Source organism: Amphiprion ocellaris, chromosome 10, assembly GCF_022539595.1.
Source record: "Amphiprion ocellaris isolate individual 3 ecotype Okinawa chromosome 10, ASM2253959v1, whole genome shotgun sequence".
In the NCBI taxonomy this organism is placed as follows: domain Eukaryota; kingdom Metazoa; phylum Chordata; class Actinopteri; family Pomacentridae; genus Amphiprion; species Amphiprion ocellaris.
In genome coordinates, this window is record NC_072775.1 from 20,492,175 (window position 1) to 20,550,550 (window position 58,376).

At 38.7% G+C, this 58,376-nt stretch overlaps 5 protein-coding genes across 11 annotated transcripts; 1 reads left to right on the forward strand and 4 right to left on the reverse strand.

The window, feature by feature from the left end:
- Positions 1-5,187: 5,187 nt before the first annotated feature.
- snap47 (synaptosome associated protein 47) lies at positions 5,188-13,098 on the reverse strand. 3 transcript variants are annotated; one of them, XM_023270405.3, is made up of 5 exons: positions 12,964-13,098; positions 11,597-12,118; positions 10,941-11,458; positions 10,525-10,649; positions 5,188-7,143 (listed from the first exon to the last, which is right to left on the reverse strand). In XM_023270405.3, exons 2-5 carry the CDS (start codon positions 12,091-12,093, stop codon positions 6,997-6,999), a joined length of 1,287 nt encoding a protein of 428 aa, XP_023126173.1. In that variant the 5' UTR covers positions 12,094-12,118; positions 12,964-13,098; the 3' UTR covers positions 5,188-6,996. The 3 variants fall into 3 exon arrangements, with proteins under 3 accessions (XP_023126173.1, XP_035804128.1, XP_023126172.1); XM_035948235.2 differs by lacking the exon at positions 12,964-13,098 and adding an exon at positions 12,856-12,897; XM_023270404.3 differs by lacking the exon at positions 12,964-13,098 and adding an exon at positions 12,243-12,379.
- jmjd4 (jumonji domain containing 4) lies at positions 12,946-15,640 on the forward strand. 2 transcript variants are annotated; one of them, XM_023270402.3, is made up of 6 exons: positions 12,946-13,198; positions 13,303-13,468; positions 13,982-14,107; positions 14,452-14,719; positions 14,872-15,018; positions 15,115-15,640. In XM_023270402.3, exons 1-6 carry the CDS (start codon positions 12,946-12,948, stop codon positions 15,448-15,450), a joined length of 1,296 nt encoding a protein of 431 aa, XP_023126170.1. In that variant the 3' UTR covers positions 15,451-15,640. The 2 variants fall into 2 exon arrangements, with proteins under 2 accessions (XP_023126170.1, XP_054870272.1); XM_055014297.1 differs by lacking the exon at positions 13,982-14,107.
- Positions 15,641-15,766: 126 nt separating this feature from the next.
- Positions 15,767-20,206, reverse strand: iba57 (iron-sulfur cluster assembly factor IBA57). The gene is made up of 3 exons (XM_023270377.3): positions 19,745-20,206; positions 16,456-16,796; positions 15,767-16,328 (listed from the first exon to the last, which is right to left on the reverse strand). Exons 1-3 carry the CDS (start codon positions 20,083-20,085, stop codon positions 15,937-15,939), a joined length of 1,074 nt encoding a protein of 357 aa, XP_023126145.1. The 5' UTR covers positions 20,086-20,206; the 3' UTR covers positions 15,767-15,936.
- Positions 20,207-23,083: 2,877 nt separating this feature from the next.
- On the reverse strand, positions 23,084-36,178 carry gjc2 (gap junction protein gamma 2). 4 transcript variants are annotated; one of them, XM_055014298.1, is made up of 3 exons: positions 35,888-36,177; positions 27,844-27,973; positions 23,084-25,471 (listed from the first exon to the last, which is right to left on the reverse strand). In XM_055014298.1, exon 3 carries the CDS (start codon positions 25,440-25,442, stop codon positions 24,186-24,188), a length of 1,257 nt encoding a protein of 418 aa, XP_054870273.1. In that variant the 5' UTR covers positions 25,443-25,471; positions 27,844-27,973; positions 35,888-36,177; the 3' UTR covers positions 23,084-24,185. The 4 variants fall into 4 exon arrangements, with proteins under 4 accessions (XP_054870273.1, XP_023126142.1, XP_054870274.1 ...); XM_023270374.3 differs by lacking the exon at positions 27,844-27,973 and having other exon boundaries at positions 35,888-36,178; XM_055014299.1 differs by lacking the exons at positions 27,844-27,973; positions 35,888-36,177 and adding an exon at positions 35,747-35,856.
- Positions 36,179-52,001: 15,823 nt separating this feature from the next.
- LOC111568649 (5-beta-cholestane-3-alpha,7-alpha-diol 12-alpha-hydroxylase-like) lies at positions 52,002-54,161 on the reverse strand. The gene has a single exon (XM_023270401.3). It carries the CDS (start codon positions 54,130-54,132, stop codon positions 52,597-52,599), a length of 1,536 nt encoding a protein of 511 aa, XP_023126169.2. The 5' UTR covers positions 54,133-54,161; the 3' UTR covers positions 52,002-52,596.
- Between the last annotated feature and the right edge of the window lie 4,215 nt (positions 54,162-58,376).

The following is a 58,376-nucleotide window of genomic DNA, read 5'->3' on the forward strand; positions in this document are numbered from 1 at the left end:
GATGAAATAAAAGAATTTAAGAGAAAAAATCTTTCAACAGACATTCAAGTTAAAACATACAAGAAAAATTAAATCCTTAAAGTTGGGCTGTAGCAGACAGGGCATGTTTGAGTTTGAACCAAGATGAGAGCAGAAGCTTCGCTTTGGTTCTAAATTAAATCCATTCTGAAAGCAAAGATGATTACAATTATTTTTTCCATTTGTGGTTGCATTGACTTCAAAAGTCACAGCACATGGTATTAGGCTGCTTCCTATTGGAAGTTCTCAAAAGAAAATGTCCACACCCTCACTACAGAGCCAGTCTATTGTCCTGGCTTGGCTTCACCCACTTTGCCATGTCTTGATGTAAAGCCATTTGCATTCAACAAACCTGTGCATCTGGACAATAACTTCACAGGTCCCACTAACACGGCTGTTCTTACCATGCTGGCAGATAGCCAGGCGAGGCTTCAGGCCCAGGCTCCTTTTCCCAAGTTCCACCCAGACGCTGCGTGCGCCGTCATCCTGCTGAAATGTAAACCCCAGATTCAGCTGTGTTTGTTATGGTTGCGCTGGCCCTCAGTGAACACACAACGCTGTCACAACGTACCTATAACAGCGGGGCAATATTTCAGCAACAATCTGTTTGGTCAGCTGCAATTACATCACCAGGTGGTTAAACACATAAGTTTGCTGGAATGATAATTAGGATTATTTCACGGACACCTTTAGCAAGGGTCCGAGATGAGGCTCTTATTTCCTAATACACCTCAACATTTAATACAGAGGTTTAAGTCAAGTATGTTTCCACAGTGTCTGAATGTGACCCCACTGGACTGTGTTCCATCATTACTGTTTCTGTTATAGATGCTCTATTTAATAGCAGGTCCTGCTATACCCAGTTGTCTCTTTTAATCATCCAACTACAGTATAAACAATAGCTTAGGCTGAACACTAGTGTTGCCCTTGAGATCACTGGCCTGCTTCACTAATGGCTATTTACTTTCCAGAGAAAATGAGTAACCAAGGAAGTCTATTTTTATCCTGGATTGACCCCAGTGTCAGCCCCAGCAAGGTGACGGGGGGACACACATCCTTAACTTTAATCAAACCGCCAGCCCTGCAGGCTGCACGCTGGTACAACAACCTTGGCGTGATTCTTTTTTTTTTCAGTTCATCAGTTCATGTGACCCAAAGTCACTACAACACAGCAAATTCCAAGAGAATCTAATGTCGAATTATAAATCCATAGTCTGTCAGCCACTAGCTGGGGGTCTGTGCAGTGTGGCATCAGTCGGGTGGCTAATTTATTGTGGGAGCTAAGTGTTTCCATTTGCAGTAAGAGCCACTAAAAACAGTCTCGCTGAAGGTTTCTGGGGGGCCTGCTTGTAAAAGTACTGATGCGGTGTGAGCTGGCTCATGGCCTGACAACCTGTTTGGGGAGCTATATAGATGGGCTTTTAATGAATGCATAATCCAGTCGTCACAAAAAGGAGCCCTCAAACTTGCCAAAGCTGCAGTTCTGAACTGTTGTGTTGTCATTCACCTAATACAGAGAGGCAGGGTACATTTTTAGTAGTGGTTCCCCAAAGGAAATAAACAAGACCTGCAAAAACATTTCAACTGGTTTTAACTAATAATGTGCTTATGCAAAGACTAAATGCATGGCAACCATTTAATTTTAATTAATGACTCCATCTATATAACCACAAATCCAATGAAGTGCATGAAATGAAGAAGAAATAACAATTTATTTCACGTTTGGGTAAAACGCCTTCAGACATTAGCAAGTATAAATATGTGTATTTCATGAGTATCCCAGCTGCATCCACCAACACACACACACACACACACACACACACACACACACACACACACACACACACACACACACACACACACAATGTAAATAAACTACAATACCACTGTCCTCATCCAAAGTGCAAAAGTCCTGATGCAATGAAATTTTGTAGTTAATGAATTATAAGACACCTTCAACTCTGTGCTGCCCTCTACTGAATCCTGTTGGCACATAATATTGTTAAAATAACATGTTTCACTTGATGTTGTTCCGTTTCATTGTCAGCAAGATAAATCCCGTATTCATACAGGTGAGGATGAGAGCGCATTCCTACGTTGTAACAGATCAGATTTATTATAATCAGAACAAGTTGGCACAAACACCCTATGGAAGACACAGACAAACAAAAATACTCTACAAAACTTCTGTAAAGAGGCAGAAGTACCTACCTGTCAATGTACTACAGTCTCTTTACATTATCTCCTGCAGTTATTGTGACATCTTGTGTGGCTCCCTATACTTTTGATAGTTACTCAATAGACCCTATAAAGGAAACGACTTTTCTGCTGAACCATACTTGCAGATATCACTTCAAGTAATACTATGCAAGAAAGCAAAATAATACACCATTCATATACAGAAAAGGCAAGCACCTCTGCAGAGTTCAGGTGGCTGTAATGTGGGATTTCACCTGGACTTGATTTGAGACTGATACTACTGTATAAACCCACAGCCAAGTTTGGTTTGGCTGCCTAGCTGTTAACTCTGTCGTACAGACATGAAAAAATTTGTGAAACAAAAGGCAGAAAACCAAAGTGCGCCTGAAAGACCAAGGAAAACAGAACGATGTGCAACAGCACATGATATCATCATGCAGCTCAGCATCTGGGAAAGTACCATCATAACAGCCACGCAGAGCGCAGTTATGGTCTAACTAAAGCAGAGAAAGATCCAAATCTGAACTATGTATTTGCAAACAATGTATATTTATAAAAAATGTGGTAAAATGTAAACCCACAAGAACAATGGCTATCTTTGCAGAGAGAAAATGCTACAACTCTGATAACTAGAGACAAGAAGACAACGATGATGTGGAGTGTAATATCACTTTTTGTTTGGGTCTACAAATACACCCCTGGTTGGACTCAAGCACCTTCCTTCCAAGAACGTTTTTCTCCCAGCTCTAACATTAACCAACAGGCCTTATTTCCTGAAACCAGAAACTCCCTCAGCAAAAGGAAACCCAACAACACCTGCACTAGTAAGAGGCCGGCCAGGATGTGAGTCAAAAATCCGACCATTAGACTCAGACATGGTCTAATAGTGCAGTGGAAGTGAAATTTCTCTAATACTTTATTAATATATTCTAGGTCTGCTCCACATCATTTACTCAGAAAGTTAGGTGTGTAATATCAAAACACATTATTTAAATAAAAACACGAGTAATTTGAAAATATATTTGCTGTGATTTACACATTGCCAAATAACACAAGGGAACTGAGTGAAGTGCTTTAAGTTTTACACAGACATTAAAAAACTCATTTCTGAGGATGATGAATCCAGCCTATTTCTATTGCAGTCACATGATTTCATATTTTGGAGTGCAGTGCAACCAGCATGTGCCCACAAACTTGGTCTGTATTTTTTTTTCCCCTGCACGAGTTGATTGATTGGCCATCAGTGGAGACACGCTCCTTGAATGAGAGCGCTCACCACAGAACTATCAAGTAAACAGACTTGGAAGTCAAGGCCAGCAAAATCCCTTGTGTCTCCATACCATCCGTTAGGAAGGCAAAGCCGGATCTCATGTATCTGTGGTCAGACAAGACCGCCACCACTTCCTTGTATTGCAAGGCTGCTTCAAAACCACGCCAGAGTGTGCACTATTTCCCTAACCTTTTTTAAGGGTTGGAATTCACATAACCATGTGGTGTGCTTCTGGAGTTTGGGACTTCCAACAATCCTTGTGTTTATCACTGAAATCAACAAAAATAAATGATCCACACTGAAAACATATTCAACTGTGCAAGAAAAAAATATTCATAATGTCACATAAAGACATCCCTCTTGCGTTGTGCTCAGGATCACATCTTTCATGGTGGGCTGTGTTTAATACAAATGATCAGTTCAGGCTAACTAGAACCAGACTGTTGAATGAGGCTGTCGGTCTGATTTCAAAGGTAAGACGTCTTCCTGATTCATAATTGAGTACTCAGCCAGTTGCCAAATCAAATCTGGCCTACTGTTGATATGAAGTCGTCTCCCCTTGTGGTGAAAGCAGCCCGACGGGGGGTCAGCTGATGCCAACAGTCTTGGTGCCAACAGGATGTTATAATAGTAGAGGGTATAAAGCGAGCCACTTCCCCACAACAGCAGGCACGGCGGCTGGAACCAAAATTAACATCCGTTTCTAGTTTGCGTGTGTTTTGATATTCTCTGTTGCAATTTGTCACATGGGAGCTGACTATGAGGGGCGTTGCCTGATGAGTTTTTGTTACGGAATAAGGCTTGGTTAGAATTCAGGAGGCTCATTTTACTGGCTCAGTTTTCTTCCAAACAGCAAACCTAATTTGTTTTCCACTGAATAAATTCCGTTGTTTCTCTGGCTTTAATGATGATTTCACATCAGGATACTACGCTGAAGTGTTCCGAAGATCTGAGTCACTTAACCTTCAACCTAGGAAAAAATTTCCAAGCCACTTATCTCAAACTGATATTAAAAGGCTGTAAAAAATACAACATTGTGTCCAAGAACAATTAATAAACTTTTGAAATAATGTACTTTTTAAATTAAAAAGAGTGACTTTATATTTGTGTTTTTTATCATCAATTTTGGGTGTGACCTCACTAACAACAAAACTAAAAACTCACCTACAAGGTTAGTTCACATTTTAAATAGACCGGATGGATATCAAAGCACGTTTAGAGCATAGTAAAAATTAACACAATGCTGGCATAATTTACCCTAAGAAGTTGGTATCCATTAACTCCTGTGGAAATATGCGAGTGGTTTATCAGAGGTTTGTTGCTCAAAAAGCCACATCTGAAAAGGCTGTTAAGATACTGTGAGTGGACCAAAATAATACACTAACACTCTTCTGCTTCAGTGAAAAAGAAACTCAATTTCACTTTTAGGCAAGTGAAGATCTAAAGGGTTGAAGCTTCAAACAACCAAAGAAGCCTCTTGGATGAAATAGTTTCAAAAACCTAAAAGACAAGTTCACTTTTTTTTTTTTTTTTTTTTAACTGAAGCTCCGAGATTTACTTTGACATGGATGAATAAGAATCAACACAGGAATCCAGTAAAATGATCTACAGTGGAGAACTACAGTGTATCACAACTGCTAGACGATGACTTGAGTTATTATAGCAGCTTTAAAACAAAAAGTGAATAAACAGACAATTCATTGAACTTATTTCAATTTTATTGCAAATCATATGCTATTACAGACTTCAAATGGTGACAACGTCCAAGCTGATAAAAAGGAACTCATTCGATGTTTACAATGACGCAGACTTCCCTTCTATTTAAAGCTAATCCAGTGTCAAGATAAATTATCAACAAAAATAAGCACTGAGATCATTTTTAAACTTGGTACAGATATCTCAAGTTCACCTAATGGCTAGTTACAATTTCACAGTGATAACAGAGCACAATAAAATCACAGAATTACAATACATTTGTCAGTCATTTACAGATAATACATATCTAGAATAGCATCAGGCATATACAGGAGATGTGGATCTTAACATAAAGTATTTTAGCGATAATATTCTAAAAAGAAAAAAGAGAGAGGGAGTGTTCTGTACTCTGTTTTTACAAGTTCCATAACTTAATTGCACATTTACAGTCTTCTGCTATACAGTGATGATGATGGGATATTTGCACTTGCTGCAATACAAAGCAGTAATATTGAGACATGCAACGTTTAGCGTACAGGTAAACTGTGTCCAGAGAGGAGAAGTGACACCTAGAACCTGAGAAAGACATTTTTAACAGGACAGAAATGGTTATAAAAAGGAGGAATGGCAGTTCATTATCAGAGACACAGATATGGACTAACTTCATCTGTCAGTTTATTACTTTTACTTCTATCGGAAAGCTTTCGTTTGTATGCTCAAATCAGGTTTATCCACCATTCTTACACCCGTCTTGTAAATAACACCTACAGAAACAACATGCAGTTAGTAAGTGCACCAGGTGTTTTTCTTCTAAATGTCCATTTTGCTGTTCACTGTATTTGTGAACGGTTTAAACTGCTGTGTGTCTCCTCTGATACAAACATTATCAGCTTATTTTTCACCTGCTGGTTTCACTGGGGGTGAATGACATGCACTGCGGTTTCATGCGAGTCCCTCAGCTACCACTCAGGTGACACCAGCAATCAGTATGAGTTACTAGAACTCTGACATGGGTGTGGTCTCTCATTGACTGCCCCTGCTAATATTTTCATAGGGATTTAATAGCGAGAGCCCAACAATAAGCCTCACTACTAGATGCTGAACCAAGGGAGAGATGATTTTTTTTCCTACCTAACGATAGTCATGTTCCTATTATGGTAATACAGTATACTGATACCTGTTTGTAAGTTTTCACCTACGCTTCCATAGACTTTCAACCAAGTGGTGATCAAGTTCATTGTTCCTTTATTCTAAATCCTAAAAGTAAGAATACTAAAAATCTGTTTTCAAAGTGCCATGTAGCCTATTGCATATAAGCCGGATGCAATGGTAGCAATACTAGCCGCAGTTGCAAGACATGCATTGAGAGAGTGAACACTTAATGTACTGTTCACAAAGATGGTGATGCATCTCACTCAGACATTGAGTCTGTTTCAAATAAACTAATGAAAAAGAAAGAGAAATTTAGATTTGACATGACATAAGCTAGCAAAATTGTTATTTTTGTCACAAAGAAATATATTAGAGAAAAGTGTGAGTCCACGTGTTTATTAATTCCTCTTAGGTATGCTCTTAAATTGACCAAGGATGGTCAAGTTTCATTTTTGTCAATATCTTTAGTGCTGCCTAGACATCACTGTGATCATACCAACAAATGTAGTAAAAATCCTATAAACTATTCTGGCTAAATGCAAGTCTCTACTGCTGAATTTCAGTGTTCTCAAACTGTACCAATACCGTGTGGACAATGAGGAGGCATACAGTACGTTTGTCAGAAGGAACATGGCGATCACGTGTCTCCTGAGCCGTCAGGACTACAGCAGTCTTTTCATGCGGCAGGTGTGCTTCTCTATGTGCATGGTGGCTCGATCCGTCGAGCTTGTCAGGACATCCAGAACTTCGTCCTGCCGTTCCAGCTCCGTTTCTGCCTCCAGGGCAAGGTTCTTCAGCTGCATCAGCATCTGCACATACAACCCAGTTAGTACACACATATGGAGGCACACACACTCATTTGTTGAAGCAACTACACACCAGCCCTCAGTGAACATGGATAATTATTCATTTTATTTAACCAGGAAGTCCGATTGAGATTAGAGATCTCTTATACAAGGGAGACCTGGCCAAGGTAGCAGCCATACAAAATTTTAAAGTTATGTAAAACAGATACATGACACACGAATAAACGATAAACAGTAAAACAATTAAAAACAGATTGACAGCTGTTGACATTCCTCCTTTACTGTATTTTTTATGATACTCTTCAACTCATTTACGGATATGAATGTTTCTAGTTTAAGAGTTTTTTTTTTTTGTTCTTTTTTTTTGACCATGGTGCATGATATGAAAACGCTGTTTTGCCAAAGTCTGTTAAGAGTCCAGGGTGTTATAAATAATAACACAACAGAAATAGAAGATGATTTAATATTAAAACTACACCAAAGTGGTGTGTAACTTCAGGGTACAACATGTGGACCACATGTGGAGGGGTGTAAAGATGGGGTCAGTGAGTTAGAAAGCAAACATGTTAGGAGCAGTGGCTTGAATCCAGAGCTCTTCTTCTTCACTTCGCTTACAAAGACAATACCCTGCTGCCTGAAGTCTACAGATCAGGAGGTGATGTTATAATTCAACACCAACCTTGATGCAAAAAGTTATTCATGTTTCCAGTGTGATATTATTTCATACTACAGATGAAACTTGAGAATATGCAGAGAGCTAACTTTTGGCTCGTCTCCTGGGATAACTGATACACTATACTGTTTGTTTTCTACTTTCAGTGGGTTTAAGGAACATTGCGAGTATATTATATGGTCTCACAACTGTATACGTTACGGTTAATGGAACAGCTTAAATATACTGTGATGTGCCAAGTAAAACCTAATAAACACTTACTTCAAACCCCACCACCTTGGTTTCTAAACTAGTATTATGTTATGTTACACGTGCCCTCACACACAGCCACTGACATTATGTCAGTTTTCACTGGCTGGTTTATATGAACATTTCAGCTGAGCACAAAAACAGCTAGAGGCAGCCATGTGAAAAACAGATAGTATGTCAAAACACACCAAGGAACAACTGTATTCACTCACTCAGATCTGTGACTCTACAGTTTAAACTGGGATGACATTACTGAATCACACCTTGCAGTTAACATTCACAAGAGTCTTGGTGTGTCATAGAAAAACACAGGTGATGAATATTTTTAGCTACTGCTTATACAATGGCTAGAGCACCTAAGTCATGTAGAAAGCCCTAAAATTAAACATTTAGGCTGGAACTAACAGAAAAATATATGAGCTACAATTCCCAGTGTCTTGCATTAGCGAGGTAATTCAGAGCTGTGAATTAGGAGACACACAGTACACAAAACTAAAAATAACCCTTGATCAGTCTTGTGAGTGAACCAGTTTGTGCTGCTAACAAGAAGGAATTTCCAACTTCAAACAATAACAATTATATATAAATACTGACACAAAAGGGAATATTTGCCACAGCACTTAGGTCAGGACATGACACCGAGTGACTCTGTACAAGTTGCTCCACAGTAGATTCTAATCTTGACCTGAATTATGTCAAGAGCAGGGTGTGTACAGAAGCATGGCATTAACTCAAAATTGGCAGCCTTTGAAATGTGAACCATTATCAGCTGCAGACAATACGCCATTTATAAACACGCTTTGTGATTGCCCCAGTGTTGTCACTGCTCCGATAAAAGTATTTGAAAAATGATTATTTAGACAAAAACAGCGGTGAACGTCTGATTATTATTGTACATAATAATTTACTACATTTTAGGTCTAATGTGATAACAATGATTCATTCAAGATATTACTTTTGAAGTGTGTAGACGAAAAAAAAATATCATGAAGAAGGACTTTTAAGGCAAGTCAAATGAGGCCACAGGCAAACGCTCAGTATTTATCAGAACCAATACCATGTATTTGTGAATCATATCTTAGTCGTAGGCTTAGACTTCTGACTACTTTTCCGCTTTGTTCCTGAAGTTGTATGTTTTCCATTGTGCTTTTGGCTGCTCTCCTAAACATATAAAGAAATTTGCATAAATGCACCTACAGAATGGGCACAAATGTAAAGTGTAAAGTACATATCTTATTCACCCTTAAAAAACTTTTTTAAAGGATCCCTCTAAAAGTTTGTTTACGTTAAGTGTTTATGTAAAACAATGAATATCTTCTAATACACACTACCATTCAAAAGTTTGGTGTCACTTAGAAATGTCCATATTTTTGAAAGAAAAGCATTTTTTTTCAATGAAGATAACATTAAATGAATCAGAAACACAGTCTAGACATTGTTAATGTGGTAAATGACTATTCTAGCTGGAAACGGATGATTTTAATGGAATATCTCCATAGGGGTACAGAGGAACATTTCCAGCAACCATCACTCCTGTGTTCTAATGCTACATTGTGTTAGCTAATAGTGTTGAAAGGCTAACTGATGATTATAAAACTCTTGTGCAATTGTGTTATCACATGAATAAAAGTGTGAGTTTTCATGGAAAACACAAAACTGTCTGGGTGACCTCAAACTTTTGAACAGTAGTGTATGATCAATATATTTTTCAACTCTCCAATATCAGTATCTGCCTCAAAATTGCAGCTTTGATTTAGGTGAAGTTCTAATTGGAATTAACCCAAATATACAACAATCGTACCCGTTTTTATAATATTTGTACAGTTACTTCTCATTAGTGATTACAATGTTTTGGTCTGCCCGTGATTCAGTTAAGCTGTCATATGATCTTGGCAACACATAATAGAACCTTGGTGATAAGTGGTAATGGTATGATTAAACAAAAAGTACTTGCTGAAGGTTTTACATGAAGGATCTCAGCCTAAGCAACTTGTAATAGTGAGTCACACACACAAATAAAAATTGTCCGAATCATAGGTCTGAATTTGCGTCACTGTGTAGATGTTGCCACCACAGACCATGTCTGTGACGGCTCTCGATGTAGTGAGGCTCTGAATGGAAAGACACTGTACAGTCTGGCCAAATAACCGACCATGTTTCTTTTCCTCTCTTAAAACTAGGATGGACTTTGGTTTGCGGTCTCACCAAATAACATTTTAAACATACAGGATGAAAAATAAAAGCCATTATAGTGTATTGTGGTTTGGAATGGAAATATCAAAATACATGTTGCTAAAACCATAGGATTATTTACGATAACAGCTAACACCATGAGACAATATGCTGCCTGCACACATGGGTTTTTCATTTGTATTACTGGTCTAGTATACACAAACATGAGAAACCTCCACAATGGTGCAGTCATATTTTTTGCACAGGCAGTGACAGTCCAAGTTTCTCACCTGTTTGAGCTCCTGGGCCTCAGCTTGACTGACAGATGGCTGGAGGAGATGCACCTGCAACTGGGACAGCTCTCCTGCTGGGACCTCCAGTGGGAGCTCTGTCTCTTGGCACTTCTGCAGCAAACCTGACTCCATGGGTGGAGATGGTGAAAAAGTGCAGAGCACATATGTTGTTTATGAGGAAACCAGACAGTAAACTCAAAGTACAGCAACTGAGGCAATTGGGGTGAAGTGACTCATGAAAATACATTTCTGTCAAGGAGAGACACCAATAACCATGATGAAATGTTTTTACATGTGGCTGCACACTTCTAAAGGTGGAAACATAGACCTCTACTGCCACTCAGTGGTCAAATTTATACCAGGCATGGAAACAACACTGACCTAACAGTGGCTTTATTTGATCTTTTCCTTACCTTCATTCCAGGTTGTCCCTTCTGTATCACATGGAGATGAAAGTGGAGTAGCCTTGAAAGCTGTGTATTCACCTGTGAACTCCACCTTCTTTTTGTACTGCATCTCTAACACTGACAGTGCCTCTGGCATCTTGGCAGACAGGAACCTGTAACATATATCGGGCTTCCCAATAAAACGCTGTCTAACAGTAATCTCATAGGGACTGTGCACCCTGATTTCATCAATTTCATTTCGTTCAAATCGGTGAAGGAGTTGGCAGTTTGTGTCTCGCACTTCCAGTGAGGACACCAGCACCAACAAACAACCAGGCTTCAAGTCCGAGTCTCCACCTTTGGACACAACTGCTGGGATGCTACTGATCACCTTATTTCTACTAGACCCCCTGCCTGCTGAAGCAGCAGCAGCAGCAGCAGCAGCTGCAGCTCTTGCAGCGTCCTCAGCCTTGGCTTCCTGCTGAGCCTTCCAGGGGAGTTTGCCAAAAGGCCACCAGGAGGGAGACTCCAGCTCTGACAGAAGTCTGCAAGTCAAAGTGGTCAGGATCAGGAATTAATTAGGCCTATTTTCTTCTAAGTAATACAAGTTAATAACATATCCATACAACATGAACAAGACATGAGCAAACACTGCATAAGTAAGAAAATTTGAAGACAATTACTTGTCAGCCACGCCCAAGTCGGAGTCAATCTTCTCCAGACCCTGCATCATGTTGTCAAACTGCTCTCCCTGGTGGCTGAGGACTCTGCCAGTGTCCTCTAGTCTTCTCTGGGCTCCTGCCACCAGGTTGATCAGCTCTCGCCCTTTAGAGGGCTGAGACTCAGCTCCCCGGGCCTCTGAACTGGGAGAAAGAAGGCGTTCTCTCCAGAAATGCTCCAACACATTATAAACCACCACCCTGTTGGGCTTTAGGGAACCAAACCAATGCTTCACATTCCCCTCCTCAAGCACTGTGAGAGTGCTGAAGATGAAACTAGACGACTCCATCTTGATCTCCATGATTCGGGAGAGACGGAAGCTGGCAAGACTCTCCTTGCTCTGGCTGGAGACGAAGCGCACTGTGCTTCTGGTGATGGACAGGGTTCCACTCTCCCACCGCTTCTCACTGTTGATGTAATAGGAGCCAGGCCAGCTGTGGATGGCAGTGTCCCGGCTCATTTTGAAAGGAGATACACAGATTTACCTAGAAGGACACATCAGACATAGTGTTACATAAATATGATTCACATGCAGTCACTGGTGCAGCTTTAATCTACATCATGAGGACGTGGTGCTGAGGGATCTCTCTGTCCTGATGGTGAACATACTTTCTTCAGAGTGTAATCCAGGCTGCAGATGAGCTCAGTTGAGGCGTTCACACCGACAACTTCAGCTCTCTATCCAGCTGAGCGCATTACACGTGCGTCATCATAACGTTACAACCTTTCTAACATTTGGTACTTGCTCTTGGTAAAAATCTACACTACATCAATGGTGAACATGGGCTGAGCATTACGTTCCCTCGCAGTCTTCTCAGTAACTGTGATGTTTATTACGGAAGTGATGTCAGACCGGAGTACGTCTGTATTTACTGTCCGACTCTGTTGGCACAAAACACTATCACGACAAGGTTTTGGTGAAAATAATTATTGTTAGCTAGGACGGCTGTGTAGGAATTAGCTAAGACTGTATTCGTATCAAAGAAATTGAAACGCTGATTTGCATAAACAGTCTTGTTAAAATATAGACAGCTACGGCTTTACATGTGCGTCGTTTCGGAACCATAACCCGCAGTCGTCCGGTTGCTGTCATATGTAGTGACCTGTTGTCAAAATAGAAGAAAATGCGTTTTAGCGTGGTGTTTTCTGTTTTCTGGCCAAACTGTTAGACGTAAATTTGACGAAAAAGTGAGAGCGCGTCGCTATGTAATGGCAAACCAACCTGCCAGCTAGCTCTTCCTACCGTCTCCTGCTGTCCGAGCCGTGACAGCTAAGCCTGCTAACAGCTAACCAGCTAGCCTTGTTTACCATCATGGACAGGGAGGCGTACCGTAACTGCAGCAGCCTGGTCAAAATACCCAGACAGACGTATGAGCAATTTTGGTCTTCACATTTTGTAGATTACATCGACAAGGAGCTCAGCTATTCGAAGTTTTTCAAGAAGTACTTGCTTCCCAACCACCCATGCATGTTTTCAAGAAGGTTCACAGAGGACTGGAAGTGTAGAAAACAGTGGGTGACTGAGGAGGGGAAACCTCATTTCCAGAAATTGCTGCAGGAGTTTGGTAAATACGCCTCTTACTAATGCGTAAAGCGACAATACATGATTATGTAACAGCTGCAATAACTGATATCGTGTGAACTGTGTTGTTACTGTTATTTCTCACAGATGAGACTCCTGTTCCTGTTGCAAACTGCAATGCAAAGGAATACAATGCCAACCCCAAGCAAGTTATGCCTTTCAAAGAATTTGTACACTACTGGAAGGAATACATTCAGAATGGACACTCATCACCCAAAGGATGCCTCTATCTTAAAGACTGGCACATGTCAAGGTATCAAAGGGATATTCATTTCACAAAAATGTTTGCACTACAGGGACTTTTATGTGAACCCCACTAGTAAGTGTGCGTTAAGCTGGCCTATAGAATACAAAAGGAAGTTCAATGTAAAGAGAATCATAGCCTAAATTTACAACTGCATTTCAAGCTGTGGAATTTTACTAGAAAAACTCCCATTTAGATGTCCATAGTTAAGTTATTAGTCATAATTTCAACCACAGATATCCATAATATAATTCTGAATATCCAAGATAGATGAAAATGCCATTTTGGCTATCTGCTTATGACTAATAACAACACAGTGTTGAATATCTACAATTTGAATCAGTGTGCAACAGAAATAAATAGTATCACTAAATGTTCAAAATCTACTAAACATTAAATGATTCAAAATTGTATCATATCTCAGTTATTAAATTACGTCAAAGTTGATCAGTTTTACTTAAAATTCAGCTAAAAATGTTGAGACCGTACGCAGAATATGATGATTCTTATTTTACTCTACAGGGACTTTCCAAAACATAATGTTTACACCACACCAGTCTACTTTTCTTCTGACTGGCTGAATGAATACTGGGATACACTTGAAGTGGACGACTACCGGTTTGTCTACATGGGACCTAAAGGCTCATGGTATGAAAAGTTAACCTGTGAAGGCCTGAGCTTTGGTTGGACCTGCATTTTAGATTTCTTCTAGTTATTTGGGATAAGGAGTAACCATTGAATATAATAACTGGATAATACATAATATCTGAATATTATGTTTATTATATCTATATTGTTATTATTAATATTCTTATATTGTCATTATTATCATTATTATGAACAGTATGCTCTTTTTGGAAAAAAAAAGAAAAGATGGTCACTTATGTGGACACCAGGTCCTAAGATGTTCAACATAATGCTGGCAAAACCCAGACTGTATATATATTAGTGTTTGATTTTTCATACAGTGTAATGCTCTCTCTTGTCACCAGGACCCCGTTCCATGCTGACGTGTTCCGTTCTTACAGCTGGTCTGCAAACATCTGTGGCCGGAAGAAGTGGCTTCTGTATCCTCCAGATCAGGAGGACTTTTTACGAGACACTCATGGCAACCTCCCTTATGATGTTACATCAGCTGAACTAAAAGACAGAGGCCTTTTTCCACACTCCGAAGAAGCCTGTCAGCCTCTTGAAATTATCCAAGAAGCTGGTGAAATAATTTTCGTGCCCAGTGGCTGGCATCATCAAGTTTATAATCTGGTAAGAATTGCACTGGTGGGCAGATCACAGTAGTTGAAATGTCAAATTATGTTTTGGTTTAACACTGATATGAGAAGTCACCTTTATTACAGATGTAAGAAGTTTTATTGATGTACTCAGGTCGTGATCCAGACTTATTTTTCCCCCCACAGGAGGACACCATCTCTATTAATCATAATTGGCTGAATGGCTGCAACATTGACATCATGTGGCAGTTCCTTCAGAATGAGCTGTCATCTGTTCAAAAAGAGATAGACGAATGGAGAAACACAATGGATTCATGGCATCAGCATTGCCAGGTACTGAGCACATGATTGTTCAGTCAACCTTTGATCTAAAAATATGCTGCAAAGTATATAATATAATGGTGATTACGGTTGGCTGTTTCATTCCAGGTCATCATGAAGGCCTGCTCTGGTATAGATTATGGGGAATTTGCCTCGTTCCTAAAAATCATCGCTGACAACCGAATGACTTTCCTGAATGCTTGTTCCTCTGGGGATTCCTCCGAGTACTCACGACATCTCTCAGAGACCCTCACCACACTTGGCCCTTACCATGCTGCCTTTGACCTGCAAAGAGTGGCTCACATAATTGAATGCCTCCTGTGCAATGAAGACTTTAAGCGCCTCGATCATTCAACATTGACTTTGCAGCCGGAAACCATGTTACAGCAAATTCGAGACACCATTCAATCCACAAGAGGGCAGCATCTCCTTTACCAGGAATAATGTGTTCAATGTGTTCAGCATCTCAACCATAATATTCACCTGGAAATAGCTTGAATGAAAAGTGCCAATTTGTACGGTGCGAAAAAGATGATGGAAAAGGTGTTATTGCAATCTCAAATGTTGTTTATGAATGTCTGGAAATAGTTTTTGCACTGAAAGATAAAATGAATAAATAAAATTTAAAAAACCACTGAGTTTTGTGTTACTATTTTGCATGTTTATTGAATAACCACCCTTACTGTATCATGGTTGGTATATCCTTATGTGGAGAGATACAACACATCCGTGATAAATAACACTTTACAATGTAGGAAAATCACTCTGAAATAGATTTTATTGCAAACAAAACATAAATACTCAAAAATACGGAGTAGTGCCACATAGCTGTTAAGCAATGACAGTGTAACATACGCAGGGCTCTGTCTATGAGAAGTCTGTCAGATTGAAGCATGTCACATTTTAGGGAACGTTAAAACATCCTCCTCTTCAGCTGATTTTGACATCTTTAGGCCACCAGTCTGGCACAGAGGCCTCAAGTGTCACTGTGGAGTCGTCAGAAGATTTGAGCGTCAACACCTCTTTGGCATGAGCCATGCGGATTAGGCTGAGACCCAGTTCTCCTACGCCTGCTCGATGCTTCCCAGCTGGCTTGCCCGACTGCGTTTGCAGTACGGCACCTTCCTCGAGGTCTTGGACTGGAGATGACAAGCGCACTGGCATCAGGCGTTTCCGAACCACCCCAGTGTGATGAGTCCTGGCTGTAAGCTCCTGGCCGATGTAACAGCCCTTGCTAAAGCTGATCCCCTGCATGTAGACGAGATTTGATTCTAGTGGCAGTGCAACCCCAGGAGGAAGGTCCCTGACTCCCTCTGGAAGTCCTAGACAACAATGACAGCAGAGGAAACAAACAAAACTTGTCACAAAATTTCTAGAACATGTGCTCAGACAAATCCAAATTACTTAACGTTATCTTCTAATGCAATTTGTAAACTGGTCTGGTCTTACCTATTGCATAGCGATGTTTGTGATACTCCTCTGTGTCTCCTTTCTGGCATGATGCAATTATATCCAAGGGGTTAACTTGGCAGTGCAAAACCAATCTCCAGCCCATTTGCTGAGTTCGAGGATCAGCCTCCCATGCCAGAGCTTTTTCAGGAGAAGAAAGCTTAGGTTTATTGACTTCCTGACCTTCCTGTGAAAGTACTGCCCATACAGACAGGTCTGGACAGGGGCTGATGTTGACCTTCCTGCGGATTTTGTACACCTTCAAGTGTCTCAAGATTGAGTCCTTTGTTGTGCTGTCACATTCCAGGAAAACACCATGCCCTCCCTCGGCTTCTTTTAGACTGAAAGGAAATACAGCAAGTTGAGTGCTTCATGAAAGGAAAATCCACCCTGAAATGCCACACTGGTATTTTCACTTATTTTGTCTGGTTAGGTGACCCTTGTGGGAGCTATGATCAGAAACACCTGTGGTCTGTGTGCTAATAAAACAATAAAGGTGTGTTACGGTAAGCCATTATAACATTTAACACCCTAAGTGGTTTTGTATTCCAGATATCTTCAATGTACAATTCAGATCCACAAGGACAGCTCTTTTATGTGCATTTTGCCAATCATTTTAATTGGACTTCTAAATTTAGCTCACAAGAAAAGCCAAAGTTAGCCTTTAGGAGGTAAAATGAATTTCAGTGTATGCTGATAATAAAGTTGAATCAGTTTGTGTATCTACAGCTGCATTTCCTGCAATGGAAATGTTACTAGGAAAAAATCTCTTTTCACATGTCCACAGTTTACTTGTTATTGGTCATCATTTTGATGATAGATATCAATAATGTAATTTGGAAGTTTAATCTTGCAGCAGTTTTTTTTTCTTGCACACTATGCATGAAGGGTGATGTCAGGCAATGTCCTTTGCACTGTCTGAGATCTCACAGTTTGATTTCCATTGCACATCTGTTTATCACAAGCTACATTGTGCAAGGAGCACATTTTTCATGTGGTCTTTTTGCAGCTCTGATTCCTGGTACTATGGCTCATTTTATATCTCCTGATTATTTCTGTAACTTTGTTCTGACAGATTTTTAGTTGGTTATTTATCTTCCTGTATCCTTTTTCATCTTTGTGTTGTCTAACAATAACATTTTCAAGCTCCTCCAGAAATTCTTTTCCTTGTGGAAACATGATGCAGGCATGGGGATAGACACAAGACATAGTACCAAAACTGAGAAGGGTGCTGGTGGTCATCGATCATTTGCAAGTGTGATCATTTGCAGGCTAATTATATTAACTTAATTTTGTTTGAAAGGTCACAAGTTTTCTTACTTATGTGTACATCAACTCATTGCAACAACAGGTGGATTCACTCTTGCTGCAGTGGGTTTCTACTTTGGGGCATGTATTTTCAATACTACAGTCTTCTCAAAGTATTTGTTTTTGATTGTTCATAGGAGGAAATACTCTATTTGTAACCTTAGAAATAATGCAGTTACTGATAGGTGAAACAGTTTTGGATCAGCGGACATTTAAGTGACATTGCACAGAGGTGTAATCACTTCTATTACTCTAAGTATAAAATGTAATTACTCTGCCAAGGAACGTGGCGGAGTCGTGACGATCAGTGTATGTTTGTCTGTGCACAAAATTACTCCAAAACAGAATAACAGATTTGGATGAAATTCAGGGAGGGTCAGAAATGACACAGGGACCATCTCATTAGATTTTGGCAGTGATGTGGCTTATAGTCTGAATCCACAGATTTGTTAAGGATTTCTGTATCATTGTGAGATAGCGGCACAGCATCACTGTAACTATAACAAGTGAACACTACATCAGCTGCCTGCTGATGATCACGATTGCGATCCTACTGCAAATCGACTGCTGCGGACTTATTTGTCGGAAATGATACAAGGAACAATTGATTAAATTGTGGGGGCGTTTCCAAGTCTCATACATTCCGCTACATATTTAGGTCACGCAATTCGGTATCCATACATAACATACAGCTGCATCACACACGCCTGTGCTCAGCGCAAAGTCATTTTTTATTTAAGATTTAATAAAAAATAAAGATCCCAGCTTTTACAGTCCTCATTGGCCTGTAAAGCTGGGAGTCTATTAGGGATGTGACGTTCGTTAACGAGTCAGCCGTTTAAATGGCTCTTTTAAGTGAACGATGAGAACCGGTTCGCAGTTGTGAGCCGTTCGTATATGCAAATTGCCCACACTTTCTTCATGTGTCACCTGTATGTCCCATGGGTCGGAGTTGTCCATGCTGCCTTCACGTGAACGATTAATGACATCTCAGTGTTTGAGTTATTCACAGCACGCTCCATTCATGCAAATACAGCTATATATGCAGCTAACCTAGAGGAGGAGGAGTGCGAGCGCTGCCTGAGTCCGACTGGCCGGAGATTGGAGCGGAACCGCATTTACTGCTTTATCAGGGAGGAGGAGATATTTAAAAAAAAAAAAAAAAAAGAGTAAAATCAGGCAGAGTCAAAGGAAACGTAGCAGCATTTTTCTGGGGACGACACGCAAGGTAGAACACAATGCAATATTTTCCAGAAAAATATCTCTTTCAAGTCTGGGTCAACAAACTATATATCACAAATATATAAAGAAAAAATAATAAAAACAATGTCAACCACACAAGAACATTTTAACATTACAAAAAATATATAAAAATAATAAATAAGAACAAAGTGTATATAAAAATATAAATAAAACTCAATGGAGTATATATGGGTGGGATGTGTGAGTTTGAATTATTCTGATCCATATTGTATCTTACAACTGCTACCAGGGATTGTTTCCTTGATAAAAACGAGTTATCCCTGGTTAACTTCTAAAATAAACGAATATAACAACGAGGCAGTCTTTTTAACGGCTTTTTGAAAGGAACGGCTCCTCAAGATCCGGCTCCCTTCATACAGCCATAAATCCCAGGTCTAGAGTCTATCTAGCTGTGAGAGGGTTGAGGTAAGTAAATGTACTCACATCTCAACAGTTTTTACTGTAAAAGTTTAGATCAACCACAAAAGACATAAAAATATGTATTTTCACCACACAGGACCTTTAAAACTTAATACAAACCCTCCTACACCAGTACACAGGTAGGAGGTATACCAGGCTGTCACTTCCTAATTTTCTCTGACCATGAAAGTGTCACTTCCTGTCAGATAACAGGTGTTGCGCAGTTTTGTTGTTAACCAAATAATTAAAGTAAGAAGCTATTTGGTGGTTTGTATTGTCCTTATAAGCGTATAAACAGTGCGGTAAAGTGTACTCTTACCTGTACAACATGATGTCGTATAGCGTCCTTCCCTGGACATTGAGCATGTGAGAGTACATGACTCTGTGTTCAGGCTCCTCCAGCAGCGCCATGTCGTTGGTTATTATCCCCTGGAGGAACGCACTCGTGTCCGCTCCCTGGATTTTCAGCAGGGTCCTGTTTGGAAGGTGGTAACACACGAACTGTCCCGGGACATTTTTACGGTTGTCCAGGCTGTACGTCCTGACACTAACCGCCGCTGCAGCTGAAACACTGGAGAGAAGCTTCACGGACAAACCGGCGTGTTTTCTGAAACCGACGGCGGCCGTGAAGGCTCCTCTGGCGAAGCACAAAACCCCCATAATACACACCGACACGGGAGAGTCTTAATTTAACTGTCTACTCAAAAATAATAACGATGGACGGCTACATAACCGAGGACATCACAACTTACTCCCGCTAACAGGACTCCATTTTGAAGTCCCACAATGCATTGCTCGAAAATACTGGAACACGTGCGTATGTATGCGTGTGAACTGTTTTGATCAAGTGTAGTTTTCGAGTCTCCTGATCTTGAACTCATTTTCAGGTAACAAAAAAAAAAAAAAAAAAAAAAAAAGGAAGAGGAAATAATATTACATTTAAAAAATGCTGATAATACTATTTTGCTGTCACTAAATTCATCAATAAAAGTAAGAGCTATCTGAAATGCTGTATTCTACTCTAAAAAAAATATACAAACAAGCAAAGCAACGAATGTGTTGTTTAAATACATGGATCAGGTATAACAATATGACCACCTGCCTAATATTGTGGTGGTTCCCCTTATGTTGTCAAAAATGCTCTGAACCACTGGGCCTGGACCAGAAGTCCTCTCATGGGGGATGGACCAGGATGTTGACAGTGGATCCTTTGGGTGCTTTGAGTTGTGCAGTGAGGTCTCTGTGAATCAAACTTGTTTCTCTGCATCCTGTTGATACTTGATCAGAATGGGGTCCAGGAAGTTTGGAGGGCAAATCAACATCTGGGGCGACTGTCATGTTCCTCAAGATGTTCCTGATTGTTTGACGTTTTTTTGCGATGCGGTAGTGTGCATTTTCCTGCGGGGGTAGGCCAGTGACATTTGGGACTGTTATTTGCATGGAGTGTGTTTGTTCTGGGACAGTCTTTATTTGGGTGTATAAGTCACATCAACATGGATGCCAAAATCCAAGGTTTTCCAGCAGAACACCACATAGTACCAATATGATCAGTGTTACTCACTTCACCTGTCAGTGGTCATAATGTTGTGACTGATCAATGTATATTTTCTTGAACTAAAAAGCAGTGCAGGTATTATTATAATAATATGTTTTTGTTTTAACATGTTCTCCTTATATCAATGTATCCTTAAAGCATTTTTTTTGCATTGATATATAGTCAATATAACAGTACCTTTTCATAAACTAACCTATGACCTTTTTTTTTTAATTCTTACTGAAATTTATATGCAGGATGTTTAAACAGTATGATAAAGGTGCAGCAATTATTGTATTGCTATATAACAAACCACCACATCTTGGATAAGGTAAAGTCCCTCTTCACTTATTGATTAAATTCCTAAAATATCATCTCTGTGTATCAAAGATACAAGCTTTTCTGCATGAATACAATCCCTTCCTATCTTACGATGTGTGTAACTAATTACCAGGTTAAAAATTTATGTATAAGGGTATTTTTTTTTAACAAAATAGATGGAAAATAGATGAAATGAAGCTCTCCACAAAACAAAAAAGTCCAAGTAAGAGAAACAACTGTCCAGACACAGCATTTAGGTAAATTTATTTAACTATTAAAAAGAAGCTCAGCATATTTTGACATAATGCCTTCCTTTAAAGCATGGGAAAACACCCATTGTTTTATCTATTGATAACTCGATGATTAGGCCATCTATGCATTGAAATAAAAAGAAAAAAACATAAGATAACAGCAAAGTAACCATCTCATAAAATTACAGTAACTTTCCGTAATTCAAAAAAATTAATTTTCTTGCCTTATATTTGTTGGGTATTTGTATGTTTAAAAACAATAAAACTACCCATAGTTTATCAATTATATAACAGAGACAGACAGATATAATGACAAGTACTGGTTCTGTAATTATACAAAGTAGTTCTCAGACAAATCTATTATAGAACTAAGGAACCAGTACTTGTTTTTCTGTTTGTTGTCAGTAATAGTTTCTCATTTTAAAGAATAGTTACAGCATTAAACTTGAATTTAACAGTTTGATTTATTTAATAAAAAGAAAATGTTTGTGAAAAAATAAAAATGATTTTTTTATTACAGTTACAGGTTTATAATGTTGCTTTTAATTAGACATGTGAATGCAGTCTTTTCCCCCCAAATAATTAAAAAAATATTTCAGTGTATTTTGAAAATACTGATTTTTTTTTAAATAAATAGAAAAAATCTCAAAAATTACAGAGCAGTATTTTTAATGTGGAGTGTCACTTAATACAAATGAACCTTTTGGCATCGCAACTGCAGAAATACTGTTGACTTAATGTATATGAAATATGTCAGTATAGAGATAAGGTTGTATGGGGTTTTGTGGATTGGTTTGCTGTTGTGTGTCAGGAGTAGTTTCAGTATTAGTTGTGTTTCTTTTTATACAAAAATTAAATACATAAATAGAAGAATGGGCATTTCTTTCCACAAGTTTGTATATATACATATATATATATATATATATATATATATGTGTGTGTGTGTGTGTGTGTGTGTGTGTGTGTGTGTGTGTGTGTGTGTGTGTGTGTGTGTGTGTGTGTGTGTGTCTGTGTGTCTGTCTGTGTGTCTGTGTGTGTGTCAGTAAAAAAATAATTATGATCAGAAAATAAAACTTCATAAAAGTGCATTTTCCCCCCTTCTATGCTATTTTCTCTTATTAAGTTATGTGATTTTGAAGGTTGTAAAAAGTTATATGCCCCTCCTGTAATAATGCTATTAGTATTTATATCTTGTAGTTTTACTTCCACTTTTTAAAAGTTTTCTTAGAGAACATTTAATTAAGACTAAGATTAACTGTGGTGAGTTAAAAAAAAAAGAAAAAAGAATCTCAGCATGTTCCATCCCAAGCATGAAATAAACCGTGACCAGTCTGAATAAATAAATCATGTACAGTTTGCTACAGGGTCTGCAGTATAACACTTACTTTTTAACACAGCATACCTGCAATAGTCAAACTTTCTTGAAAACTTACACGAATTAGACTTCAATAAAATCTTTGGAATGAAAACAGAGTTTTTGCTTTCAGAAACACACCATTGTTATTGGCACAATAAGACAGAAAAGCAGAAATCTGCTATAAAGCAGGAAATCTGAGGTTTCAAATAAGTTTATTTTTTCATGAATAAAATTCTAGAACAGTCTTGACTTGACTTTGAGGCACTTTGAAGTATGAAAACAGTGAAGGCAGGATTAGCTATTACTCTGAAACCAGTTTTGGAAACATACTGCTTCGGTGACAGAAAAAGAACAATGCTCATCTGTATCTCATCTAACATGCCTAAAATTAAGATAAGAGCTCACTCAATAGCTAAGGATGGGACCTCTACTGTAGTCTAAGTGTATACTGTATGTTCCAAGTTGTAAAGCATGCATCATCTGCTTCAGATTGCAGAAAATCAGTATTTAGTTTAGAAAATAATTAGATTTCCTATTCACTTACCTCTTTCCCTTTAAATCTGACACTGCAAGGCTTTGAAAACAGATGAAAGCTTTGCACGCAATGACTGAGGATTCTTACACTGAGCAGATGTTTACCAGTGAAGCCTTCAGTGACACATCCCTGTTATGTTCACTTTATCAAAGTATTTCACATTTAATTTGGTTCAAGGACCACTCATCCGTACCACATCCACAACTATTTCTTCAAATAATAAACATGCATATTTCTAATAACAATCATCATTCTTCAGTAAGTAGTCATTGTGTATTTCTAAAGTCCTTTCCACGGCATTTTCAAATTTGGATTGATAATACAATCGCATATTTTCAAAGTTAAATTTCTCCAAATGAATACAGTTCAGTAACAGTCGGATGTAAATCAGATAAATAGCTCAATGCAGTCTGTTTATGACTTGACATTTTAGTTGGAATTAGAGATGCTGAACTTAGTAAGCATATGTTAACCCTATCCAAAAGCTATGGCAAAGCACAATATGACACACTACAGTAACAAAGAGGATTCATGATTTGATCATTTCTTCATGTGTGTTTTTTTTCATATATAGTATATATATATATATATATATTCCCAACAACTAGTCCTACTGTGTACTTCTTCAGCTAGCGTGATTGAAATCTCAAATGTTATTGTCCAAGGTTGTATCTCACACACACACAAATCCTCCAGTTGGGTCACAGTGCAGTTCTGGAGACTCAAAGTTTTTACTGTTAATTTACTAAATTAGATTTATCTCTAGATCCAGACAGAGGTCTTTCCATTTTTTACAATAGTTGCAGCCTTCTCTGTGGCCGACTTTGGCCTTGCGCCTTGTTTCTCCTGGACTGTATTCACTCGATTTTGTTCTGCCATAGTGCCCCCAGATACAGGACTACTGGTTCTGGAGGTCTGTTGGTTGTTTTTGGTTTGATATGTTTGAAAGGCCATGTCGAGCTGTTCCTGTGCAACCCGTAGATGTCGATGCAGACTTGCAAGATCAGAGGGGATGTTTTCGTCTGGGCTGGTGCACTGCTGCTCCTGGGCCACGTTGGCCATGTTCTGCTCATGGGTGATGAGGCTGTTGGGGATCCTGCTGGGTTTGTCTGTCTTCATCACAAGGTTGTACCCTGGAGGAGAGGCTGGGATGTTGCGAGAGAATGGGTAACCATAGGATGTCCGCCGGCCTCGGTTCCTTTTCATGCGAAGAGTATCCCGAAAAGTGCCAATTCCCAAATGAAGCATCTCACACACATTTAGCACGAGACAGAGACAGCTTACCACATACATAATTAGGAGGAAGATTGTTTTCTCTGTGGGCCTGGAGATGAAACAGTCCACTCTGTGTGGACAGGGAATCCTGTTACATACATATGAGGGACTAACTCGAAAACCATAGAGAAGGTACTGTCCCGCAAGGAAAGCAATTTCAAAAATAGCCCGCGACATGAGCTGAAGAACATAGATTCTCATCAGGCCTTCTTGCATAATTTTTCTGCGGCCATCGTGTTTTGGTGGGTCTTTGCTCGTGCTGCTTACTGGTTCAGGCTTGGCCTCCTGCACCTCCAGCGTATCCTCATAGATCATGGGCTCAGCATCGTCATCTTCCTCCTCCTCTAAGACATCCTCCAGATGGTGGCTCTCTCTCCATCTCGAGTGCGGAGGTGGCTTTTTGCGGAGTCTTTGGTGCTTCCTGCGCTCCTCATCCGAACTTCGGGCTATCTTGTGGATGGCATAACCCATGTACATGATGGAGGGAGTGGAGATCATGATGATCTGGAAGACCCAGAAGCGAACATGCGAGAGGGGAGCAAAGGCATCATAGCACACGTTGTCACAGCCCGGCTGCTTGGTGTTGCAGGTGAACTTGGTCTGCTCGTCTGAGTAGATGGACTCACCTCCGACTGCTGTGAGCACAATGCGAAAGATGATGAGCACAGTCAGCCACACTTTCCCCACGAAGGTGGAGTGATTGTGGATCTCTTCCAGGAGGCGAGTGAGAAAGCTCCAGCTCATGTTGCTCTTACAAACTTTTCAACTAGAATCTGTAAGAGAAAGAATAAACAATTGATTAAGATCTGAGTGGGGACATATACAAGATTAATTTTGGACCCCAGACAGTTATGAGATGAAATAAACATTTCAGAAAACTGTTATTCAAGAATCACATAAGTATTACTGTTTTTCTTAAAATGTATCTGTAACTTTCTGAGGAAGACTATTGTTTTCTCGCTGTCTTAGTTTGTCTCAGCTGCTTTGCAAATACTGTATCTCAGACGTACAGTATACTATTGTTGTCAGTACAGTAGGATTTCTAGACTGAGATGAGACATCTGTCTGAAGTAATTGCACAGCCACACACAAGGCAACAGCTTGTGGTGACTCATGATACAGGTCGGGTAATGTCATCCAGAGACACTGGTAGCATTTTTGAATTGGTTGAAATACCACTATATCCACTTTGACACTTTGATTTATTAATTTACTTTGCTTATCTATCTATCTATCTATCTATCTATCTATCTATCTATCTATCTATCTATCTATCTATCTATCTATCTATCTATCTATCTATCTATCTATCTATCTATCTATCTATCTATCTATCTATCTATCTATGGAAAGCAAATGGGTGATTGGCAAATATATATATATATATATATATATATATATATATATATATATATATATACACACACATACATTTATTGTGTGTTTTTATTCTTTATTATTATTATTATTATTATTATTATTATTATTATTGTTTCTGTCTGGAACAGGTGCTCAATATATTTCACTGCGTGTTATACTGTGTACAGTTGTGCTTGTGGCAAATAAAGGTCTTGAAACTTGAAACGTTAATAGGCAAATTGAAGATACTTCATCAGCCACACACAAGCCCACCAACAACAATTTTGATGACACAGGAACAACAATAAACGGTACAGTAGGGTAGAAGTAGGAAAGCATAAAATAAAACCAGCAGAGCTCTGGATGTATGAAGAGGCCATTCTGGTACCAAAGTGTGCTCCAGTCAGCGTCTCACCTCAGAATGAAGTGTGTGCTGTATCAGTACACGGCAACAGTCATACACAGGAAAACAGATGACAGAAGATCTCACAGTGTCATATTCTCCTCATAGCCAGCATCATTACTGACTCTGTGAGGCTACGATGAGGAGACAGCGAAGCACTTCTGTCCCTTCATTCATCGCACTGAGTTGCAGAGTTCATGTTGATCTCATGACTGTGACACTGTATTCCCTGGCGTGTGATGTGCCATCTCCCCTGCCATCTGAGTGAACAGGAGAGGCTTGTTGCTCTGCCACAAGGCCTCCCCTCCAGATCCAGCACTGCTGACGCTGGGGAGAGTTACAGCCACATGGAGGCAGATGGCACCTTTGGTGGGCAGCTCATGTCTGCCCCAGGATGGCATGACAGAAGGGCTGCTTCACTTAGGATTTATGCTCGATGTTTGAATGAATTTGTTGTGCATTACCTCATCAACTTTAGTCTCACAACAACAACCACTCCTATAAGCTTGCTGTTGATGTATTTAGAAAAGAGTTTTCCAGACTGTTATGCCAAATATATACTGCGTTCTCCATGTGTTTGGCAGTGGTGCTCTCATTTCAAAAGAGCAGTTTTTTTTCCCTGAAGATGAATATAAACTCTCAAGTAAGCGTAGTACATTAAGTCTGCACAACTATTATTATTATTGACACGTAAGTGGGAAATTTGGACAGAGCAAAACTGAGATCGGCAATTGAAATAATACCTATTTGATTAAAAACATCTTTTAAGATGCAACTCCAAGTGCTACAGTTTTTTTGTTATTATTCATTTACAAATAAGGAACAACAAGCAAAAGAGTGGTATTTTTTTAGGATTCAGATTGGTATTAAGAGGTACGGATGTATTGCAGTTCTAGAAAGTCTATTGTAATTATGCACATTCCTGATTTTTAAATTGCACAGAAATGGAGACATGTTTTAATAAAGTTGCATTACAAATGGATCTCCGACTAGAAATTTGTTTAATTAGAATATACATTTGTAATTACGAACGCACTGTATGATTAAGACACATTTTTCTAAAGGGATCAAGTATTTCTTCATGAATGCAGGTGAAGATCAAACGTATTTTACACTGTAGAACCTGCATCTTATTGCTGGGTAAGAGTGCAGCATCCTTTCATTTAATACATTCAGTTGCTTTGGGTATGATAAAATATTTAATAGAATGTTTGAAAGGCTGCTGCAATATCACAAAATTGTCTTACAATGGCATCACTTCTTATATAGGTCCTCACAAACAATTTCACAGTTGCAAAATGAGCATCTCTAGTGAAATGAGAGAGCAGTTAAATAGAAACATTACATGGTCTGTTTAGGGGAAAGTCATCTAAAATAACTCACCTGGAAAAGTTGCAAATGCTTTTCCCATCCTGAAGGTCTCCTTTGCCCTCTCTAGATATCCCCTGCACAGTCTGATCCATGCAATACCACTTCCATCCTAATGTCCTGGCCTTCTCCGTCTTATTGATAACTTCCAGAAGGACAAAAACGAGAGCAGTGACTGAACTTATCAGGCTAGACTTTTAATCCTGTTTTCCCACTCTGTGAAAAGTGAGGTCTTGCCGCTGTGAATGCCTCACATTCTGGCTTGTGTCTGGTTTCTATTACACCAGCCTTCTGCCCAAGAAGGAAGTATAAAAAACAGAGAGGCAGAAAAAAAAAAATCCTCCTCTGGCAAGTGACCCTCATCCAAGGGTTCAGACTTCAGGATATCGTACTGCAGATTGAAATGAACACCCAGCTGAGGGAGCGCGTTAATCGCAACACAGACAACCTCCCCCCAACGCTCATGTGCAACATTTGTAACACAGATGATGAGTCCCTCTCTCTCTCTTTTTCTCTTACTTTATCTTCCTCTCTATCCTCTGTGTTCCCTTCTATGTATTTATCTTAGCTTCTTGCAAGTTTGTCATCATGCCCCCCAACAGTTTAGAAACTGTAATAGCTCCCTGACAAGAAGGTAATTGAAAGTAAAGTTGTGTCACACCTTTATAAAAATACAATTTAAAATAGTATCTTTCCTTCTCTCCCTCTATTTCTGTCACTGCACCAACCCTAACCCTACACATCAAGCACAGTGAATGCAGATTAGTGACCCTCTATATTATCTGTCAAATAGGTAACGGTGTGCGACTTTATGAAAAAGACATTTGGAGAGACAAAGACAGGGAGTTTGAGGACAGCAGTGTCACACAGACATAAACCACCTTGCCTCAACATGGATCCGCTGCAATGTAACCAGCAGGTATGTTCAGTTATATCAAGTGTCATAATATTTAGATCTTCCATCCAGGCAGATGGCCAGATAACAGAGCAGTGGACAGGTCGGACTGTGCACTCCCGCTACACGTCTTTTCCGACTTCATGTTTACACTTCAAGCTTTAACCTTAGCATGCGGAGTGCAGTAGCACATATTGTTACTTAAGATACATAAATGGATTTTTTGTTAAGAGTGGCTGTATGTAGAAAGAAGTCTTTTTTCTCTCGCACATACACACAATTCTCTCTTTTTTTAGTCTGAAAAGGACACAATAAAATACAAAGGAGGAGGTGAATCATGCAAGATTAAAAAAGGAAAGGAATTTCTCCATCACTTTTTTCTATGTGCCAGATCTTGCTGTCAAGTTTTAGAAGAGATCTAAACTCAACTACTGTTAATAGAGTGCAGATAAACGGGTTAGTGTCTGGCTTGCATTTATAAAATGTGCCTGGTCATTGTCACAGTGACCATATTATTATAATGTTGCTTTCACAAGGCCCTCAATAACCCTTTAATTATGATTTGTATACCACTATAAAGCAAAGAAAAACGTACAGCAACAACAGTAAGTCTGCAATCAGTCAGATCACACTTTCAGCTGTATTGTTAGATAGAAGTTCTCATGACTGCTGCAATAATTATGACAATACCAGCACACAAGAAGTCTTTGCATTAAGATCTCATTCTATTTCAGTAGTTTGTGAGTCTAAAGAAAGCTCTGAGAGCTAGCCATCTGGGCCTGCAGGACCCGTCCTCTAGAGGCTTCGCCTTCGAGGCTCGCCTCTCCATCTGACGGAGGAGATGTGGCGTAGCGAGCACCCCTGGTGCAGCAATGAGGAAATGAAGATGGGGGATGCTGCTGGAATGACTAGAACATTTGGAGTTTGGACATGTGCCACCCCTAAGGGACCAATAAGCACGTGTTTTTAAGTTGCAATGTATTCCTCTGCTTCCAAAACCTCCCCATCATCCCAAAGACGCAGATGGTCCAGCGAAGACGGTTCATAAGTGAAAATGAATGTGATTTAAAGTCAAAATCAGTTAGAGTCTATCTTCCTGGACAGTTGCAGAACCTGTTGGATGTGAACTGCAGTGAGTACTGAGGTTTTTGTTGGATACTAATACACAGATGTAGTTTCTGAAATGATCAGAACCAAACTTACAGTCCTCAAAAACAAAACAAAAATCACACTAGCCTTCATTATGTGCTTTTCATTTTTATGATCAAAAACAGTTTTTTATTCCAGGAGGAAGGTATGATAGAATGCTCAAACAAAAAAAACTCAGCAAAACAAATGCATTTGCCAGAGACTAGATTCAAAGGACTGATTTGCACAAAGTTACTGAAAATATAAACAAATGTGCACCAGCCCACAGTCAACCAAGTGACTGTTTAGCTATGAATACACAGTGTTCCTGTGTCCTCGGACAAGTCAGGCTATTGTAGCTTTGGGAAACTGTATCTCATGTTGATAAATATTGATTGGACTCCCCAGAGCTAGGAAAATATTACAGTATTCCCCTGTAAGACATTATTTGACATTGCTCGTGGTACAAGGACTGGCACCATGTGACAGCCAAACGAGAGTGTTTAATATTCATTAGGTCAAGGTTATATTTATTGTCACACATTAAATAGATTCCTTTTTTTCAAATGGGGTAGCATCTGTGAGATATAAACAACTTTTTAGAAAATCTGACATGACAGCTGCCAAATGAACACATCAGCATGAGCTTAAAAAAAATCAATAAAAAAAGCAAGACTCAATGTATACACTCAACGTGACAGCCTATTTTATAAATATGTAGGCTATGTATTAATGTATATTGTAATTGCAGAAATAATTTAAATGAATGAGTTCTTTTGATTCCCAGACAGTTTTGCCTTGCAGAGGTCACTGGGCGCTGTGAGCTTTTGCAGCGTAGTGAGGATTGAAGTGATGCAACTTGGAGGAGTGAACATCTCGACAACTCTCCTTGGCCGCCACCAATGTCAACACAAGAGTTTTATCCACATGTATGTACTGAACAAAGTTGATGTGAGCAGACTGGGGGCTGTGGAGGTCTGTGTTTATGTAACAGATCAAGCTCCACCATGTGACTTGGATGCCCCCCCATCCCTTGGAGAAAAGAGTGACACAAGACACCAGAGCAAAAACACGCAACTTGGTGCTTGGACTCCTCCTCTCTCATCTTTTCCAACCACCACCATTAAACTGCTCTTACCAGGCTGTGAGGGGTTATCCCATAGGCAGCCTGAGAGTGGTGGCAGTCCCATCGCATTTGCTCATTTTTCTCCCAGTTTCTCGGCCGAGCCTATCCTACCCCCGGGGTGAGTGCGTCCCGTGCCAGTTTTACTAAGGCTGGACTCCACTGAAGCGACTGAGATGAAAACCCTTGAGGTGGATGCCAACAACTTCCCTCAGCCGGCGCTCTGCGTCTCCCACATACGAGCAAATCAACTTGTACTGACTGTGCAATACAGTGTATTCCAAAAACAATGCAAACTTGTTCTCACTATTCATTTTAGCTCAATTATTCAAATAGCCATACTGCCACACAGATTAAATAAAAAACACACACACCTTAGTCCGTTAATATGTTTGATTGTGTGAAAGACATGTGAAACAGCAAGTGTCAGGAAATTATAACAGGCATGTCATCCTCTTGCCCATCTGGATTCACTCAAAGATGTGTGTCCTGCAGCAGTTCAAATTATGTAAAGCATTGCAGTAAATGTGGCAATCAGCAACATTTTAAAGGCTCTAAAAATGACATTCCGCTATAAGTCTGTTTCCTTACAGATGGGGGTTTTATTATACTCTATAAATACTGCTTTTAGTATAGAAAGAGTACAGAAATACACCACCACTCAAAAATTTGGGGTCACCCAGGCAATTTCATATTTTCCATGAAAACTCACACTTTTATTCATGTGCTAACATAATTGCACAAGGGTTTTCTAAGCATCAATTAGCCTTTCAACACCATTAGCTAACACAATGTAGCATTAGAACACAGGAGTGATGGCTGCTGGAAATGTTCCTCTGTACCCCTATGGAGATATTTCATTAAAAATCAGCTGTTTCCAGCTAGAATAGTCATTTACCACATTAACAATGTCTAGAATGTATTTCTGATTAATTTAATGTTATCTTAATTGAAAGAATTTTTTTTTAATAAAAAATGAAGACATTTCTAAGTGACCCCAAACTTTTGAATGGTAGTGTCCGTTTATCAGGTGTGCAACGAAATAGTAATCTAGTAGTAATCCACTATTTTACATTAGTTTTTCCTTACTCATTATAAATTTCTGTTATATGTAACATGCTAATATAGGCTGACTTTTAACTAGTTTTCCTTTGCAGGACAGTGTTTAACTATTGTCATGCACATTGAAGACTGTTGGCTGCAGGCTATGTGACACAGACTAATCATGTCATGCTTTCACTTCTCCAGCAGTATCACCATCTGACAAGTATACCTAGTGTGTCATATGTCACTTGAGGCTCTTCAACCGTCTTCATGTAAGAAACTGATTACTTGAAATTAATGTCATGACTCTGAATCAAAATGTTCTAATTAAATTAGATCATGAGCTGCACACCTTCAACCTGCAATGCAGAACTTTTGCCTCCCCCGTCTGGCAGGGAAATTTATTACACAAAATTCGTGGACTTGTTCTTAAGACATTTGCGGACAGTGTTCCTCTTTCGCTTTGAGACTGCAATCCTCCCTCAGAACAATGAATTTCTTTTTAATTAGGAACATCAGAAACTTGGCTGCACAGTGGCGTAGTGGTTAGCACTTTCGCCTTGCAGCGAGAAGGTCCCTGGTTCGCATCCCGGCTTTCCCGGGATCTTTCTGCATGGAGTTTGCATGTTCTCCCTGTGCATGCGTGGGTTTTCTCCGGGTACTCCGGCTTCCTCCCACAGTCCAAAAATATGCTGAGGTTAATTGATTATTCTAAATTGCCCGTAGGTGTGAATGTGAGAGTGCTTGTTTGTCTTTGTATGTAGCCCTGCGACAGACTGGCGACCTGTCTAGGGTGTCCCCTGCCTTCGCCCGAGTCAGCTGGGATAGACTCCAGCACCCACCGGGACCCTAGTGAGGATTAAGCGGTGTATAGATAATGGATGGATGGACATCAGAAACTTTTCTTGGAACTTTTCTAGGTTTTTTCGTCATAGCCTCTTAGCTGCTGTAGCCTGTTTCATCTTTGTCCCTTTGCTCGCTCTCCTGTTCAGCTTGGACACCAGTCTTTGACATTTGGTGTAAAATGCATCGCCGGAGCAGAAATGTCCCAAAAGAAGCCAGATGAAAAGCTAAATAATACAGAGAGATTACCCTGGCATTAACAGGCTTCGTCAGAACTTGTCTGAACTTGTTTGGTGAGAACATGAATGGCATGTTCATTTATATATAAAAGTCTAACACTCCAGCTTTAATTCAGACTTGCTTGACAGCTCATGAACCACAAAAGCGGTTAATCATAGGGCACTGAGGATTCATTACTGGTGTTTTTTCAGGGGAATTTGGGAGGTTTGAAGGAGCAACAAACAAATGGTGCATGTTTTCCAGGCTAGATTTCAGCATAAACTTAAAGTGCTGAATTTAAAAACTGCTAATCTTTAGGCCAATAAACAACAAACAGAGAATTCAGTATTTTGTCACTAATCTGGCAGTGTGAAAAAGGTTTCGAATAATACAATAAAATAAACTACATAAATGCTTTTGATAACTGAACAGTTCAGTACATCAATAAAAGCACCCACATATTTTATTACACAGCATTATTTTACACTCACTGGATGATGAAGTTTTTCATTAGGGCAGTAAAATCCAACTCACTACTGCCCTTTCATCTAAACAAAATAACAGTGCTTTGCTTGCAGAGCTGCAGGGCCTTAATCTTTGACATTATCTTGTCTTAACTGTCTATGTCACAGGCTGAGCAGGGGCAAGCCCAGAGGAGCAGCAGACCTAGTCAGGGTCATCTGGACTATCAGAGATATGTTACTGCAGCTCCTCCTTCCTTCCAGACGCCTTAACGCCATTGCCCTTCTCCAACTAAGTGAACTCCAGACACTGATAGCAACGCTGCAGGAACACCGCAGATAGCAGCAACACACTCTGTGTCTTTACTGTGCACTTACGCAACAAAAGCTGACATCAAAACTGTACATTAATGCTCAAACTGCATAGTCGAATAGTTAACATGTAACATTCAATGCCAATGATAAGAAAATGCAATCTGTTGAGCAAAATATTAACCTTCAAGGACTTGGTGGTTATAGTTAAGTGAAACCGTGATGATGTATGCAGTAAATATATTGTCTGTGTTATATGACTAAATGCTAATTGCTAATAAATGCTAATATTAACCAGATCAAAGTTTTAGGTTTGAAAGCTTGCATTAACTTACAGCTTATTTACTTCATTTTTCTCAGTTTGAGCCACTAGATGGCAATAATGTATTCAATCAACAATAAGCCCTCACTTAAACAGTCCTAAAAGACAATGAACTCAAAACAAAACAAGCAGAATTAAATGACTTATTGAGAAGCAGGGCTGAATATATGATCCATATAACAAAACATAAGTACTATGCGGAGGGCAGCAAAACAAGTCATCTTCTGGCACTCACCCTCAGACAGCAGGAAACCAAAAGATCAATACTAGCGATTAAATGCACCAAACAGGGAGTTGTGTCTTCAATAAATGAGACATTCAAAATTTATTTCAAAGGACTTTATACAAATAATGTGGTTGCTTCCGGTAGGAACTTCACAGAGTTTTTTAGCGGATTAAAATGCCCAACATTGTCATTAGAGGGCACCAAAACTTTAGATTCCCCTATTTCTCTGAATGAGCTACATTAGGCTGTCCAAAATAGAAACAAGGGCCATACGCCAGGTATAGATGGCATACCAGTGGAGCTGCACCTTGCACTTTGGGATATTCTCAGACCAATATGGTAGGACACACTAAATTATGCCATTGAGAATGGGGCCTTCCATCGAGATCACTGTTACACCAAAGCCTGGTAAGGATCTTTTAGAGTGTGCCAATTACCATCCATTCTCACTGATAAACGCCTGAAGTACTGAAGTGTTACTGGGGTTAAAAGTTCATATGTAGCCAAAAGTTTGTTGGCTTTTACATTGACGCAAAAGGAAATAAAAATATTGATGAAAAAACAACATTAAGTCCTCATGAACTTAAACAATCTCATGTTTGACTTTCACTGGCACTTTGACAAACAGGTTAATGACCTGTGTAGAGTCGTCACTGATCATGTGAAGTGATAACAGTTCTGCTATTGAGAGCAATGACACTAAGTAGCATTAAATGGAAATCATCCAGACAAACCTGCTGGGTCAGACTGTCAAGGCCACAAATGGAGATAAATGCTCTACAGGATTTTAAGGTATTTATTGCATCTAACTATCAGCTAAGGAGTGTAGTATAGTTTATAGTTTACAATTCAACTTCATAGTAGTGCCATTTAATACAGTCCACTTCCATATAACACAGAAATTTTCCAGAAACCAGAAATTGCAGTTCAACAATTCTCATGCAGATTACATCAAAACAGGAAGGGTTGTCAGCTTTTTTCCTGATTGCTGTCCGGCTAAGTTACTCATCTTCAGTGTCACAGATAAAGTCTCATTTTCTTTCTTTGGTTTGGAAAATTGTTGCTTAAGTTTCATTTGGGTTAACAGAAACAATGCTAAATTATCATGATATTAGCCAATGACTTGGTTTCAGTGATGCTGCATATTAATATGAGGCACAGTTTAGTTTTATTTTCAGATTTAACAACAGATAAAAACATTCATTTGAGAAGACACCATGTGACACACACAACCATAACCTAATTTGCAAGATAGGAAGTTCATCTTTCAGTCCCTTTAACCTTCTTTTAAGATTATATGAAAAACACAGATATTATGTTTTGGCATAAAAAGCACCAAGCATACCTGCTTTTCTGCTGCTTCAACTTGTAGGAAATACTGGCACAATTTGAAGCTATAAAGCTAACAAGATCATGCGAAAGAACCCCCAGCGTAATCCACAGCACAACAGTGGGAAAAAAAGGGACAGTGAAGGGCAGTACGTACCTGTCCATGTAGATAAAGCAGTAAGTTTTTCTATGTTTTATGGTTGAGCATCCTGGGCGGGCATCCAGAAGCATCGTTTCACTGCTCGGGCTCAGAAGCAGGATGAGAGAGACAATGGGTCATTTTTCTTCAAAACCCCTCACCACCAAGTACAGGCAGGACACTCAGGAGACCAGCATCCTGCCAAAGGCCCCATTGTTCCCCGGCTCGTCCGCCTCCATTGCCATGACCACCGACTGTTTATTTGTTTAATCCAGGATGACTCTTACTCCAACCCCATTCGTTCACCCAGAAATGAGCAGTGTCGCAGCTCTGGACCTCTAGAACCTTGCTTTTCTGGTATTTAGCAGAGTGTGCATGTGACACATTATTTCCAGCATAACATTTTGAGGGGTTTAGTCTGTTTTCAGTGGAAATCTGGGTGTTCTACATATTTTAATAACAGCTCAAAGCTTTCTTCTGGTGCGTGAATGAACAAACAAAACTTACATCAACAGAGATCATTTTCAAGGCCAAAGATTTTGGCCAAAAGCAAGACGCATTCCTCAGCTGTAAACAAAGGGCTGTTTCTCTTTCTTTCTTTGCCAAGTGACGGAAATATGGCATGACAACTTTCCCTGCTGTGCCATGGCTTGGCAAAAACTTGAAGACTGCAAAAAATACATGTATAAATATATAAATAAATAAGAAATGGCTGTTCTTTTTGGTGTTTTGTTTTGTCCTTGAACTTGCATGTGGAGTCAGTTGCAATGTGTGCTAAATGGCAATAACTGGCTAAAAACGTGTCCAAGGAATGCAACCCAGTGTGAGTTAAATTAAACAGACAGTGACTCTGTAAAACAATAACAAGACAGCAGTTGCAAGAAAATCCTTACATTCTAGTTTTATTGCTGAAACAAGATTAATAATAGGTATTTGTCATAGTTAGTACTTTATTTTTTTTTATTTATGTATTGTCAGTTTATTTAAAAAAGGGACCATGTACAATATTAAACATAAATGTTGCCATTTGATGTATTGTGCAAGAGTTAGCTTGAAGCTAATTTCCATCTGCAGCCCCTTGGCAGGTCACAATAAAACCATCACAACATTAATATGTCACTAAAAAGCCAGACTATAAAATACAAGACAGTGAAACAAAACATTATACACGCACACACACTCTTAAAAGCACACGTACACACTCTCACACTCAAATGCAAGTTAAAAAGACATTAGTGGTTGCAGTTTTGAGTGTCCTTAAGCAGGTTTTTCAGTTAGTTTTTAAAACTGCCGATACAAACACAGTTCTTAATGTCATCAGGCAAGGCGTTCCACTGAGTCGGAGCTTTTACAGAAAAACCTGACTGCCCAAAGGTGATGCGTCGAAAAAGTATTGAATAGTCATCGGTGGAAGATATCCTTGTGGATTTTATGGATTGTGCCGAGCGATATTGAACAAACTGGCGCAGTAGAGGAGCTCAGAAGATGATGCTTATCTAAAATCCTGCAGTGGTGGTACTGCATTGATTTTTTGTTCTGGATTTTCAAAGTTTGTTTGTAAAGAGACTCCAGCAGTTTGATGACTGCTTGCCCAGCTTTATTCTAAGAAGCAAACAGAAGGCAAAAAACAAAAGTCCAACTAATGTATATACACCAATAAATCACATATCCATTCTTTGTTATACCAAAAAGGACTGACTATCCACATCAAAAAATCTTTTTCCACATTGCATACTTATGTCACTGTATATAATTGTGTTTTTTTATTTGCAAGAACACATATGTACACTACCATTCAAAAGTTTCGGGTCACTTAGAAATGTCTTTATTTTTGAAAGAAAAGCTGTTTTTTCAATAAAGATAACATTGAATTTTATCAGAAATACAGTCTAGACATTTTTAATGTGGTAAATGACTATTCTAGCTGGAAACGGCTGATTTTTAATTGGAATATCTCCATAGGGGTACAGAGGAACATTTCCAGCAACCATCACTCCTGTGTTCTAATGCTACATTGTGTTAGCTAATGGTGTTGAAAGGCTAATTGATGATTAGAAAACCCTTGTACAATTATGTTAGCACATGAATAAAAGTGATTTTATGGAAAACATGAAATTGCCTGGGTAAATAGCAAGTATTTCCATCTGAAACTGCAGTGTGCTTAGAACTATCTCAAAAACACAGATTCTGACTCCCATGGTTTCATATGTAACAAACCTAGGGATCCAATCCTGTCTACTACATGGTTGGGACTCTCCGTATCATTATTCTTCTTTTCGGCTCAAATATTTCATTAATAGGACTTGCCATTCTTTAGTATCGAGTTGTTTTACAGTGTTGGAACAGAGCTGTATGTTAGGTAATGAGTTTTAGCTGCCGTGAGTAGATTAAGAGGTAGTGATTCATGCTTTCTAGGAGAAGCAGTTATGCAGACTAACATCTTAGCTGTTTAGCAATGCTTAGATAAGTGGTTAGATAAAGAGATGTATTATACGGTGTGTGAAAACCTTGAACTTTTACAATATAATGAAGATAATCAAGGCCGACAATCTTGGCAAGAGCGTGGTTTCCAGTCAAGGCTACTGTTGACAGGAAGCCCGCATGAATAATTGTATGTGCCACCTGTAAAGAATAACTGTGGCTTAAAGTTGTATTCATATAAGGGATGTGCACATTTTAAACATCAGATCAATTAAATAAAATATTACTGAGCTGCTTAACTTTCGTCAAGTAGTGACAATGTGCTAATGACTGCATTCAGAAACTGTGTGAGTGTTTGTTAAGACATTACTTTGGGTCGTCTTTATGAGATCCTATAGAGTCAACAAACCGTTACCCAACACCTTCAGAACAGTTGAGTAGATGAATTACAAACGCATACAAACAAAGGATAAACTAAGAGGCCAAACAAAAACCTCGTCTGAAAATTCCACGTAATCTTCTGTGACTCATTAAACTGCTATGGGGAAACAATAACCCTGCAATATCAGTGGCTCTGAGGCTTAGTGCACTGCAGGTTAACTGATAAAAGTGTGAGAATGTCTTCACGAGTGTGACAACACATTTGCAGCATTTAGAGATAAGAAAGAAATAAAAGGCAGCCAAACACAGAAAACTTGTTTTTGTTGTTTTGTGCATTTGGTTGTGTTTTACTCTCGTGTTGATAAGAGAGTCTGATGGTGTGGGCAATGTTCCCTCTAATTTTTCATGAGTCTGAGCAAACACACAAACTCCCTGAGCGTCCCTTGGACCACTGTGAGCAACATCAGACGTGTGCACTGTGGTCACACCAGCATCACATCCATTCAAGTTACATGGTTCATTAAAAGAATCATATTACAGCATTTACATTTCTGTTAAAACACTTTGTCAACAGGAGCCAGTTGAAGGCTGCAGTGATTTTAGTGACACTACAATGTATAAGAGTGAAGTTATTGAATATTTGTCTCTCTTTACTGTTGCAGCTGTTTTGCAAATTGCAGACGGACTCTGTTCACTCCACAGACACCAATGTTATTCTTGTAGCTTGAAAGACAGCTACTTTTGATAAAACTGGGCTTGTAGCACATTGTCTGCCTTGCAACAATGGGAAAGAGGCACCGTTTATGTTTTGACAACATATATCTAATGAGTTATTGATGCTGGAAGTGTGAATCTGTGAATATCTTTCCAACTTTACTGAACTTGGGGCCACTACCACCTAAGGAGTGATATATTTAATTTTGAAAAAAGCATTTAGCCATACTTAAAGCTTTAAGTGCTTTATTAACACGGAACTAAAAATTTTGTATTGTTTTATTATCACAGGTTCTGTCTGAAAAGAGGTGGCATCATTTTAAACAGTGAAATCAAACTAACAAAATGTAATGACCAACCAGTGAGCAATACTGGATTCTGCAAAAACATAAACAACTTTTTTAAAAATCTAAATCTTATCTAAACACAGTTAATGTATTAACTTATTTTTGTGTATGCATGTATTTATTGATTTATTTAGTACTGTTAACATATCAGAGTTCTGAGTGAATTTTTCTTAAGATAGGCAAAGGCCATTTATTGATTACATATAGGCTATTAAATGTTTATGAAAAACTAAAAAGCATTTTAAAAAAAACAACTTAGGCATTTATTGAGTCACTAAAATACTGTAGAGTACAGACCACATCAGCATGATTATAAGCATCCTCTGGTAAATGAACAACCAGATACTGATGTCTCTCACCATATGGACTTCAGGAGATGACTGGGGGATGATAAACTGTGACCTACTGGTTGGGTTCTCTCTGTTCTCATGTTTCTTACATGTTTGTCCCCTGACAGCCGGGTCCTAATGTTTTTTGAGCAACACACCATACTATGACGTTTTTACAATGATGGTTCTACTATGGAATCAGTTTGACATGTTCAGGTGTTCTTTGTGTGAAAACTCAGAGATTTCAGGTATCAGAAGGTGGTTTTCAACTTTCTTTGTTAACTTTCTGCCTCAACTTGAAACTAAATTTCCTTCACTAAGCCAGCCCTCTGGACTTCCAGTAAGCTGTGTTCCTATTGGCTGTCCAGGTGGCTGCTTGGTGTTATCAGGAACACCTGAGCAGCTCAGTGTCTTCCTGCTTTATTTAGCTGCAGACAAACATTTCCTCTGCTTCTCTTCACCAGTGAACCGGGTTTGGCTCCATTGCTTTAGTTTGTTCTTTAGGCATTGGCTTGCAGCTTCCAGCAGTAAAATCATCTTTAATGTGTTTCTTGGTGTGTTTTAGGGCTTTGTACTGGATAGTTGTCTTGGTAAATGAGGTTCTTTAGCCACAGTTAGCACATGGTGCTAATGTGTGCAGTGATTAGTGGATTTGATGCAGCTGAGTTGTGTCTTTGTCTTGGCTGTAGTGAGTCTTTAGAGGTTTTTGGTCAGACACATTCTGTATTCTTGTTTGTGAACCAGCGTTGGTTGTCCAGAAGGTAAGAGTTCCTGTCCTGATTCTCTGTTCTCAGAGGTTCTCTGGTAGGCTGCAGGAGACTTTAGCATTTGGGTTGTGCTAGTTTGGTTTTTGTACGGTTTCATTTGGACAACTATCTTGAGGCCCCTCCATGTGGTTTAGTGAGGTTTTCTGGAACAGTTCTACAAAGCAACCTGCAGCAGAAGAGACTTTGAGAGTTTTTAGGAAGTTCTGGAGAGCAGACTTTAGAGCAGCAGAAACACTGTCAGCAGTTTGAGCAGGAGAAGGTGAGCTTCAGAGTAGAAATGAGACAGAAACCTTCTTGACCCGTGTGGTGAGGTCCTGTACCAAGAGTTTGAGCAGGTTGTGAAGAGTCTGTAGTTCTTTGGTCTGAAAGCACAAGAAGAGTCGACTCATTAAAGGAGAAAACAGGAGATATTGTTGGTTCTTCTGTTGCTCTGCAGTTTCCTTACACTGAATATCAAGTTTACATTTTAAATAATTTGCCATGTGAGCCCAAGAAGACTTCAATAAACTCCCTCCATCCCCTGGACACAACACATTTTATTACCATGTTAAATCTTCTTCTTTTAATCATAGTTTTAGCATATGTTTTTCTCTTTGCTTGTTTAGTTTTGTCATCTGTGTAAAAGGTGCTAAACAAATAAAGTTGAATTGATAAACTGAATAATTGACTAACTCATGATTGTGACAACAGAAGTATTTTCATTGTGATTTAAGGGTTTATTTCATTTTTAAGGCTGGGGTTAAAATCTTGACAGAAAAAGAAGATTAAAGAAATAAACTACATAACAAAAAGCAATTAAATCAAAGGAAAAACAATTAATACAATAGAACTTTTAAAAAGTTTTATTATTAAAAAGATTTAAGAAATTTAAGATGTAATTTTCTAATTAAACATTTAATTTTTTCATTAAATGTTTTGTCTTGTTAAAGGTTTAATAATCTAATTAAATGTTTTGCATTTTTTAAAATGTTAAACATTCTTCTTGTTTAATTGTATTTTTTCAATGTTTAATCATGGAAAATGTTTTATCTGTAGTTTTTAATATTTGTATTTTAAAAATTTTGTTTAATTTCATAATGACATGTATTGTATCTTGTTGAATTATCTAATTCAATATTTTGTCTGTTTAATAGAGTTAAACATTACATACAATAAATTATATATACAATATACCACCTTTTAATGTTTAATTTTCTTTTTAAATGCTTCATTGTATTTTCTGTTTAATTCCTATTTGAAGTTTTATTGTCTTTAAGATGTAATCTTCTAATTAAACATTTAACTTTTTCATTAAATGTTTTGTCTTGTTAAAGGTTTAATAATCTAATTAAATGTTTTGCATTTTTTAAAATGTTTAACATTCTTCTTGTTTAATTGTATTTTTTCAATGTTTAATCATGGAAAATATTTTATCTGTAGTTTTTAATATTTGTATTTTAAAAATTTTGTTTAATTTCATAATGACAGGTATTGTATCTTGTTGAATGATCTCATTCAATATTTTGTCTGTTTAATAGAATGTAATGTAATTTAATGTTTAACTCTATTAAACAGACAAAATATTGAATGAGATCATTCAACAAGATACAATACCTGTCATTATGAAATTAAACAAAATTTTTAAAATACAAATATTAAAAACTACAGATAAAATATTTTCCATGATTAAACATTGAAAAAATACAATTAAACAAGAAGAATGTTAAACATTTTAAAAAATGCAAAACATTTAATTAGATTATTAAACCTTTAACAAGACAAACCATGGGTGCTCGTATAGCTCAACAGGTTAAGCGGGTGACCCAGGTACATGGGCTAATCCCCGACACAGCGGCCCGGGTTCGATTACCGCTCCCAGCCCTTTGCTGCATGTCTTCCCCCCGACTCTTCTCCCCCGTTTCCTGTCTGTCTCTCACTATGCCTATCCAATAAAAAGCTGAAAAAGGCCCCCAAAAAAAGACGAAACATTTAATTAAAAAATTAAATGTTTAATTAGAAAATTACATCTTAAAGACAATAAAACTTCAAATAGGAATTACACAGAAAATACAATGAAGCATTTAAAAAGAAAATTAAACATTAAAAGGTGGTAAAACATTTAAAAAGAAAAACCTTAAAGATTTAATCAAAACATTAAATACTGGGAAATAAAAAGAAACTCAAACAAGCCGAGAAAACATTTGAAAAAACAATTAAACATTAAAAAGACAAAACATTTGGAAATCAAATCAGACATTAGAAAAGAATAAAAGGAGAAAAGAGCAAAACTAAACGTTTAAGAAGAATCAAACTAAAGACGAAACATTTCAAAAGACACCAGTTAGACTTTAGAAGATCAAATTAAACAGAAGTGACAATAAAACGATCAAAAAGAGCAAAAACAGATAAAGGTCTTGCAGCATTTTCTAGTCTGAAACGAAAAGGAGTCTATCCCAGCTGACTTAGGGAGGAAGGCAACTGACACCCTGGACAGGTCACCAGTCTATCACAGGGCTACACATAGAGACAAACAATCACACTCATATTCATACCTACGGAAAATCTAGAGTTACCAGTTAACCTCATACCTGGAGAAAACCCACTCATGCACAGGGAGAACATGCAAACTCCTTGCAGAAAGATGCCAAAGACACATTCCGAGGGTCTTCTAGCTGCAAGGTAACGGTGCTAACCACCGGGTGACTGTGCAGCCCTATTTTTGTCACACGATTTTATTTTACCTTTGGCCTACTGTTTCATTTTTTAAGTTTTGATGCTACTTTCTGTTCCAGTTTTATTGATTGTAATGTTTTTTAATCCCATTTTTCTGATTTTGTAACTTAGACTGCACTGTTTTTTTGGTGCTTATTGTTGTAGCAAAATTTAATTTGTACTTGGATGAACTGTATTTGTAACTTGATCATCACAACCAAGTCTGGGCATGACTGTTAGGAGTAAAAGAGGCATGGTAATAGATGAATACTTCTTAAAATCAGCATCAAATACTAAGATGATTTCCCAATTGAAATAATAGCAAATGCTGCAAATTGAAATAAAAATACTAAAATGCTGCCGTGATTTTCTGGCATAAAAAAGTACAAAAACAGCCGACCAGATAGCTCAACAAGTTGAGTGGGGGACCCATGAACAGGGACTATAGTCCCCGATGCAGTGGCCTGGGTTCGATTCCTACTCACGTCCCTTTACTGCAGGTCGTCCCCTAATTCTTCTCCCTGCTTTCCTGTCTGCCTCTCTACTTACCTATCAAATAAAGCCTAAAAAGAAATATAAAAATGTTATTTAACAACAATGAAACACTCTGGGTTAATCCATCTCTATTAGATCACAAATGCTCCCCTTAATACTACACACAACCACTACAGAAAATCTAACACGGCACATAATAACACTGCCCACAGGGTACATAATAGGCACCAAATTCTACTAACACCAAGACCATGAGACTCCTCAGCTGAGGAGACTGATGTCTTCACGAGAAAGGCAAAGCTGTGTTGGTTGCGTGAAGGATGATGCTATTATAAATTTGCATTTGTTGTTTGAATCTTGGTCAGATCTCTGAACATGAGCCTGGTGTCGGAGGTCAGCCTTTCAGCTGGAATATTCATTCTGCATTTTTCTTCTTTAATAATCATTGTTACTCCTTTTATTCTTCAGTAAATTACAAAGACACTGCTGCAACTCGAATGTTTTTGCTCATCCAGATTTCCATAACACTTACCACTTCAGTTGTTCCGTTGCACTTTATGTTTATTTACAAAGAAAACATGCAGTACAAAAGTACAATCAGCAAATGCAACATTTTCTCCCACCCCCACCCCTCCCTACCAACCAATACCTCCACGATAACAATCACGTCCTGTTCTTTCATACTTGAGGAGATGAAAGAACTGTATACCAACATACCCTTATTCATACAGCATGTACATATATTACAGACATAATACTGAGAAAATAAATACTAAAGGATAATAAGCAGTACTAATTAAATAAGTAGGATAGATAAGTAAAAATTAATAAATAAATAAATAATAAATAGGAGGAATAAAACAGAGAACGTTAATAAGAAAAATAATTATAGGTTAAGTGAAGAGAAAATGAGCAAAAAATGATAATAAATGGATAATAATAATTTAAAACAAAAATAAAATTTTAATGAAATAGCAGTGAAAAAATAAGGTAAGGATATATATGAGTAAATAAATTTTAAAAAGGGGATTGAATAAGTAATATAAATTAGAATAAGCATAAATACAAAACAACAATATATGTATGCACATACACATACATACACACATATACCTACATCTATACAGACATACGCACATGTATACACGCTCTCCTGAACACATGTACCCATTCTAATTAGATAGGAAGTAAAGAGAAAACGTAAAAGAGTTATGACAACCACTGCTAGCACCCAGGAAGCCCTACATGGACCAGGATCCAGACATCGGCGGTATGTCAATGTCTATCTCCATCGTTTGCTGGCACAGGGGATCTTAAAGGGGCTGTGTGGCGAACGGGCAGCAAGGCGGACACTCACCACACAAACACAAGAGAAAGGCAATATCCTGCATCCCCCTTGGAGAAATGTGTCGCAGGGATTCGATTGTGTAGTCAATTATTGGTCTCCAAGTTGAGTAAAATTTATCAGAAGAACCTCTCAGTGAGATTTAATTTTCTCTAGTTTGAGGAGGTACATGACATCCTATAGCCAAGATTTAAGTCATATTTTTTTAATCCAAAAGCATCACCGAATTGGTCAAAGCTGGCAAATTGGTTGCCTAAGAACAAGTTACCAAGGTGTTGAATTCCCTTCTGTTTAAAGCATGTAAATCTATGGTCAGTTCTAGCAGGTAAAAGCAGATGATTGTTACAAATAGGGGTCACCTGGGGAAGAGACAGCCACCCATAGTGGTGTCTGTTAGGGAATTCTGTGATGTTGAAAGAGGAATCAGGAGGCAAACTCAAAGATACTCTGGAGTCTCAGATGGCTCATGTTGAGAATAAGGTTTACTGAATTCAAGAGAAATGATACAGCGAGTAACACAGTGATGAGAGCACTAGCAGCATCAGTTCTGAGGAGTCTCTCTGGTCTTGGGTACTTATACCGTTTGGAAGGCATGCCGTGTTTAGATTACACTGTAAATGTGGAGGCAGAACTGTTAGTTCAGGATCCATCTGAACAGGAACACAGCAATATAATCTTGTTGTGCTTACGTTGTCAGCCAGATAGTTGTCTTTCATCCCTATGTTATCTTTACCAAGCGTCTGTCTGTCTCAGGGTCATATTAGGGGACAGAGTGAGCATATGCAAGTTTGTATCCTCTATCTAGGAGAACCATGAGTCAAGGGTGACAATTTGGGAAGACTCAGCACCTACACTTGGTTTACAGTGACTGCAGTTGGCAGACACACCGGCATTTAGGATGTCATAAACTAGAACCACCTCAGTCGTGAGAAAGTGAATAATTTTTCCTTCACAGTGTCTAGTCTGAGAACAAATTTTCAGGGTGGCAGTAACAATGGGATTGGATGAGAATTGGGAGGGGGTTAGGAGCAGAGAGTAGTAACCTAAAAGGTTGGGTAAGCCAAGCCCGCCACATGCGCTATTTCTCTATAGCATCGATTTACCAACTCTTGCATGTCTACCAGCCCAAATAAATGAAGAGATCATGCTGTTAATATTGCTAGCGAAGGATCTGGGTAGGAAGATGGAGAGACATTGAAAGATATACAGCTGTTGAGGTAAAATGTTAATTTTAACAGTTTGTACTCTTCCAGCTAAAGAGAGTGGTAGGTTGCCCCATCTCTGTAGATCAGCCTTGACTGATGCTGTCAGAGTCGCAAGGTTTTGCTCCCCTAACGATTTAATAGATTTAGTAATTGTGATACCTAGATATTTAAATCCTGTGCCAGAAAATCTAAAAAGAAGTGAGGACAATGATAGGTCAAAAGCCAACTGGTTAACAGGAAGGCCCTCACTCTTTGATGTTCAATTTATAACCCGACAGGTGACCAAAAAAAGACTCTAAAAGTGAAAGGATATGTTGGATACTAGACATTGGGTCACGTACATATAATAGCAAGTTGTCAGCATAGAGCAAAACTTTGTGTTCCACACCCCATCTCTGGATGCCCTTAAAACTGATGTTTGTCTTTAGAGCTATGGACAGGGGTTCAATAGAACATGAGAGGTGACAAGGGGGGCATCCTTGGTGCATACCACGAAAAAGAGGAAAAGTATTGGAGCGCTTGGTGTTTGTACACACAGAGGCTTACGGAGAAGAGTACAGGAACTGAATCCATGAAATCAAGCCATTTCCAATACCAAATTGGCACAAACAAGAAAAAAAGAAGGCCTACTCAACCCAGCTGAAGACTTTCTCGGCGTCTCGTGATATAACTGTTTCTGGTTCATCAAAGGAGGATGGTGTGGACCACACTAAGAATCTCCATGCATTCGTAAAAGAATGCCTCCCCTTAATAAATCCAGTCTGATCATCAGATATAATTCCAGGCACGACAGGTTCTAATCAGTGAACGAAGATCTTAGAAAGAATTTTCACATCAATGGATAGAAGCGAGATTGGATGGTACGATACACAGTTTAATGGGTCCTTGTCGTTCATGGAGATAAGAGAGATACAAGCTTGCGTGAGAGTGGGTGAGTAAGAACAATTAAACATTTTGAGCAACAGTGGGGCAAGCTGATCTAAAAAATTGTTTTAGAATTCAATCAGGTACCCATCAGGACCTGGTGACTTACCGCTGTGCATTGAGTTAATCACCTCTATGATTTCGTTAAGGTTTAAGGAGGCGTAAAACTTTTATTGGTCTGTAGCATGTCCAAGTTATTAAAGAAACAATAATTGAGCTTCATATTCAGAGAATTCAGAAGTGTAAAGCTGGGAATAAAATAACTTAAAGGTGTTATTGATTTCATCTGGGTCAGAAGTTAGGGAACCTGACTTGTCTCGTATCTGAGTAATATGGCTCGAGGCAATTTTGGCTTTCAGTTGGTGAGCCAGAAGTCAGCAAGATATGTCACCGTATTCATACATGGTCCCACGGGATTGAAGTAGGAGGCGCTCTGCATCCCTTGAGAGCAGAAGATTGAGCTCCGTTTGGAGTCCAGTCCTTTCCTTATAGAGATCAGGTGATGGATTAGTTGCAGGGCTGGAGTGGGATTCATTTTCAGCTCTGGAGTTTCATGCCTCAGACCGGCCCACTTTAGATCACGACCTATTATTATTATTATTAAAATCATGTAATTATAACCTTACATGTTCAGTCTTCAATAGCGCACTGTTGTGTAAAGCTTGTAATTCAGTGTATTTTTCTAAAATATTTCCAATTCAGTGCAGGTAAGGGCTGCTTCACAATGTGGATTTATTTCAACAAGAGTGTACATCTCCAACATTATTCTTTACAACAATATCAAAATCTATATTCTGTTCAAATAAGTGTTCACAGATATCCAAACCTTAAAAATGAAATAAAAGAATAAATAAAAATATGTAATACTAAATTTTAAAAAAATAAAATAAAAAGTCTTGCAGTTTCTAATAACACTATCATCTCTTTTTCCCCTGCAAGGAAACAGTTCCATCACAACTTAGATTTCACAAATATGAAAACATCAGTTAAAGGGCAACTCTCCAATGCTATCCTTTACAACATCAGAATGTATGTGTGTGTATCCTGTGACTGAGGGCGAGCAAAGTAATCAAAACTATCAACCTGCTCATCTTCATCTGTCTCATTCCTAACTTGTGGTTCAGGTTTCTGCTGCTGTAAACAGTCCCTGAAGAGACTCTGCTCTCCCTTTTATACTTCCTCCAGTTTGCCTAGACTTGCCTGCACCTGTATCACAATAAAAAATAATAATCTGTACATGCATTTTGACTCAACCAATTAAGATATTTTTCAATGGCAAAATTTGCAGGCTAAGTTCATATTACTTTCATTCAATTGCGGGCTTTGTATATTTACAATCTTACTTTCAATGATTAAAAAATAAAATGGGTCACTGCTATGTTTTGGGCATAGAAAGTGGTTATATTGGAACTAATGCTTACTTGTTCACATACAGCTCACCTGTTCCTTCCATACTGACAGGAGCAATCCCCTCATCACTACTGGCTCCTGGCTCTGCTTCTGACACTAAATCACATTTTAAAAATGGTCATAATTCTCAGCACAAATCTCCCCTTTTTTAAAGCCTTTTGATCAGTTCAGGTCAGTTTCATTAATGTAGTGCTGAATCATCTAGCATCTCTGGGCACTTTTCATGCAGAGCAGGTCTACATTATACTCTTCATTATATTAATTTTAATAATATTCACTCAATGACCAATCCTAACTTCCCACTCTGGACTTGTGGGCTCATGGCTGCTGCTTGGTGCTGGATCTTTCTTCTGACTCTGAGGGGCTACAAGACAAAGTTTCCCAGTTATGTGGTCGCATCATACTATTAAAATATATAACGTTATGTTATATGTCACAATGCCACACAATTCATTGACTTGATAATTAATTAACTTGAATGGGGGTTTGCAGGAAAAGTTCAACAGTGTAGTGGTTGTGTGTGGTAGTAAGGGGAGCATGTATGATCTAATAGAGGTGGAATAAGGCTACCCAGGATGCTTCATTGTTGTTAAATAATATTTTTATACATTTTTTGCTAGATAATCATGGCAACATTTTAGTATTATTTCAATTTACAGCATTTGCTAGTAATTAGATTGGCACATCATTTTAGTATTCTATGTTGGTTTTAAAATGTCCTCTTCATCTTTTACCATGCCTGTTTTTAAAACTCTGTGTAGTTTCTGTTTTTATTGTATTAATGAACCTTCTGCTTCAGTGTCTCATTTCAATCAGATCTTCAGTCTGTTTTCTGTGAACTCAGGTGCAGGTGGTGTTCGGTGAATTCCATTTGCTTGTTTTTGTCTTTCTGCAGACATTTTCTTAAACTGTGCTGTGTTGCTGCTGGCTTCGTCTGAGGCTGCAGACGATGGGACTGACGTAGAAAGGCAACATGTGGCATCCAGATGTGTGCATGACTTTGTTATTGTGTGTTTTGTGAGGCTCACAGCAACAGCAGGGAGTGAACATTTGGACCCACATCAAAGCAACTATTTTTGTAAACATATTCTGAGTGTACTGTGAAAATCTTATTTTTCCAAAATGTTAAAGTTTTGAGCTGTTTTTGAAAATAAATGAAGTGCATTACAAAGTACTTTTAAGGCGGTATTTTTTTCTCGACCAGAAGATGTTTTTAAAAAATTACAGCTATTTTTCATGGTCAGGCCGTATTATATTTAGGTAGTAGCAAAGCACCTCTACCAAGCATCTGTATTTAGGCAGACATACAGCTACCTATATTAGGACCATCCCCTTTTCACTTCTTTGATGTAGTATGGGCTGTGTTTCTGCATTATGCTTAGCCACATATGCATTACAGATGGTAGCTTCATTTCCTGTAATCTGAAAGCTTCTGAACATGTTGACTTCAGACCTGGATGAGTATGTTGGTCATTTATCAGTAGAAATCAAGATGGCAATCTTACTAGGTCAGACTTTGTAACGTTTCTCACTTACAAGGCCACTTTCACAATGGCAGAAGTCTGAACTGCACACATAGAATGGAATGCGGGTTGCGGGTTAAACCATTTTCTTTGCCACCTGTCTCACACAGAGTCATGATTTATAAACTGCAGTGAGATTATTTGTTTCATAATGTCTCCAGACTCAGTCCTGGGTTTAATTAAAGCATGAGTTAGATTATCACCATACATGGACAGAATTTCTGGTATTTATAAAATCCTGAATAAGCATGACTATTAGTAATTTGGACAACTTAAAAAGCTTGGTATTTATTTAAATTTATCATTGATGATTGGATTATTTTGTGTTACACCCCTTGATGTACTGTCCAATCTCACTTATATCACAAATATTGCATGTAAACTATGGCTCTCTTTGTCACTGTGGTAGTATGTCGAAATGAAACCACAAGGAATATCAACGTAAAAGAGACTTATGTCTGAAAGGCAGAATGCTTTCACTTTAACAGAATGAGGAACCCAACAATGTTAAATATCCATGTTTGAAAAGAACAACACTATCCCACTACAATGATTATGGTTCCTCAGGTGACGATTTCAGACAGAATGAATTTCTTCAGACAGGTCCAAGTGCTGCACTTCCCCCAATTATATGCTCCAGCTGGAGATGGAAAAACCATTATGTTTTAACAGCCAGCTGTTAACTGTGGCACCTGAGCTGGGCTTCAAATAGACCCAGGTCAAGAAACCTCCTGAGCCAGACAACATCTGTAGCTGCACAGTCAAACACTGTGTGAGACAGTTGGCCAGGTCGTTTCAATGGTTGTTTGAACAAGAGTCAGTGGCCCAGTAACCCAGGTGTGGAAACGGTAGAGCAAGCCGACAGCAATGGATTATGTTAGATCTGTATCCCTCACCTCTACCGTGTTGAACACTTTTGCAAGAACTGTAAAAAGCTTCACAACAACAGCTACAGTTGGAACAGTTTGGTTTGCAGTTTGTATGCTGTACAAGTAGAGGAGTGGATGATGAAAAACCACTTCCTTTGCACAGGCATCTGAAGAAAATAAAAACTGTTGCTAAATTCTTGTGTCTGGATTTTTCCTCATTCGAGGAGGATAACAAATAATGAGGAAAAACCACAGAATGAGAAGATCAGGAAATTATACTATTTATTAAATTTAAAAAAATTTCAGTTAGATGCATAAATGAGAGAGAGAGGGGAAAAGAAGGTTTCTCAGCTCAGGAGTCCAGATGAAACTCCTCTCTACAACTGACTCCAGTCTGCTAGCTGGCTCATGAAATGGAGGAAAAAAACGCAACAGGTCAGGCAGGGCAGAGGAGCAGAGAGGTTGTCACACATCCACTGAGAGATACCAGCTGGATTAGTGTAAAGAACACATGCAGACTGCCCTAGATAACACTACAGTTTCAGCCAAGGCCTTGCTTTGGCAGTTACATTATTTAAATTATACCTGCAGTCTATTTCCAGGACTGGAATTCTACTTTAAATCCATCTCAGTTTTGTACCTTCTCCAAAACCAATCAATATCAACAGAAAAACAAATCATAAATCTTAATTACAAAATGAAAAATGCACAACATTTGATTTCATTGTCTGATTTTCTCATTTATTTTGCAAATAGAGAATGGAACTGATGAGCATAACACAATTAGACTACCACTACATGTTGCTCCACTTACAAGACACTGACATTTCACAGTGCGTCACTGTGTAAGTGGACATGTGGCATCACTTGTTGCAATTATCGTTTTAGAAAAAAAGCAGTTGAAGAAGCACACAAAATTTGCACAATATTCACATTTAAATTGTATTTGTTTCTATAAAGACTACTAAAATTATTGTTGACTGGATTACAGTACTCTGAGATCTAAGATTACCAAGCAGATGAAAGATAGAGTGATGTACATAAACTGTTCAAGTAAGAGAAAATAGTAGCGCATCTGAATATATCATCACTTGAAGGTGGCAGATCATAGTAGGTAGAATATGATTAATAATTTAGCTATATTCCAACAAACTTGCATGTCATTTTGAAGCTACTTTCATTTTGCATCACATAACTGCTATGAAAAAAGAGCTTAATTATGTAATATCATGTTTACAAGAAATGCAAAAGTGGAACAAATGCTTCCAGAGAGGATCAAAATCTGAAAATGTTTCATCTGACGGGTCTAATATTTGAGTCTGTATTGAAACTGAACATCTCTGACGGGCTGCATGGATCCAAAGCCCCATCGCTTGAAGTCAATTTCAGGAATCTTCTCCTCAGGATTCTTCAGCTCAAACTCAAAATAGACTAACATGAGGAAAACAAACTGCTTCAACTCATTGGTGGCAAAGAAGCGCCCAGGACACATGGAGACTCCAGCACCCCAGGGCATGTTGTAATACTTCACCCTTTTCCCTCCTTTGTAAAAATCAGTTTTCTTGCTCCCATCTGGATTCAGGAAGCGGTCATATTTGAAGGAATGTGGATCAGGATGGACTTCGGGGTCGAGATGAACAGCACTGTAGGGAAAAACTGACATTCTATCGCCCTTGCGAATCAGGTATTCGCGGCCATCAGCCATCTTGAGGGTGAGATCCTGAAGCACTGCCCGGGTGAGGAGGGGTGCAGCGGTGAGTCGGAGGGTCTCTTCTACAGCGCTGTCCAAGATTGGGGTTTTCATCAGCATTTGACGGGTCAGGTTGATTAAGGGGCCGCCATGCTGGACTTCCTGGCCAGATTCCTTCAGGACTTTATCTACCTCTTCCCTCACTGCTGTCATGGCCTCTGGGTGTTTCATGAGGAAGAGGAGCAGCCAGAATGCAGAAGGCCCTGTGTTACCCTGAGAGGCCCAAAGAAGCACAAGCATATACCTGTCTATCATTGACTCCTCCACACCTTTCTCATCTAAGGCCTGCTGCATGTCCCACACCCAGCCACCGATGTTGTCCCTGGTCTTCACCTTCTGCACTGCCAGAGTGTCCCAGAAGAGTGACTTCAACCGTTCTGCTTCCATCTTCTGCCTTGGTGGCAGGACCCCGTAAGCCAGGTTGGGGAAAAGTTGGTCATATTTCCGAAACTCGGAAAACAAGGCATCTGATTCAGCTCTGTCTCTCTCTTTGGCTTTCTCCTCACCTCCTTCTGACTTGTGTGGTGCATTGCCATAGAGGGACAAATAGCCGGCTCTAAAAACAATGTTGTAGCTGTACATAAACAGTCCATCTTCTACCCAGGTTCTTTGGTCTGCAGCTGAGCCAACGTTGTGCAACATCAGGTTCTGTAAATTACTTGTCATGGCTTGTGTCATTACCTCCAGGCCATCCCCTTTAAGATGCTTGTTGCTGGATGTCTGGAGGACTTGGTGATGACCCTCAATAGCGACGTAACCAAACACTCTGTGCACCAGGTGTCTGGCAAACTTATTAAAGTCCAGTTTTTCTCGACTCTCTTTCACAAAAGCCCCAAACGACAGAGGGTCCTGAAGGAATGTAAAATAAAAGCCTCCCAGCTGCACTGTGAATACATCACCGTACTGCTGCTTCATCCTCTCTAGGAACTTAAGAGTGTCCCTGCGAAATTCAAGAACATGACCCAGCCACGGAATGCACCCTTTGTCAAGAGGGGGTTCTCCTGGTCGCCGTTGTCGAAAGACCCCGAGAAGATACAGCCCTCCGATCAGAGCCGCGAACAAGGCAAGTAGTATTGGCAGCAGAACACCCATGACTGATTCCTTTGGCAGGCCCAGGCTGATCTGAAGTTTAGGTCCACATGCAACATATTAAGCAGTCTGATGCTCCTCCCTTTACTTACAGGATGAGTTTCAGCATTCCTGGAACTGCATACACCAGCACTTCCATGTAAAAGTGAAAATCACAATAATTACCACCTTTCCCTGTTTTCATGTGCATTCATATTAATTTCTAAACTTCCAAACTTTTCACAGATGTTAGTCTTGTCAATCTAGGTGATATGTCAGAGTTTACTGCCACATTTAAAATGGACTTAATCAGAGTCCTCCTGCTCCTGAATGTTACCAGCATTAGCAGCTTTATCTGCTCTCTGCTAACAGTCAGTCTCCTACCAGCCTGTGTTAGTGTTTAGCATTAGCATAAGCCTCTGGTAAACCGGACAGCTGTTTCACTTTTATTACAAACTGAAATGTCCACAGAAATAAAACTGCTGAGATGAAGACAGAGCCTGTAACAGGTCTGGAGACTCATGAGTAATGAATGTAATCCAGGATCTGACAAAATTTTAACAGGATCTGGAGTTCAGTTAATTTCACCAGTTTGAAGGAGTCCTTCCTCTGATTTTATTGAACAGCTGCAGCACTGCATAGTGGCATTCTTGAGTTTTGAGCCTCAAGTCCATCACAGCTGTCAGGATCTTTTTAAAATCCCCATATATGGACAAAATTTTTGGTCTTCATGAAATCAAAAATAAATTACAAATTAGTTATTTGGACAATTTTTCTCACTTATATGACAGTTATTGCATGTGTACAATTGCTTTCTGTTACTGTAGTAGGTATGTCGGGATGAAACCATGAGGTACATTAACATAAAAGAGAATGTCTGAATGACAGAATGCCATCAATTTATTTATTTACCTTTATTTAACCAGGAAGTCCCATTGAGATTAGAGATCTCTTTTACAAGAGAGACCTGGCTAAGGTAGCAGCCATACAAAATTTTAAAAAGTTATATAAAACAGAAACATAATACATGAACAAACAATAAACAGGAAAACAATAAAACAGATTGACAGCTATTCAAGGACAGTGACCTCTCAAGAAAAACACTGGCATTACTCCTTCACTGTATTCTTTGATACTCTTAAAATCATGAAGGGATATGAATGTTTGTAGTTTAAGAGTTTTTTGAAGATTATTCCATGACCAATGATATCAGTCCCTCAGCTGAAAATTTCAGACAGAATGAATTAACAGTCTTCAGACAAGCCCAGTGCTACAGTTCCCTGAGCCATGTGGCACAGCTAAACTCCTGTTTCTAGATTTTTCCTCTGACTTCAACACACTTCAGCCACGTTAACGTCTAGCTTAAATAACCTCTGAACTGGTTTCATCTGGATCATCAGTTTATCATCTGGATTATGGACTTCCTTGTACGCAGGACACACTTACTGATATTGTTTATCCAGTACTCTGTGCAGAACACAAGTCACTGCCAGCATTCTGTGTTCTGCACAGAGTAGTTTTATTAGTACTCTGTGCAGAGCACAGTCATTGCCAGTAATCTGTGTTCTGCATTTCATTAAAATCCCAGACTTACACGATTCTTCCACTTACTTCCCACAGGAATACATACTCTCCTCTGCTCTTCACTGTTTATACCCATGACTCCTTATGGCAAGATTTTCAAATTTTCCAAAAACTAAGGTCATTAATGTGACTGACCTTAGTTAGTAGTCTGCCAAGGAATGTGGCAGAGTTATGTGACGAACGCCATTGGTTTGTCTGTCTATTAGCAACATTACTCAAAAACGGATTAATGGATTTCGATGAAATTTTCAGGAAAGGTCAGAAGTGACACAAGGACCAATTGATTAGATTTTGGCAGTGATGCAGCTTATAGTCTGGAAACACGGATTTCCACATCATTGGGAGAAACGGCATCACTCTAACTATGACAACAAGTGAACACTACATCAGCTGTCTGCTGACGATCACATGATTGCGATCCTCCTACAAATTGACTGCTATGGACCATGAAAATTTCGACATGAAAAGCCATTGCTTCAGAGGTTGTGGGAAAAGTGTAACACGTAAAAACCTTTCATATTGCACACAATGAAGCTTCATTGGACCTGTTAACTATTACTATCCTCACTTTTACTAAATATATTTGTAATCTTATTACTTCTTTCTGTTACTTGAATGGAAATACATTTACCTTCATTTGTATTTTAATCATACAACATTATACAATGTGTTTTGCTGCTGCCGATACCTGAATACTGGTGTCTAGGCACTAACATGGTGTCCTTCATATTTATCCAATAGAACCTAACATGGAAGTTACAATGATATAATCTCTACATTTTGTGAAGACCACAGGAGTCGGGCCTTGGCTCTTCGCTTCTTTACAATCTACTTTTATGGGGTGACATCTCCTGCAAACGTATTAATTATGATGTTATTTGTATATGATACACGGAAAGCCAAATGACCCCACCTCTTAAAGTTAGAGGTCTGTCTGTTAGGAATAAAAAATAATATTATTCATGAGTTTGTAAGTAAGTCCTGTTGTTAAACGCAGATTTAAAAAAAAGGGGGGGGGGGGGGGGCAAATTGTTGAAGACCAGTCAAATATGGGCATTTGTGTGGGAATTTAAAAGTTAAAATTGGTAGCTCAATTATTTCTAAAACTTCCACTCTCAAAAATCTCTCATAGCCTCACCTATTTCACAGCAATGTGTCAACACTGGAGAATAGTCTGGCTGTACGTCATTATCATTTTGCTGTTGGGAGAAAAAATGCTCTGACTTTTTTGTATTTCTTTAAAGCAATCAGAAGGGTCTTGGGTGGTGCAAAGTCCAGGATGCAGGATGTTACCTGGTGCAAGGGGGATAATAAAAATGGCAAAACACAAATTGCTGCATGATATACATGGTGGAAACAGCAAACTTAAAGTCTACAGCAAATGAGTCAGACCAAGTCTCGCCTGATGTTCGAGTCCAGTGCAATTTTCATGTGCTAGAATCCAATCTATTCTGTCACTGTGTGATGCTGAAACAGTAATTCATTCATTTGCATCTTCCAGACTTTACTATTGTAATGCCTTTTTCTCTGATCTTACTCATTGTCTTAGACAATTAGAAGTCTTCATCTTATTCAGATGATGCAGCTGGATTCTTGACAAAAACTAAAACAGTTGATCACAGATCCAATTCTGGAATCTCTTCTGTTTACCACTGCAAACTCGAGCTGAGTTTAAGGTCCTTTTTAAAAAAAATATGACAGGCACGACATGTACTTAGGTATCTGAGCAATTGATATATTGACACACCCACTCTGCTCTCTCACTGCTTCCAGTTAACGGAAAACCAGGTAGCCATTGTTCCTTTTGTTTCGAAAGTCACTTTCCAGAGATAAGGTGACTAGAAATAAAGTGAACTTTTATTGACTTCTATACAGTTCATTTTTACCTTCTGAACAACTCAGACTTCAGTTGGGCTCATTACTTTTCCAGACATCCCTCACACTATATTCTAACATACTCTTAACATAGCTTTTTAAATGTATATTTTAACCTTTGTTATGTTTACTGCCCTGTATATACCCTTTGAGAAGGAAGTGTACTGGGACAATGTTGCCTGCTCACTCTGCAATTAATAGCTTAACAGCAATATATGGTGTTGTTGAGTTTCATGAAATATATGTGAGAACATCACAGTAGGATCTCAGCATCTCTAGGAGATGTCTGTGATAAAAAAAAACTTACATCCAATTTATATTGTGAATATTAAAACAATTGCTTATGTTGTTTAAATGTGGCAAAAGCTAATTGATCACATTTGAAGATATCTTCACTTCCTGAAGGGTGTCATAGATTATTGAGCAATTACACAGCAGTACAAATATTGATTCACTGGGGTCAAGAAAAGAACTTTGTACTTTGTTCTATTCTTTCCATAGGCCCTGGCATCATAAGGTTAAAGATTTTATTATTTTGGGCAAACATGCATTACTGCTTGATCATGTGAAACAAAGCTTGGTGCTATTTCTGGAGGGAGGACTTGACTGAATAAAACCTAACTTTCTAGAGAAAGCAGACTGGTGACATTAGATTCATGCATAGCCTTGACAAACAGGTTGGTCTCGACTGACAGACTAAATATCAAATAATGCAAGCTATCATAACATCTACTCTCTTTGATGTTAAGGTTACACAAATGTTTGAGAGATGCTTTTTATGTTCAACATATTAAATAACTAGTCCCAAG

Bases quoted from the DNA above. Each gene is read 5' to 3' on its own strand.
- LOC111568649 (XM_023270401.3), bottom strand. From the start codon at position 54,132: ATGGGTGTTCTGCTGCCAATACTACTTGCCTTGTTCGCGGCTCTGATC.
- snap47 (XM_023270405.3), bottom strand. From the start codon at position 12,093: ATGAGCCGGGACACTGCCATCCACAGCTGGCCTGGCTCCTATTACATC. The intron at 10,650-10,940 runs GTAAGGAAAAGA...CCATGGAGTCAG, and splicing joins AGGGACAACCTGGAATGAAG to GTTTGCTGCAGAAGTGCCAA. The intron at 7,144-10,524 runs GTGAGAAACTTG...TTGTATGTGCAG, and splicing joins AGGCCCAGGAGCTCAAACAG to ATGCTGATGCAGCTGAAGAA.
- gjc2 (XM_023270374.3), bottom strand. From the start codon at position 25,442: ATGAGCTGGAGCTTTCTCACTCGCCTCCTGGAAGAGATCCACAATCAC.
- iba57 (XM_023270377.3), bottom strand. From the start codon at position 20,085: ATGGGGGTTTTGTGCTTCGCCAGAGGAGCCTTCACGGCCGCCGTCGGT. The intron at 16,797-19,744 runs GTAAGAGTACAC...ATTTCCTTTCAG, and splicing joins TACGACATCATGTTGTACAG to TCTAAAAGAAGCCGAGGGAG. The intron at 16,329-16,455 runs GTAAGACCAGAC...ATTGTTGTCTAG, and splicing joins CAAACATCGCTATGCAATAG to GACTTCCAGAGGGAGTCAGG.
- jmjd4 (XM_023270402.3), top strand. From the start codon at position 12,946: ATGGACAGGGAGGCGTACCGTAACTGCAGCAGCCTGGTCAAAATACCC. The intron at 13,469-13,981 runs GTATCAAAGGGA...TTTACTCTACAG, and splicing joins AAAGACTGGCACATGTCAAG to GGACTTTCCAAAACATAATG. The intron at 14,720-14,871 runs GTAAGAATTGCA...TTCCCCCCACAG, and splicing joins ATCATCAAGTTTATAATCTG to GAGGACACCATCTCTATTAA.